This window comes from Fundulus heteroclitus, chromosome 22 (assembly GCF_011125445.2).
Source record: "Fundulus heteroclitus isolate FHET01 chromosome 22, MU-UCD_Fhet_4.1, whole genome shotgun sequence".
NCBI lineage: Eukaryota > Metazoa > Chordata > Actinopteri > Cyprinodontiformes > Fundulidae > Fundulus > Fundulus heteroclitus.
This window is the reverse complement of record NC_046382.1, coordinates 13,095,471-13,167,559: the sequence shown is the minus strand read 5'-3', so window position 1 is coordinate 13,167,559 and position 72,089 is coordinate 13,095,471. Positions and strand designations below refer to the sequence as shown.

The 72,089-nt window shown below is 39.2% G+C and overlaps 1 long non-coding RNA gene across 1 annotated transcript; it reads left to right on the top strand.

Moving 5' to 3' along the window:
• Nucleotides 1–38,595: 38,595 nt before the first annotated feature.
• LOC118557214 lies at nt 38,596–51,967 on the top strand. The gene is made up of 3 exons (XR_004927712.1): nt 38,596–39,467; nt 39,723–39,849; nt 51,234–51,967. It is a non-coding gene; the product is annotated as an uncharacterized LOC118557214 (long non-coding RNA).
• The last annotated feature ends 20,122 nt before the right edge of the window (nt 51,968–72,089 follow it).

Sequence of the window (72,089 nt, the reverse complement as noted above, 5' to 3'; positions counted from 1 at the left end):
GCAGATCAACAGTTTCTGAAATACTCAGAGCAGCCTTTCTGGCACCCACAACTACTCCTCCTGATACTCTGTTTGAACTTCAGCAAGTCATCTTCACCGTGTCTAGGTGAACTGAAGTGCTACCATATGATTGGCAGATTTGAATTTGTGTTACTATTTTTTTGAAAACGCAGCACAAAGGAGCATGCGGAAAAGTGCCATGATTGGACATTGCCCTTTTAACTACTCCTATGAGGGAACTTTGATCAATGCATTGTTATTCCTTATTTACAATATTCAGTTGATTGAAGGTGTTTGGCATCTTGACAAATTCAAACCGAAGTATAGGTGTTCTCTTTTATTGGGTTCAACTCCAACCACGCTTTTTGCCAGTCCTAAAACGGAGTATATTTTTAGTATGATTTGTCAATTGAAGTTCGGCATTTTGCCTGATGTGCATCATGACTGGAGCATGAAGTTCAGCGCCCACCACCACACATGTCCTCATCTCCAACAGAGGACATGTCAGGGTGGGGCCAGAGTGACCCAGATGGGCCTATCTCAAATCAATGTTTGCTCCTCCTAAGCGTGCACATGAGGACAGACAGACAGACAGACAGTCACACACACACAAACATAGTCAGATGCGATGGCTATGCCTTGGTCGATGGGCCCCTGGGCTGGTCTGAAAAGGCGTCACATCTGAGAAGCATGTCGTTCCAGCCTGATGAGCAATCTGCCTCATCAAAAGACCTTTATCCCAATCAATAAGGCTTTCGGCAAGGGAGCTCTGCGCCGCCCGTCCGCAGTTCCCACCTCAGTGTCTCTGTCTGTGCAGCTCAGCGGGGGACATGCTGGTGTGTGTGTACACCGTGGATGTCAGATGGGAGTCTTTCTTTCGAGCCTATACACTAATAAGCCTGGATGCTATTTTTTTCCGGACTTGATGTTTGTGCATATGTATGTCACAGGTGTCACTTTGAGTTCAAGTCTGCATAAATCTGACAGTTGGAGTGTTTCTTTTGTGTGTGCCGTGAAAGTCCACATTGGATCAAAAGCTTGTCAGTGTTTGTGTTTTTCACTGACAGATGCAAGCATGGAAAACAAGTGAAAAAAATCATACACCAGAGGTGTGCCAACCATGGTAAGCTCATGCTTCCTCTAATTTTTCTTTAAACTCCACCTACTATTTTTCTATGTATATTTTGTCTTACTCCTTACTCTTTTTTAACATGTCTGTAATTAGCCATAGCAGAGCTTTCGAATCAGTCAATCAATACGACAACAATCTTACTGTGATATTGACATGTTGATGTTAAGAAGTTGTGTTTACCCTGTTTTAACTCTAACAGGGGTTAATGAAACATACTTATTATTATTATTATTAGTAGTAGTAGTATTATTATTATTACTACTTATTACCTATTATTAGTAGTATTATTGATGAGTCTTTGCACTGCACAATGGTATATTAATAATTGAGTTTAACATTCTATGGCCTAACCCTAATCTGCACCAGTATATACCTAATGACCAACCGTAACCTAACTAATTGACACCATAGTGCTAAAAAGCCCAGGAAAAAAGTGAAGAACTAAGAAAAAAAGTCCTCACTTTACATCAAAGTCCTCACTTTAATAGTAAAATGAGCTAAAAAGAATCTTGCTCAGCTGCAAGTACAAGAAAACACACATTCTCTCATAGTCTCATGACTGCTATATAGCGCTTTGACTAACTCTGCAGCTGCTTGACCCAACCTGATAAGATGGCTTGGAAAGTAAATTTGACATTTTCATACCCTGAATTCAGTCATTGAGAAGTTTTCAAAAAATAAATAAATATGAGGTTTATGCAACTGTAAGAAAACATGAAATTGTTGCTAAGTATTGTACTTACAAGCCTTTAGTCACTCAAAATGCAGCCCAGTGAACAACTGCTTCCACATTCTGACTTCTTGAAATTATTGCACTTCCTTGTCCCCCCACTGTCTACATAAAAATAGTTTGTTTTTGTGCTATTTGTGTTGAGTGTCCATAAATAATTTCCCTCCAAGAAACTGCCTTTCTCTCAGTGTATTTATCCTGATAGACATTACAGGAGAGCTCTGCTTTCATCTCTTATCTTGCTCATCCCACAGCTCCCACAGGGCGCTGGCTAATTAGCCTAATAAAAACACTAGCCATTTTCCTAAGGTAAATTGAATTGACTTGTCAATGGTGTACATCAATACACATAAGGAGCTTTACTTTGTGGGAAGAGTGTTAAAGGCAGTGAGTAGAAAGTGAGACATATCAGAAAAACTGAGGCTATAGGATTAGACAGCTTGATTGTTTCACAATTACAATGCCAAACAGTGTTTGTCTCCTTAAAGATGTCTTCTGTTGGTTTTTTTTTACGCATTTAGATCCTTCAGGTAATTAAACTATTTTTATTATCAGAAAAAAAAAAAACTAACGGAGCAAATACATATAGGTATTTTTAAAAGATGATTTAATTTTTGAAGAACAAAAGGGTTTCCAAACCAACCTAGCTAAATATGAAAATTAAAAGACCCCTTCTTGTTAGATCATAAATGAACTGTGACTGACTACATTGTTCTGGATAGTTTTCACAAGCCACACCCAACACAGATTACTTCCAGGCCTTTAATATCAATCACTTAAATAGAACCTGTGTGGCAGCATGAAGTAGGCTAAATGAATGTCAAAAATCAAACCATCAGACTCTTACCCGAAGAAATTCAAAAACAGGTGAACAACAAATTCATTAACATCTGTCAGTCTGGAGAGTGATGGAAAGGCTAAAGCTTTTGGGACTCCAGGGAACTGCAGTCAGAACAAATGTTGAAAAGATGGAACAGCGCTGAATCTTGGCTGCAGTAGCCGACCTGCCAATTAGACTCCAAGTGAGCAGTGACAATTCATCCAGAAGGTCACAAAACAATCCAGAACAGCATCTAAAGCACTTTGTGCCTTACACTGTTAAAGATGACATTTAAGGTTCCACAATAGGAAGAAACACCAGATGTGGAATTGCATCGAGGATGAAAACACTACTGACCAATAAGACCTCTAAGGCTTGACGATCCCAAAGACTTTTAGTAAAACATTCTATGAACAAATGTGGCAACCTTTGAACTTTGTAAAAACTTTTTTTCTTGTTATATCTGGCATAAAATTAAAACAACATTTCTGACAATAAACATCCGTCAGGCTGGTTGGTGGTATTTGTGATGGTCCGGAACTGCTTTGCTCTTTCAGGAGCCAGACAATTTGCCAACATTCATAGTCTATTTTTCTTTTTTTTTGCTTAATGCTAAATGTAGCAAATGCTATTTTCCTTTTTATGACTTTTAAACTGAAAATATTAGTCACAGAATGAAAGGGGGAACAAAAAACTAAACCACAATTTTTAATGAGGAAGTTCTGAGGGAGATCTAAATAGTGTACAGTAAAATCCCTTTAAAATAAAAAAAAAACATTTTTTTTTTTAAAAACTTACAATTTGAGCTAAAGAGTACCCTTTAGTCTATTAGTCAAACAAAGCGTTTTCATAACCTTACAAAAATTGAGCATAGAAAAGTTTTTGTCCGACCAATATCCCCTTAACTTCATGCAAAATAGGAGGCAGTAGAAAACTGCACCTTGTATTTACTCAGCTATTTGTTCAACCGAACAGAAAAAATCTGACCTGTAAGGAGGCAAATACCTTTTTTTCAGTGCGCTGTAATACAGCTGAATTGAGGCAAAATGTTGCCAGCTCCAGAGGAACACATAACCTTTTGTTGTGACAGGCAAGTAGAAAAACGCAGCTCGGCCGTTTGATGTCTGCATTTGGCTGAGTGATCTCTATGAAAGACTCTCCTCTCCTTTATTGCAGCCTCTCTGCCTCACCCTGTTAATGTTAATGGCACCGGCTGATGTTTTAATAAATTAAGCTTGATTATGAAGATTGTCGCCCCTTTGATTCTAATGGGGTCTTAAACAAGCTCTGCCGTGATGGAATAATCATAAAACGAAATCGTGGAACGTGCAGACGCGGGACGTAAGTGCACCACCGCCTCTGATTGTCTGTTAGGACGTGGACCGAAGAGAGCGCGGAAGGACACACTGCTACTGTTTCAGCAGTGGAAAGCGTACCAGTCTCGCCGTGTGTGTGTGTGTGTGTGTGTGTGTGTGTAGGTGTGGGTGGGTGGGAGGGTTCAGAGTGTTCTTCTCCCTCAGCCATTAAGCTCCTTCCTCTGGGCTATCCCCGTGGTGGTTGTAATGACTTGCAATCAGCTCTGAGTGTATCTTCATTGAATTGCCGTTTCTTTCCAGCCTCACTAAGAACAGCGGGTTATTACTGATCTAGGGAGTCTCTTGACACCAACCCTACTAAGTAGTTAGTTCGGTTATTAAGTGTACTTAATTTATTGTCCTCTATTATTTCTGTTAGTGTGGTGCTTTGGAGAACGAAACTGAGACATGACAGGGGAATGCAATCCTTCTCTTCATCGGAAATCATAATACATTAAACCTTTTTTTTTTTTTTTTTTTTAGTAGACGATAGATAATTCAAATGTAGCAATTTAGCCTTTACTCTTCCATCGTGCCTTTCGAAAAATTAGGAGACACTTAAGAAAACAGTGTTCCTGATATTTTATAGCCACAGATAATACATAAATTATACCTACACAGATTTACACAATTTAATTCTAACTAGTGTTACATAAAAAGGGAAATAAAGACATGATGTGGATGTATCTGAGCTCTGACTGCATTTCAGTCAGACTTTAACTTGGCCACTTGGATGGTTTACTCAGTGGTATTAGCTTTGACCAGAAAACCAAGCTAAAATCCACACAATATTCTAGCTGAGCTCATCAAAGCCTATCATGCTTTGAAGTCAGCAGCTGGTGGCGCGTTTCACTGGTAAAATTATTATTGTTTTTATTTCCTCTTAAAATTGAAGGGGTAATTAAATATATATATATATATATATATATATATATATATATATATTCTATGTACTTAAAACAGAAATTTAAATCATTGGTACAGAAATGTGGACAAGCAAAAATTAAATGAAAAAGGTTCTTTCTGAGCAGAAATAAACTTTTAAAAGAACATCTGAATATTTGAATTATAAAATTTAAATACACTGCAACAATATTCAAAACTACTACTACTACTGCTGCTACTTTATTTCTGAAGCACTTTAAAACAACAGCAGCTGCGACAAAGTGCTGTACAGACAATAACTAATAAACATTTAAAATAAAAAAATAAAGATTACAATAGAAATATAAAATGGAAAATAAAAATAAAGATAAAAAAGAACAAAAGTCTTAACATGTGTTAAAAGCCAAGAAATAAAAGTGTATCTCAAGGCGAGTTATAAAAGTTGACAATAAAGGGGGAAAATTTTTAAATATATCTTTGTGGAAATTCAGGTGATTTATTTTGCTAAATCACTCACTGAGTAAAAATGTATAAATTTAAGTATAGCAAATGTCATGCAGATAGGGTAACATGAATTTCAGGTATAACATGAATTAGTAAAGAAAACAACCTGTAAGTGTTCATTTCATTGAGGAATTTTTTTCCACCCATACCAAAACGTTACGTAAATCAGATCCTAAGACCAGCTGTAATGAACGTTCAGATGATTTTGTCAGCTGCCCTTAGCGCAAGCTGATTTGGGAGTCCTTTGGACTCTATCCGTTAACCTCCTGATCTCTTTTTCCACTGTGGTTTACGGCTGTACCAGAGGACTTTCAAGCAATTTGTCAACAATACATTAAATATTCATTCCAAGGGCAGCATGCACATGAGTTGCTCAGAGAAAAAGTAGAACTTGTTCGCTTCGCAGGGAGACGTTGTCCTTTTAAATATAATGTGGTGATCATTTATTTTACTCTTTGTGTGTTAAACATGTCTTTTTGTCTAAATGCAGGATATACCACTTTAGACTAATCAGAACATACTCAGGCATTTGCCAGAAATAATCTTAAATTAGAGATTCATTTACTTTAATTTTTTATTAATTTTTAAGGAATTCTAGTTCACAATGTTTTTTAACATGGTTAGCAAGAACTCTGATACAATCATAATTGTTACATTATTAGGTATTCCATCATTCCCTCCTTCTGAGGAGCTCAGAGAAACTGATGAAGTAGGCTTTAAACACAAAACTTCAATATTTAGGTCTTTTAAGTCTTCTGCCAATGAGTGGGCTGTAGATTTTGTACATAAACTGTTGTGTTTTGCATGTTAGACATAGACAGTGGAGATTGTTTTCAATATTACCTTAATTTCTGAGATACCTGTGAGGTTGGTGAACTGACAGTTCAGTGCCAATAGTAGGTAAATGCACATTGTTGGGCAGTACAGTGATTGATATTTGCTAATGAGAAATATTTAAAAAAGGAAAATAATAAGGTGTCTATATGGATGTGTTGCTTTGATGTAACAGTACGACAGTAAAAAAGTGGTTACCTTTTACAGCTTTTACAGCTGGAACTGTTTAAATCCTTTGAAACCTTTTATGTGTTCAGCAACTCTAACCATTAGTTTTCTTAGTAAAAAAGTTTTTAGTACAGCAGGAGAAAGAAGGGGAGAGACATGTGGTAAAGGACCACAGATCAGAGTTAAACCTGGGTCGGTTGCATCGAGTACTAAGGCCTCTGTACATGGGTCTTGCATGCTAACCACTGCGCCACCGAAGCACACCCAACATCAGTTTTCTAAAGCTTGAGGAATTAAGCTCAAGCTTTGTTAAGCTGAGTTCTGTATGCACACTGTACATACAAAATGACAATAAAGTTGTCTAAGTCTTAATTGATAGCTTTACATCTCCATTTACCCATCTAATGTTGCTTATCCGTGGATTGCAGAGACAAGAGGTCAAGGGGAGAAACTCAGACCACCCTCTCTCCATGGACATTCTCTAGCTCATTTTGAAGGATCCCAAGGTGTTCCCAGTACAGATTGGATATTTAGTCCCTTCAATGGATTTTCTTTTGCTTTTACCCAGGATCTCCTCCCATTGAGATGCACTGAAAAAAGGAGGCATATCAGGATTAGATGCCTAAACGACCTCAATTGATTCCTTTTATTTCTGGGGCATGGCAAGACTCGGCCAAAAAAATGATAAGGAATCTCTCTCTCCATGTGTGCCTACCACCTGTGGGGAGAAACATTTGGCTTGGGTGCCATATCAGCCAGGTGGGAGGTGACAGTGGAGACCTGCACATGATGCTTAGGTAGTCTTTTGTGTAGCTGTTTCCCTGTTAGTGGACCAGGGTGCTTTGTCACAATCCAAAATGTATTGTTGTCTTTGTATATGTTTAGACCAAATGTACTTTTTCTAATATGGCTACACGTTCTAATGAGGGAAATGTAAATGGTTATATCTTGAACAATCAAAGCAAGAGCTTTGGGATAAAGTAAATTTTTTCCCAGTAGATTCTGGTGTGTCTGTCCGTTGTCACGGTCCTGTGACTGTCTTAAGGGATTGCCATGGAGAGAATGTTTTTTGAAATGCAGGCCCTCATCCCTGTTTTCTGTTTTCTGCAGATGCTGTGGGTCAGTTAGCCTCATCCTGTTAGGGTGTTCTGAAGGGAAAATAGATGCTTGTGTTGACCTTTGTGCTGCAACTCTTTAAAAAAATTGCATGAATACAAAAGTTTGCACACCAGAAAGTCCAAACGAAGTTCACGTTGGTGGACATGGGACACATTTTACTGCCCTTATAACTTTGCCAATACAGGGATAGTCTCTCCCAACATTCCAGCATGTAGTATTTTGTCTCAACTGTACACCAACCTTTTGTTTATATACAAATTGCTCTCCACTGCACTTGAGTTCTGGTACTTGCTGTACATTCAGTTGGATTTAATGCTGTCTCTCTATAATGCATAAAGCAAGAGAAACCCTGAAATCCAAACATAGCAGGCAGAATGTTCATAGATAGAAAGAAATCTGATCTGTACAAAAATCATACAACCAAACATGCCAATATACTTCAGTTATCATTAATAAATATCTGTATCCGTTTGGTACTCTACAGTTAATTGGTCAACAAATTGCTTCCCAACTGTGGTCGTCAAGCATGAACTGTGATGAAATAAGATTTCTAGCATGGCTTAGAAAAGCAGTTTTTTTGTCCTAAACTCTCAGGATCATAATATATTATTTTATATAGGACTGAACCTGACAGAAATAAATGGCTCAGGTTAAAAAAGTAAGAAATGAAATGAATTATGCTACTCATTGGCAATGTTTCTTGCTTATTTGTCACTAACGCAATAGAAAAAAAATTGTTTAGTCAAAAACAGAAAAAAGGGGAGATAAATATTTGACAAATAAAATTAATGAGGGGAGAAATAAAAAAAAAACCCGAATTATTAAAATTAGCTAAAATAAATATGCAAATAGGTATTATGACACTGAAGTCAGTGGTTGCAATTAGAAATTAAATTATGTCAATTTATGTCCCATTTTATCCAGCTAAAATGATTTAAGACAGTTATTTTTAGCACTTCCGTTCAATTTGTTGTCATAATAATTAGTTTATTGAACCAGATGTGTGTTTTGGTATGCATTCTTGATTAGATTACTAGATATTAAAATGTCAGAAGAAGAAGAGTCAAATTTTCAGTGGCTGCCTCTGTGTAATTTAATGTAGCTTTACATGAAAAACATGGTGTAGAGGCAGTTTCATCTGCATCCTGTCTGCATTTTCAGGCTGTGTTTCCCCCTCTCTCCATCAGTCAGTGCATGTGTCTCGATGAGACTCTTTATAGAAGTGTTTGGAAGCGTCTGGGTATGTATTTCTACCACCGCCGCCTCCCTCCCTCTCTCCTACTCCCTCTCTTTCCTACTCCCTTTCCATCTCTCTCTGATATACATAGCAATGACCCCTGTCTCAGTCATGCTGGCACCATGCTGTGAATACCATCTAAGCACAAAAACAAGTGGAGATTGTTATGCAAATGCATATGTGGTGGGCCATGTGCAGGAGAAAAAATGGCTATGTTTGTGTCCTTATATGTGTGCTGGGGAGGCGGCGGGGAGAGAGGAATGAAGATACAGAAACAGAAAAAAAAGGAGGAGAGAGGAGAAAAAGAAAAAAAAACATCAAAAGACAAGACAAAAAGGCAGAAGGCAGGACTTATTAGAGATGCGGTAAACAGACAGGATGGCACGATAAGATGATCTTTTGAGCATATTTAAAGAAATAAAATCTGCCATGGTGAGGTGCTTCGTACCTGCAGGATGTGTTTACAGTGAGAGCTGTAGTCACTGATCGGCCAAAAGAAACGATGTATGCATCATGCTAATAAGTCCCCCTTTGTGGATATGCGGGATATATTTGCATCATATAACTGGTGTATAATGCTCTGTGCTCTCGGAAGTACTGACTTACCTTCCCGCTTACTGTCAACATATAATTTACACCCATACATCTATATATACACACTTGGCTACATGCACAGCATGAAGAGATTGGAGGTAATGCATGAAAATGGCAGGTCAGTTGCTGTTTAATTGTCACTGCACCTCACTTCGGCATATCTTCCTTGAGCCAAATATACATGCATACGCACACATATATATATATATATATATATATATATATATATATATATATATATATATATATATATATATATATATATATATATATACACTCACCGGCCACTTTATTAGGTACCTCATGCTAGTAACGGGTTGGACCTCCTTTTTCCTTCAGAACTGCCTCAATTCTTCGTGGCATAGATTCAACAAGGTGCTGGAAGCATTCCTCAGGGAGTTTGGTCCATATTGACATGATGGCATCACGCAGTTGCCGCAGATTTGTCGGCTGCACATCCATGATGCGAATCTCCCGTTCCACCACATCCCAAAGATGCTCTATTGGATTGAGATCTGGTGACTGTGGAGGCCATTTGAGTACAGCGAACTCATTGTCATGTTCAAGAAACCAGTCTGAGATGATTCCAGCTTTATGACATGGCGCCTTATCCTGCTGAAAGTAGCCATCAGAAGTTGGGTACATTGTGGTCATAAAGGGATGGACATGGTCAGCAACAATACTCAGGTAGGCTGTGGCGTTGCAACGATGCTCAATTGGTACCAAGGGGCCCAAAGAGTGCCAAGAAAATATTCCCCACACCATGACACCACCACCACCAGCCTGAACCGTTGATACAAGGCAGGATGGCTCCATGCTTTCATGTTGTAGACGCCAAATTCTGACCCTACCATCCGAATGTCGCAGCAGAAATCGAGACTCATCAGACCAGGCAACGTTTTTCCAATCTTCTATTGTCCAATTTCGATGAGCTTGTGCAAATTGTAGCCTCAGTTTCCTGTTCTTAGCTGAAAGGAGTGGCCCCCGATGTGGTCTTCTGCTGCTGTAGCCCATCTGCCTCAAAGTTCGACGTACTGTGCGTTCAGAGATGCTCTTCTGCCCACCTTGGTTGTAACGGGTGGTTATTTGAGTCACTGTTGCCCTTCTATCAGCTCGAACCAGTCTGGCCATTCTCCTCTGACCTCTGGCATCAACAAGGCATTTCCGCCCACAGAACTGCCGCTCACTGGATGTTTTTTCTTTTTCGGACCATTCTCTGTAAACCCTAGAGATGGTTGTGTGTGAAAATCCCAGTAGATTAGCAGTTTCTGAAATACTCAGACCAGCCCTTCTGGCACCAACAATCATGCCACGTTCAAAGTCACTCAAATCACCTTTCTTCCCCATACTGATGCTCGGTTTGAACTGCAGGAGATTCTCTTGACCATGTCTACATGCCTAAATGCACTGAGTTGCCGCCATGTGATTGGCTGCTTAGAAATTAAGTGTTAACGAGCAGTTGGACAGGTGTACCTAATAAAGTGGCCGGTGAGTGTATATATATATATATATATATATATATATATATATATATATATATATATATATATATATATATATATATATACTCCCCTTTAACAGTTGCCTATTAAAGGGGAGCTTTCCTCTCCACTGTCACTTCTTGCATGCTCAGTACGAGGGATTGCTGCAAAGCCAGAAATGCAGACGACTGTCCACTGTGGCTCTACGCTCTTTTAGGAGGAGTGAATGCTGCTTGTCATGACTTGATGCAACCTGCTGGGTTTCTTTAGATAAGAATCTTTTTGACCAATCTGTATGGAAGATTGGATTGAATTTGACTTTGTAAAGTGTCTTGAGATGACGTGTTGTGAATTGGCGCTATATAAATAAAATGTAATTATAGTGTTTTGTGCAGCATACAGGAGGTTTGTGACCTTTTTCTTAGTTCTTTGGTTTACTCTGCTCTCTGTAGACAAAGTCCAATTTGGTTTATCCTGGTTGTATTTCTCCTTGGCCGTTCAATGTGTTACTTTTTTAAACTTCAGATCCCCGAGATAAGTACCAATGTATTTAACTTTACCTTAAATATCTTACTGGAATGCCACTGCAGATTATTGGCAGTCTGTAGCATCTCTCTACCTAAAAACCTTATGAGACAAATGTCCCTTTCATGTTCACAGTTTTTATCTCACACAAATAAACACTTCTCATAGTTTCTCTCTTCCTCCATCTCCTTTGACTCAGTAGCAGACGTGCTTGATCATCATCCAGCAACACAATCAATTATTAGGTCTGGTTTATGAAACCCCAGTGCAATTTGCCACCAAACACTCCAAAAGTATCGCTGTTCATATTGGACACTTATCCAGCTCTGTTTTTTTTTTTCCTTTCTGTTTTGGGGGGTTGCTTTGTCTTGAATGCAGCTTGCATCATTTTACATCAGCGGCAGACACAGCAGCAGACTGGACCTCCCCAAGCCCTGAACATACCTCACCTCCGCAGCTGTGAAAGCACGTTCAATGTACACATCGTCAGCCATCATGACTGCCTCTACTGTAACAATTCATGAAACTAGATTTGAGAACTTGTTTGAAAGTCATTGTTGCACAACCTAGATCTTCGGGCTTCTCTTTACAAAAGTTAGACTGAGATCAGTCATCAGTGGCACAAATATCAGTGCCAGCTAGTAATTTGAATGCACATTTCTACTGATAGCAAAACACTCCAGACACACACACATATATGCATTTGTGTGTTTATAAATGAATGTATAAAAAAATTGGCATCTATATAAATCCACCCCTTATCCTGCAAAGTCCCTGAAATGATGATTTCACTTCACCAACAATCATCGGGGCTCCTCTTCCCTCCATTAAGGACATTTCATGTCAGCGCTGCGTGTCCTGAGTCCGTAACATCATCAGTGACCCCTCACACCCCCACCATGGACTGTTCTCCCTGCTGCCCTCTGGGAAGGGGCTTCGCAGCATCCGCTGCAGGTCCACCAGGTTCTGTAACAGGTTTTTCCAAGTTGCCATCAGACTGTTGAACTGTTGAACTCTGAACTGGAACACAGAACTGAACTTTATTGCCATTTCGCATCATTATTTTGCACTGCCAACGTTTCTGAACTTTTATAATCAATTTAAATTTAAAAGTACACAACTGAACATTTACTGCATTTTTTTCACCATTATCATTGTGCACTGCCAACGTTGAACTTTTCAAATTAATGCCTTTTTGCACCATTATCTTTGCACTACAAACATGGTTGAACATTATTCTGCACGCTTTTCTTTTAAAAAAAAAAAAAAAATTCTCCTGCACTGTTACATTCTAATCACTGCTGCACTTTATATTGTACTGTTATTTTATTTCAATTGCAATCTCATTACAGTGTCGTAAGCTGTATGCAACAAAATTTACAATAAAGTTTGTCTAAGTCTAAAACATATAAATGTAAAATGTAAAAATATAAGTAAAAAGCAAAGGGGGGGAATATCTACTGACATTACTGTAAACAGCTAAAGTAATGTCAATAAAACAACCATTGTCAGAATCCTAACATTCCATGTTGCATTTATAATAAAAATAGGTGCCATCATTAACATAAAAAAAACAATAAATGGTGACATTTTGATTTCAAATTTTGGAAACAGTCAAGCTGGATGGATATCTCTGTCAAGCACTGAAATTAACATGTGACTTTTGCGGATCTGAGGGAAAAAGCACTAGTTCAGTTTCAAACTTTTTCAACCTACCTTATAATTATGTCACTATTCGTTCCAAATACAAACAGTCCTGACAGAAAGTAATAAAAGTAGAGACCATTAAAAACCAAGTCATTCCCTCGTTCCCACTCCATCCATTGAAACACATCCCATGCACATATGCACAGCAGTCACCCCACGTCACCCACCCCCATCTTGTCCCCACCCTCCACTCAATAAAACTTTTGGCATGCCTGAGGTGTTGTAATTGGCAGCCGACTTGCCATACCGATAGACTCCTCTCAGTCCTGTGGGGTCAAGAGTAATTTACTGAGCTGCTAAACGCCACCGTTTTTTTCTCTCTCTTTCTCCCTTTCTACCCAATCCAATCCCCCCCACCCTTGCTTCCCCCAGCATCCATATTGGAATTCCCAACCAAGCTGTATTACAAGCCGAGATGATGGCTTAATCCCTTGTTAATTAGGGACAACATCTCCAGCAGCTGAGGCTAAAGCGAAGTGCGGCTAAGGCTCCAGAGATGCGAGGGCTCTGGCCGTGCTAGTGGCCTAGTCAGAGAGCCTGGCTCATGCTCAAAGGGCTGGCTGAGGATGGAGGGGGGGCAGCAAGGAGAGCATGGGGGCTTGGATCTCTCAGTGGATGGGGATTAAAAGGGCCTGCTGCCTAATCCCCCACTGATGGCCCTTCCCGGCTAATGGAACTTGGACAACTGGGCAGCCGGATGCTGCTCTTGGCTCAGCTCTCATCTAAACCACTTCCTCTTCAGCTGGGTCAGGGTATCCATGTGGCTATTTGAATTTACTTATTTATTGTTGGCCTCAATTGTTCATTCGGATCGCACAAACCGCAAGAAATGTCTTTTTTTTCCTGGTTTTGTGTTGACCGCAATAATACAGGGAGGTTTTTCAGGTCACAATCCGTAAATGGATTTATGTGAGATTATCCTCTTTTCTTGACATCTATGGTGCGTACAAGTACATCTCTATAAATTAGGATATCATTTAAAAAACACATTTTCCTCACTAATTCATTTCCAAAAGTGAAACTTGTGTATATGATGGAATTTTAACACAATGAGTAATAGATTTTGATTATTACACCTAAAGAAAAGCCAAAATTCAACCTCTGAATATTAAAAAAAGACAAATTAACATTTATTTCAATACAGAAATGTTGGCCTAACTGAAAGTATGTTCATGTACTGTTAAATGTATCCACTGAATAATTTGGGATCAATTTCAATGAATTACTGTATCAATGCAGCGTGGCATGAAGGCGATCAGTCTGGGGCCTTCGGGTCTGGTGTCTCTCAGACAAAGCTCTTGACAATACTTCATACATTCTCAAAAGGGTTTAGGGCAGAGGAGTTTGCTGTCCAGTCAATCAAAAATTATGCTATGTGTCATTAAATCAGGTATTGGTACCTTTGGCAGTGGTGGCAGGTGCCATGTCCTGCTGGGAAATGAAAGCATCTACATAAAGTTTGTCAACAGCGTGAAGGCTCTAAAATTTCCAGGTAGATTTCTACATTGACTTTAAACTTGATAAAACACAGAGGACCAAATGATGACCTGCCTCCCCAAATTATTGTTGACTGTGGTAACTTCACAAGGACAGTAAAATATTGTGCAGTTTGGATTCTGTGACTCTTGACTCTTCCTCCAGGCTCTTGGAACTTAAAAGGCAAAAAAAAAAAAAAAAAAAAAAATCGAATTATAAAACTTAATTCTACAGAAGGACCAATGAGCACCAGTTCAATCTTTTCTCCTTAGCCCAGTTAAGACACTTCTGACATGATCTCTGGTCTCTTTTGTATCATAGTTCCATAGTGAACACAGAACTACAAACCCCCACTGGGAATCACTTTGTCCATTCACATCATACAAGGCGACCTGCCAGGATCTAAGGTTGTGTCAACTTGTGGATCAAATTGGTAGAATTGCTGATTTAAGGGGCGTTGCTTACAACTCGCTGACTTTAATAGCTGGGGAGTTTCCTTTGGGCAGTGGCTTACACTATTGGTCCACTGGTTCTACTGTCCTTTCATGGTGTTACTGGCCCATCAAATTGATTCAAATGTTCTGTCTTATTTATTAGTTTTATGGAACATTATAACATTTTTGAGAAAACCAAATGTGCGGTTTGGCTGTAAGACATAATCATCAAAATTAACAGAAGCAGAGATTTTACTGTGATCTTACTTTTGCTCCAATACTGAAATTGCAAATCTACATTTTTGGCTCTGGATATTGGCTCAGTTTTTGAGATTTAAGGATTTTAGATGTGCCCTATAGTCCGGAAAATATGGCAAATAAAGATGTCGCAGAAGAGGTTAAAATACAATAAAAGAAGGGGTGAAAAGTGAGTGTTTCTTTGGAGGGAACTAAAGCTAATTTATTTGAGACCCACATTTCCACTGGTTAGGTTTACTGTTAGCAGAACACACAATAAATACAGCTAATATTCTTTAAGTCCGTCCTCCTTGAAAGCACTGGCTCCAAACACTCGGTAATTATCCAGCACTGCACCACCTGCTGTTCCTCTACCTGTGTGTCCAGTTGCACTAGAGGGGAGTGTGATGAAAAAGAAATTAAAACAAAGATGTGAGATAATACTGTGGACAGTAAAATATTGTGAAAATTATCAGCTTCATGCTTAAGCTACAGTACGTAAAAAAGAAGCCCTCTTATTGGCAACAGTTGCTCTTTCTTTCCTCTAATTTTGTTTGTAAATCTGTTAAGAATGCCTTGTGCGACATCCCACCATGCATCATCATTGAAGATAAAGGCATGGAAAAGAGATTCAAAGAATTAAAAAAATTCCACTAAAAAGCAAACAAAATCTCTATGAGATTAAAGTATGGCTATTGCTTGCAAACATTATACGTTCATGCCGGGTTCATAGGGTAAGATAATTAGCCCAATTTTTGCCCCGATCTTGTACAAACCAGATACAAATTCTTTGTATGTGTACACATACCTGGCGATTAAAGCTGATTCTGATTAAGGATGCCCCAATCATTGTGATGGCTCTTAAGATAGTCTTAAGAAATATTCTTACCGTGGATTGTATTGAGTGTATGAATTGTTTCTAAAGCTCTTTTTCTTTAGCTAATTATACCTGCTGAACACTTCCGTATATCTGACTGCACAAAGAACCTCTCTCAGTGTGCCCTTCCTGCACAAGGCAACTCTGGTCCAGCCTCAACTGGCCATTATTATGCACCTCGTCAGCAGGCGAGCGTCAGCCTTGGTTGCACCAACCATTGTTACTCCACAATCAAATTAGCCCTGCTGATGAGGCCTGAGCTCTGTGACCTCCACGGTCCCAGTCGCTTCCTCGCCTCAGAATAGACAAAGACGATCTAAGAGCTTCACTCCTCAGGGATGACAGGAGTTCACATTCTGATTTCTGATTATGTTGACTTGTCCTTTTATTTATATATTTATCCTGGAAGTCACTGAGACAGGGCGTTGACTGCAATATGTGAAAGCGGTGCCCCCACCAGGCGCTTTGAACTCAGAGTTGATGTTTATCAGAAACAAAGTATTCACACAAAGTCTTTGTGTACTTCCATTTAATATAGGGTCACTTTTGCTTGGTCCCTGCAACTAGAGCATGTGTGTAACACACAGACATTGACAGTCAGCTCAGCGCGCCCAAATCCCTCAAGACCATGGCTTCCAACCACCTCCCTTCTTTTTCTCCTATTGTCGACGTCTTTCTGATTCAGTGTGATCAGTTTTGAGAGCCGGTGCCTGCTGCTGCTCCTGCTAATACGCTGTTGGCTCCACATAATACAAAAGCAAACTGCTTGTACTGCTGTGTCTATGTGTATACTGAATGAATGATGATAAACATATATACAATTTACTAAGTTTTACAGTCATATCACTAAAATTACTTTCCAACTAAGCTCGGTCAAGTTTGAGATTCTAACCTTGGGCAGAATTACTTCAATATTACAAGCAGGAGTGCTAAAACTAGAATAAAAATAAATCGATAAAGCTAATTTCTTTTCTCATTTAAAACTAAATTTTAAGCGCTTGGTGGACAGAATATCATACCTTTCTGATGTGCTGCCCTTTACAGAGTAACACAGATCCTGTCAACCCGAGATGATTAAATCTGTAATGTCCTAATTTTACAAGCATGTTTCATCTGACTAAAAGTAATGCTAGTATTATAAAGTTGTCCACCATGAGTCCCAATTTGAATCTCCTAGAGAATAAGATGAAGGTTAAAGACTAGGGTTATAGCAGGAGGCCTTCCAATCTCAGTTTAAGCCCATTTATTTTCCTATCAGAAACAAATTTCTTAGATGAATATTTGCTATTTGCTTTTCCTTATATATTTAAACAATTTTTTTTTTAGCTACATCAGAAACTATCTGCTGTTAATCTGTCTAACTATCAACATTATATGTGTGATGAGAACAAAGGCATGTTGTGAAATGTGTGAACGACACTCCATGACTTGGTCTTCTTTTCTATGCACATTAGGTGGATGAGAAGTAGGCACAGGGTCAAGGGGCTATAGTGAGATACTCAAAAAAAACTACAATAGTAAGTGATTTCAAATAATACCTTCTGCTTGAAATGCCCATTTCCGTTCTTCGTCAGGAAAACTATAATGTACATTGAGCAAATTTACGAAACAAGCCTTTCTATTGCAGGAGCGTTCCAGCTTCGCCCGGCTGACCTGCAGATTTGATACGGATCAGTGAGGGCTCACTGAGAGAGCGGAGCGTGCGGGAACACGGAGAAGAAATCACAATCAGATCACACAATTACACCACAGATGACTGCAGATCGGGTGGCAGCTGAATGGTCTCAGTGAAGGTTAAAATGAGAGAGAGAGAGAGGGCTTCAACAGGAAGTTCATGTCCTGTAATTTTCAAACATGTTAAAAGTGATATCTTGACAGTTTGAATGTTTTTTTTTTTACTCTTTCAGACCACACTACGGAGGAGGAATGGTTGACACTTACCCCTGTAAGCACTTAAAGAGAAAATCATCTTGTTAAAGTTGTTAGGATTCTGACCTTTGGCTCTGTAATCTAACAAGTGCTGAACAGAGAAATAGAAACGCAAAGGAATTTCAATGTCAAGAGACGTTATGCTGACAATCCTGCATACTTTTCTTTAAGATATTCTCGATAGTGTGTTTCTTTTGAGCAACTGATAAAGCAAATTAGAAGTTTCAGGTACCGCACTATCAGACGATGGTTCATTGAGCTTCTTGAAATATTGAATTTGCAACTGATTGAAAATACTAATTGTTGTAACTTTCAGTATTGTAACTCTTGGAAGCACTACTGCTAATAAAAGGTTTGTGGCAAGTCTGCTAGCTTAAGTGAAGAATTTCATTCTTTGCTAACAATTAGCAGGGGTTTAGTTAATAAAGTAGGGTGACCAAACGTCCTCTAAAGTCCAGACATGTCCATTTCTCACGTTCTGTTCGGGATATCCGATAGAGATTCCCAGATTAATGAAAACTTCTGGTTTTCATCTTTTTCTTTTTTCATCAGAGCAATAGAGCTGTTGCCTCGTGGCCGTTTCTTCTCTGCTCACAGACAGAGCCGTGGGGAAGGTGCTACAGGTGGTGCCGCTACTGGCTGCTGTTTACAAGAAAAGCGCAAGTGTACGAATAAACCACAAAAGAAATTTCCCTCATAACTTTCTGATCGGGACACGTGTGGCAGAGTATGCCATGGGCAAAACTGGCATTTGTGTTTCTGTGTATGACAAAGGGGCCATAGATCTTGCAGGTAACATGGACACAGGAAAATATATAAAACAAATCTATACAAATTGACTGAGACTGTTGCAACATCTAGGAAAAGGGTTAGAATGCACCACAATTTGACCATCTACTGTTACTCAATATCACTGAAGATTGCACAATTTCTCTTCGTACTCCCGACAGACAATACAGATGTTGAGAGTGTTTTCTCACTAATGCAGAGCCAGGGGACCGATGACAGGAACCAGCTTTCTGTTGAGTCGCTGATGAGGATTCTGCTTGGGCAGAGAAGAAGACACTTCTTGCAAAGAAAACCCGATAAGAGCAGCTCTGGAGCAAAATATGGATGGTGAAACGAGGAGGATATAGAAAAAAAGTAGGATGGAAAACACTTGGGACTGGAATATACAGATTGTTGTGTGTTATATAAGTGTCTTTGTGAGACTTCTACTTCTTCTTACTACTGCATCTTTCGGACTATAAGGTGCACCGGATTATAAGGTGCACCGTAAATTGTCGGTGTGTCTTTGTCCACATATAGGATGCACTGGATTATAAGGTGCATTACATATTCTTCCCAAGTGTGTAATATCACTCCGCCCCTGCCATAGGGTGACCAGATGTCCCCGATTTACGGGGACAGATCCTGTTTTGGATGACATGTCCCCGGCAAAAGCTGTTCCCGGCAATGTACCCGATTTCAGTGTGTCATGATGGAGTAAAAAAGTTTAGCGCAGCAAGAGGTATTTAGCCGGTCTTGCCGCTGTCCCTACGTGGTCAAGGTTTGCCAAATGCACCTTCCCCGCCCCGTCAGCGTTGCAGTTCAGACAAAACAAACCAACCCCCAGGCAGAGATTCTGTGCTTAACAAAATCAGAGACGTGCCCGGTTCTCATTAGATAAATCAAATCTGGTCACCTCAAGGAGGAAATACACTGCCTGCGTAACGTAAGCAGCGCCACATGTTTTTAAAAGCGGAAATTTACACCAGACGCTGCCATGTACGCACCTGCGTGATTCTGCAGAGAGGAGAACCTTCGTCATGGGTAAGTAATTAAAGAAAGACACATTACCAGTAATATAGGGGTAAGGTATTACATTATCAGTAATATATTCTATGTTTTGATCACCTAAAAGTCCATTTCTTGACCATATCTGATTAGAAATCACATATTTTAGTTTGTTAGCTTGTTAGCCTGTCACAACTACATCATCCATGGTGCTTTATTTTTGATGACTCTTATTTTGGGATACTTCCAGAAGTGAACCTCGACACAAGATGTGAGTTTATACGCTTCTGAAACTAGAACTTCAATCTAATTTAGGCGTTGCGTAACATTATGCTTCTGGTGTACATTTATTGACTAATTAAAATGAAAAGCTAAGTGTAGGATGTGCATATACTGCTTTTCTTTACTTTGCAAAACAGCCGGTGTGTTTACTCCTTAACAATTCTCTCTCCTGAGGGGGAGAGCTATCCGTCTCTCCCAATGGGACAGAATAGTTGGACAACACTGTCCTGTTTCTAACATAAGAGCAAAATAAAATGTTTTATACTGAATTAACTTACTTGGTTTATTGTTGCTAGCAGGTACTCTGGGCGCGGGCTGCCTTAAATTAATGCACTTCTAGTTTTGATATTACAGTCAGGCGGTCTTGTAGACAGATCAGGGGTCCCCACAGCAGCAGTGCTACTAACACACCATTGTTACTGGAGACGTCAACAAAAGTTTTGAACCAAAAACAATACTGATTTGAAATTCAATGCAAGACACCCAATGAACCTTATGAGGCTGCCACACTGACAATGTTAGACACAAAAGCAGGATTTCAACAAATATGCAGTAAATTGTCAAAGTAATCACCAGACTATGTAGACTGCACTATGGGATGACCGTGTTAACAGTCTATTAGCAAAAAAAAAAGTTTATTTGATTTGTGATGAGTTACCCTTTAAAGTGTTTCACAGCTAGGCCAAGTGTCCACTTCTTCAAAATAAGATCATCCTATAATAAACTTAAAAAGGAAAAACCGACATGTACAAGCTTAACATAAAGACTAACAGACATATTCACACACTGCGCTGTGAGGGAAGGAATAGATGGTTTTTCATAGTAGCTGCTGATTTATAATTTAAAAAACACAAAGTGTTACTATTCCAACAGTAGTAGGTCAAACTTGTTATACAGCCAACACTGCTATTGCATTGAGTTTGAACTCTCTGCAAACTGATATGGAAGCTGTTTGAAGAGAGCAGTACCATTACATCAAACTAGAAATCCCACGGCTGTTTTGGGTGAGTTGTTGTACACTAGACATGAAATGTATAGTCTTAAAATGTATATACCTCAATAAAATGTTTGGGTAATGTTTGGATATTCGTGTTTTCATATTAGAACACTGCTGCTCTGTTATTAGCAGAGAAACAGAAGGTAATGGCCAATCCCGAACAAATAAAGGTTATTAGGACGTTCAGGAATGTACATATCAACAAGGCCTGATTCAGCATACTCTTCTTTCAGTCTCAAAATGTACCTAGATTTACTTTTTCGTTCTGCCGTGTCGCGATTTGTCATCAGTTCAGTAGATCTTATCACGTCCCTGTTCCGTGCTTCTTCCACTCTTCTCCTTCTTTGTTTTCTTCTTTTCGCTTTGTCTTTGTTTTTTCTCTCCAGCACCAGCCTTAAATACTGATAGAGCTCACTCTGGGTTTGATTAAGTCCCTGCTCTGCAGAATCAGACAGCAGACATAAATATCTGGGGGCATCTTAGAGATAGACGAGTCAGTTAAAGAGGACTGAGTGTAGATCAGGTTTCTGCCCCTGATGAAAATCAATGCGACTTGACCGGTTGCAAAGTGACTCAACATGTCAGCTCTAAAGAGAGCAGCCATTATATCATTAGAACTAATTTCATCTTGCTCTACTTGTGCCTTCATTGTTATTCAGTCATTTAGTGAGGATGCGCATGTAGATGATTCACCACTGTCCAATCTCATCATTTTCGCCGGGCTTGAAACACCAGTGTTGGAGCCATTGAATTGCTGTAGTGAGCTTTTTTTTCTCCCTTTTAGCAGTTGGTAGTTCCAATTTCCACTTAAGTAAAATAAGTCAGACTCCAAAGGCTGACAGTTTGTTCGTATTCAGGATAGCAGCTTATTTCCATTAACCATATACGCCACCTCCTCCCAGTTCCTAAGATCCTCCTCCTATCCACCTCTCTTATCCCTCTATTTGCCTCAGCACCATGGAGAGCAGAGCTTTCTCCGCTCCACTCCCAAATGCTGGAGCTCTCCTACCAGACATCCGTAGCATTGGCACTCTTTTTCTGTTCAAATCCTTAACTTAAAACCCCACCTGTTCAAGACAGTTAGAGCACTTTGCTCTCACACTGCACAAAGATTCTCCGAGTCCTCTCAGAGAGCTCCTATCTTAGCCTAAACATTCTTACCTAGGAGTCTTATTTTAAGAGTGAGTCAGATAGCTGCTGAGAGTGACTTTGAGTTATTTGAAAGAAAAAAAAATTATTGCTCCATGGCTAAAAACAGTCACTTTCTGTCATACATTTCCCATAAAGAAAAGGGAGCAGAAAGAAGATAAAATCTGATTTGAGTAAGGAAATTACAAAATTGTTTATCTTTGTGGTGAGGTGGTGTGGTTGACCCCGTTTCTAGGTGTGATATTGTCTTTTAAGATATGCGATTGGTTGATAGTACAAGAAAAAAACAACAACACAAATGCACTCCTGTCAAAGGAGAGAAATCAACTGATTAGACTGGATTAAGATGAGATTTTGCTAAATTAATTGTCACAAAACATCACAATGTTTGAACGCACACTTATTAACATCCTTATCATTATTTTGATTGTAATGTTTACTCAGCAGTCATTTTGCGACTTCATCTGTTATTACTGATCACTCTCCTGTCAGCATTTCACTGGGATTGCCTGCTTGTATAAAGCGGTCGTACTGGCAAAATTACATACATGAATTGGTGAAAAAAAGATGGGAAAAAGAAAACAACAGCAATGAGTCTTTTCCACAGCTCTGGGAGGAGACTAGAGAATTATCAAAAAGTAAATTGGGCCCTTGATAAATATATATATATATATATATATATATATATATATATATATATATATATATTTTAATATATATAGTCATGATTATCAAACATTGCACCTATTATTTGTTTGTCCTCAATAAAATGACTTTAGGTAGAGCCACCTTTAACCCCTTCTGCCACTAAAACTTAAAAACTTAATTTCCCCCTATGGGGATGATGAAGTTTATCTTATATACATATTAAAAATGTTATGATTGTTTTAGAAGTTTATGTCCACATTCCTCCACTGTTTATGGGGTGGATCAGCTAGACAGCTCCGTCTGTCTCCACCATTTTCTTGCTTCAGACACTCGCTAAAGGTCCTCCTCACTACTTACATTTTGTCACATTAGGAGCTCTCTTAAGACTTAAGATGCTTTGTGGATAAGTTTCTCTCTTGCCAAGGTTAAATTCTAAGAAAAATCTTAGAATTCGGGAAATTCACTAAGAGGTACTTTTAGTCTTAGGAATCTTTGTGAATACGAGCACAGGTCTACTGGTGGTTGCCAGAGTCCCTAAAAGTAGAATGGGGGGCAGATCCTTTAGTTAGTAGGCTTCTCTCCCACGAAATCAACTCCCAAAAAAGTCTAAATTGACCTCCTTATAGCCTCGGAAGCAAAAACGTGTGGGCACTGTTGCCATGCAGCAAGAAGGTCCTGTGCGTGGAGGCATGGAGTTTGCATGTTCTCCCTGTGCATGTGTGGGTTCTCTCCGGTTTCTCCGGCTTCCTCCCACAGTCCAAAAACATGACTGTTAGGCTAATTGGCCTCTATAAATTCTCCTTAGGTGTGAGTGTGTGTGTGAATGGTTGTTTGCCAGTCTATCGCAGGGCAACACAGAGACAAACAGGGCAACCTGTCCAGGATGTACCCCGACACTCGCCCCTTAACAGCTGGAGGTAGGCACCAGCACCCCTCGTGACCCCAATAGGGAAAGACGTGTTAGAAAATGGATGGATGGATGGATATATATAAACAATGAGACCTTTGTTATTATCAACCTTGACTGTTTAGTTGACTATTTGAAGAGTACATGTTTCGTAAAAATTTTCAGTCTACTATACTTTTTTTAGTGGGAAATATGCAACAGATTAATGTGTCGTTTTTATAGAGTTGTCACTTACCTTGTATTTTCTGTTGCCACATTAAAGAAATGACACTACAGCTGTATCAGTGGGTCATACCACTGTCTGATTTTAAGGTGAAGCCAAATTTAGATTTTTTTTTACAGGGTATTAATCAGTTCTATCTTAGCCAGTGATTTTTTTTTTGTCTGTCAGTTAAGTCTTAGTTGTTAGTTGGTATTTACCAACAGGGTCTTATTAGCCTCTATTTAAGTTCACCTCATGTCTTGTTTTTGAGGTGAGTTTGAGCTTGAGGTCCTTGTGTTACTAGCTTAGGTAAAGTCTTTGACATTGTTGACTTCTGTTTTGGGCCTTACTTATGTTTGAAACATTGTTTGACTGTTTCGTAAAGACATTAAGAAATTTTTTTTTGAAAACTTCCTGTGTTTCTTCAGCTGGGTTGTGGAGGCCATGACATTCCTTGTTAGGGCAACAAGCACAATGTGCCAAGTGACACACCAGTTCTGGTTTTACATACAACATTTACATGCATGCATGAATGCAAGTGGAGTTCCTGAATTCCGATCATTGAACTATTAATTTATTAATAAATCATTAGTTTATTTATACAGTTTTTACAATATTACCTTGTATTAATAAATAAGCATTTAAACATGCACAATTCCAGATTGGTTTATCATAATATAACCATCATGTGTCGTTCATCGTCTTCACATGGGGAATACATTTTAATTTATGCATTAAATGAATGCTCAAGGATTTGACATAAACATTTCTAATCTTTAAAAACACATCACACACTACTGTAATCTAAAGTTACAAAAGACACCTGTTCATCACTCAAACACCTAATTTAGAAGAACATTTGTTTCAAGTTGTCAGTTACGGAATGTAAATCAATCATGCAACTATGAATGTGTATAGTCATTTTCAATTAATTAGAATAAGCATTTCTAAGAGGCTTGCTTGTCAAATTAAAAGTACCTTTTGACAAAACTAGCCACCTTTAAGCTTGTATTAAACATACCAGCTTATTAAGACCCATCGCTGCATTTTTATCGGTCTGATGCAATATTCTAATCTTACATGCTGTGTTTTTATTAGCCTGAGGTGGAAATAATAATAAACTCAAATAAAGGCTTTAAAACATTCTTAGTCTGTCCTAATCTATATAATGTGTTTCCCTAAATGAATTGAGTTACTAAAACAAATGAATGTGTCAGTAATATTCTAAGCCCCTTGTTCAGGCACCCATGAATGTCAGCTTTTAGCTCGTTTTCCCGATTATGCAATTTCTTTGTTTACTGCTTTTATTAGCTGTGGACCCAAGGAGGGATGGTGTTTCAGGAGGAGCCTGTGATGTTTTACAAACTTCAGTTATAGCCAAACACAGGTACTGGTAGAATTTAAACTGCTACAACTTGTTATAGATGGGGTTTCCTCCTGATATTAATTCAAGCAACGTTGTATAGTTACACTGTTGAATGTGGTGTTTGCTGAGACTCCTGTTAATCAAACCATCATCACCAGTTAAAACGTTTTATTTTCAATTGTCACAATTTACAAGGTGTCTTTTATTTTGAAAATGTGCAGTACCAGTAGCTGGCAGAGCAGGGCAAGAGGCCTGCACCAGTCAAGGTAAGACGGTGGGTGTCTGTGAGCGCACGAGGAAGTGCTTCATCAAACTGGGGGTTTGCGGAGAGAGCTGAGAGGAGGGTTGTAAATTCAGTTAGTGATACCACACACAGCGCTTAAACTAAAGCGGGAGAGTCAGTTGTCAATTCCCGACGGGTTGAAAACCGGAGAATGATCACTTCCACCTGAATGGGCTGGACAAAAGAGTTTCATGTTCAAAAAGGACCTGACACAACTCAAGATGTTCCCTAAAAGATAATTTACACTATTAGAAATTAGATAAAACTAGAGCTTATTTGACGTTTGGTTTGTGCAACAAATTCCTCTTTTTTTTATTAGTTATGGATTCAGTAAACCCATGGCCCATGAAAAAACAATCCTATTCTACATCAACTTGTTTTCCTAAAAAAGAAAAGAAAAAAAAAAACACGTTGAATAATCAGGCAGCAGGGGAGATAATTTCACTGCTTTATGTTGTTGAGTAATTTTAGGATCTCATCTCTCTGGCACTGTGACTTACAATACCTTTCTATCTTCAAGCAATGCTCAAATATCTCCACTAGAGGCTCCCTGTTGAGTGTACCACACACACATTCACCCATCCTACAGCCACACACACACACACAAACACACACACATACACAAACACACATACTCATACATTCCCTCATGCTGTTCCCCTCAAATAGACCTGCAGAACCGAGAGCAGGCTGGATTGCTATTTGGCGTTGCAGGGCATTAGCCGCTGATGTCTTAACACTTGTAAATGAACCTTCCTCCCCTCCTAATCTGTCACTTTAATGCACTATAGATTTTATTTCAGCCTCTGTAGTATCACATTCTCAATAATAATCATCAAGCCAACGCCGTTGTCCCCCTCCTGCAGAAATTAAATCTCGCCGCCGAGTGCACAACTAATAAAAGATGTTGCTTGAGGAAATAAAAAAATAAATATGATGAATCATAAGCAGCGGGGATTTGTATTCAGATGCAAAAGACAATTACATAAAGAGTTTGAATTTATCAGCCTCTTCTCCTCTCAAAGACTCAATAATGGACCACCACCGCCAGGCGCTTGGTGTTGCACGCTAAGAAACGCACGGAAACAAGCGTTTATGGACATGTACACACACACACACACACACACACACATACACACACAGAACAAACACATCAGAGCAATATGAAAACCACAGCATCACACTCCCATAACTGCATTTGCAACTTGGAATGCCTCTATTAGACTAACAGGAAGTCGACACAAGTTGTGCTGTTCTTGGCGTATATAACATCGAACGCATCATTAAAGAAGGGACTTATATTTTCACATTTCATCTAATAAGGGGATAAGAACAAATACTAAATAGTCAAATACAGAAGAAAAAAAAAAACTCAATCACAACTGCATAAGTTGTTGACCCTAAGAGAATAATTCAGATGCTTGCCTGTCCAGCACAACACATTTGTCTCACCCAAGACCACCTTAAAGCTTTGGCTATTTAATTAGCTTAATTTGCATTCTACATAGTTTAAAATATGACCATATTTTTCACTCAGGGAAAAGGACAATAATGTGATATTTTAGACGTTAAGTCAGGGATGTTCAAACTTTGTCATGTGGACCAACATTGTCAAGTTAAAAGTACTCAAAGGCAAATAAATAAATAAATAAAAATAATAGTAAAATAATAATAATAATAATAATTGTGTGTTTTTACTAGTTCCACAAAATATGATGATCATCTTTAATTAAAAAGAAGTGTCACATTTTCTGCAGAGAAGGGATGTGTAAATTATTGTATATCCAAAACCTAAGAAGGGTTAAGCACATTCGTCTTATTAAAATATTGGTCATCCATTTGGGAAATTTTGTTGAGCTTGATTGAAAAAAATTTAAATTTTGGGTCAGTCGTTCTTTGAAAAGCCAATTTAACACATGAATTAAAAGCAGATTTCGGTGCACCAAAGACTGCACTTGAGTATTTGGATAGACGCGGTCCTACATACTGTGCAATTAAAGCAAACGCAAAACGTGTGGTAATTAAAAGACAGATACGTTGTGTTGTACCTAACATTTTCCGTCATAAGAGGACTAACTTGTCTGCATTAATTTTTCCCTAATTAAAAAGGAGAACTCTCCATCTGCATTAACTACAACCGTCAGGAGGATGAGACGCATCAAGCCTGGGTGACAGAACCATGCCCGGCTAAAGCACGGAGCTCCAGCCTTGGCTGGGCCACAAACGTCAGGAGGATGAGACATCTCTGCCTGTAGAAAGATGTCATATTAGTGTCATCATGTTGAAAATGTTAGTTAAATCCTCTGGGTGGGGAGTTGATCGGATGGAAGGCATCTGTTTTAGCAGTTTAAACCAAGTCAAATCAAAAAGGTTCATATCGACGGGATAATATGCAATGTTAATGTTGCGTTTTGCGCTGTTTTGTCCAGCTGCACAAAAATCAACGTTTTTGTGTAGAAACGCTTTTTGAGCCTCTTGTTATAAATGTGTGATAAACAGTTTAAGAGCCACTAAAAGAGGATTGAGCAAACTGTAAAATTAGGGTAGAAAGTAACCTCTTCTGTCCTGGCTCGAAGCACAATGTTAAATACTGCACTCTTCATCCAATACACATGCTGATCCACATGGATTATGTTTTGGTGTGGATTGCTTGAGATGGTTTTTCCTTCTGCTATTTTGTATCGCAGCTCTTAACAAAAAGCAATTTAAACAAAGATCTACACCCTCATCTGAATGAGAGGACTGAATACCTTTAACTACCAGACTTTTTGTCTGATTGCATGTGTAACTTTGAAATGTGTGATGGTAGGGTAAGATCAAAGCTAGATGGTTTGAACAAACTGCCCCTGCAATAAGCATAGTAAATTGCAATGCAAAAGTATTAAAATAGGCCTAATTTCTTTAGTTTTTTTCCCCCCAGAGTTGCTTGCCATCTTGTAAAGCATTCTTGAATCCTTTCTTTCTGCAGTTCTGGAAGGTTTTTAAAGCTTCCAGATCATTTTACCATAGATACTGATGTAAATTGGAAGCATTTAGTAAAAAAAAACTACAACATCGAATAATCACTTTAATGCTTGCAAAGTCCTGTAAAGCAAATCTGGAAGTCCTAAGGTATATTTTGATGGGTGGTTGGAAAAAGGCCATTTTAATCTTGTGAAAAGCCTGTTGCACAAAGAGTGAAAACAAACTGCCATTGATTGAGAGTTTAGTAAAATGCTGTGGGGTGCAGAAGAAAAAAGCTTGATTTCCAGGAAAACCGACCTTTTTTTTTTAAATCAAGCTGTCAAGGAAATTCATTGTGGTTTTGACCAAAGGTTTAAGCTTTGGAGGGCAAACTTCTAGTTTAGCAATTTTCCTCTTGCAAACCAAACTTTTCAATTGACGTAACCTTGATACAAATTCTGATATCAAACTCTTGTTATTGGCAAATGAGCATTTATTTGCAACCTTTAAGCTTTTGTGTTTAACTGCGGAATAAAGGAGCAAAATACCTCCACAAGCTGCTTGCAGTCCCGATGTCTGTAAGAACCCACTCTCACTTAGCAGAGTAAAGCGGCCGGACAACCTTCTCCCAGGATAGCTCCCATCTAACCTTTTGTCATCCATCTCTTCCTACCCCCCCTGTTCCTTCTCCCCTCTCCTCCTGGCCTCTGTCACCCCTCTTTTCCTATGCGCTGGCTGGCTAGTTGACAGTTAGAGCCGGTCAAGGACGCCCCTTCCCCTCCCCAAACACACCCACACACACCTCCCAGGGGTTTAAAGGGTACAGCATGGAGCTGAAAGCCCCACGCCCCAGCGGCTCAGTGATTTGCCCCCCGTAAAAAAGCCAGTGAAGTGTGCGTTCCTCTTCTGGGAGAGCAGGCTGCCGGCCTGAAGGTTTGGCCCTGAACCGGCGCTCCCCCTGCGGTGAGACCAGGCCAGAAGCAGCCTGCCAGTGGGTTGACTTGACCTCTTCAAACTGATGTGGCACAGGCTGGCAGAGCGGTCACTGATGCTGCACAGTTTGGGGGGAAATAAATGATCTCAGCCCTTTCCTCAATGAGCCCATCTTAGTTCTCGTGACATGTTTTTGTTTCTTTTTTTTCTCCTTTTTCCAACATTTACTTTACTGAGTTTCTAAAAAAAAAAAGGACTGAATGAAAATCTGAAGCGCTTTTCATTTGATCCCTCACGTGGCTGGCGAACAACAAGCATCATTACTGAGTTGTATATGTTGTAAAGACAATAAGAGTGAAACAGACTAAACCTTTCACTTTGAAATTTGGCAAAACTAAAGATGAGAAGGTACAAGGATTCTACTGTACTAATTGCATATTTCAAATTAGCAATAAATATCCACCTTGCGCAGCAAGTTCTTGCAGGAAAAAAAAATTAACGACAGTATAATCCTTTCAACCTGGGAAGCTAATGTTCAAATAAACTATTAAAAGGTCCAAAAATCAGAACTTCCATCCGAAGCTTTAATGAATTGTTGGCTGCTATAATAGTGAATATCCACTGCAAGTGGAGTTTAATGGTGAAAAGATACCTCGGTTTATTGTAATGGAAAACATTTATTTGTGACTCCAGGAGAAGAACACCATTTTTTTGTGCTACATTAGTGTTACATGTATCAAACTAGGCACAAATTAAGATCTCAGTCCTTTGAATAAAGTGGGATTCCTTAAAATGTGAATAGATGGCGACTTAACATCCTCTTGACCGTGTGCCTCTAAAAAGGCAATTAAAACATTCCTCCAGCTACAACATGTGTCTAAACCTGTAAAATTAAAAACACATTTTGATGCCTGTTCCTAAACTCAATCTGGCATTACAAACTTTACACAACATTCAGGTGTTTAAACTGTTTTGGTCCTCTCTACAAGATGTTTTTTTAGCCAAAGGATGCTTATGAGAAAATTTGGATTTGTTGCAGTAAAAGGGGGAAAAGTTTGCAAATGATTTACCGTGGTCAGATTTTTGACATGACAAAAACCTGCCACCTTACTGAAAGCGTGGATGCCGTTTACATCCACAGTAAGACCCTGATACTTTATTAGCACAGAGTCGTCATGATGAGTTTTGTCAGCACAATGTCTCAGATTTGGGGTTTCTGATATTACATTTCCTCCAGCCCAGCCTAAAGCCATCTTCCAAGTATTCCAGAGGTTAAAACACTGTGCGACCCTGTCCGGGCTCATTTCCTATTACCCCAAAGAGAGAGTGGCGTCCTACTGTTAGCTGCTGATGGCTCCTCATTTTTTTTTTTTTTTCTTTAGGATGGTCTGTCAGAGACATCATCAAAGGTCCAGGGCTCTAGTTAGAATGGGCTGCATCCTGGGAACACATTAGCGAGAGCTTCTGTTTGTGATCTTTCTTTCTTTCATCACTTTGAAATTTTTCTCCTTTCACTCTGGCGACCCCTCTGCCTCCCACTCCTTCCATTCACTGACCCATTTCAGGACGCGGAGGGGTGTGGCAGAGCTGACACCAAGTGTTGCGTTTGTTTCCTCACAGCCATTCTTACGCGATTAAATTAGGTAATAAACATCTCACTGATTCTTCTTGCTGAGATGCCAAAACATATTAGGGAACCTTTTTTTTTTCCTAGTTTATATCTAAGGACTGCCAAATAACTACAAACAAATGTAGACTTCAAAACAGCTCACATGGAAAAAAAGGACGGCCTTCAGGTCGGAGGAGTAACGTGGAATTGTAAAGACTTTAAATTATCTTTAGCCATAAATCTAATTTGCTTTGATTACAGTTGATGTATCTAAGAAAAAAAAAAAAAAACACATTTCAAGAGATTTTCCGGAAGCTCTTATTAATTCGGCAATCATTCAAATGATATCCTATGCAGGTAAGTCAAGGTAATTGAAGCTTTGCTTTCTTGAAAGTGTCTCTCAAATCCTACCAAACTCCTTTTTATCTAATACAACCTTGTGACATAAATCATCCACAGCTTTGTTAGACGTGAAATCAAACTGACACGTTTTCAGACTGATTAAAAGTGAACACAGCTAAAGAATGAAAAAAAAAAAAACGAAACAACAAAGCAAAATATGGTCTGTAATTACATCTCCCCTCTCCGTCTCTTTCGTATTCTGCTGCCTTTTTTTTCTGTCCATCTGGAGGTGTCTGTGACAGCTAACTTTCTGAGTGGCTTTAGGAGCCTAAATTGGCCTGGTTCAGGCAGGAAACTCTTGTGTGTTTGGTGTCAGATAATGTGTGCTGAGGAGTCAGAGGAAAGTGTGATTAAAGCCAAGCCACTGATAATTATGTCAGACTTCACAGTTGTCCTAAACCTCCTTGGCTAGTTGAAAGATTTCTCTCTGATGAGAAAAACATGAGGAGGAAGAAAGAGACAGGGAGAGAAAAAAAAACCCGTGAAGGGTCTTCCCATTAGTGTTGTGGCCTCTTCTGCCCCTGCCAATTTGAAGAAAGTAACTGCGGACTTCCAACTGTACTGGATACATTGTGAGGGGGTGGTGTGAGGTTAAAATGCTCAGCTAAGTTTTTTTTTTTCTACTGGTGAGGGTTGGTTATAATGATGCTCAATGCTTTATGTATTATAAACTTGTCATTTGTTAACCATTTGGCCACTTAAGCATTAAATAAATCTATCTATCTTATATCTATCTATCTATCTGATATCTATCAGATAGATAGATTTTTTAATTTGCAATCTCAGCTCCAAAATGATATCCGCTTGCCATTTTCAAGTCTCTTTTAAGATCACACTTGTTTCTAGTGACTTCTGACACCGTGTGAGTATGTTTATTGTACTTTACTACAGTTTTTGAAGTATGTTTTGTTCTGGTTTGTTTTTGATTACATTTTAATTTTATTTGTGTCTTGGATTGATTCGTTTTAGTTCTGTAGAACATTTGTTCTTGCTCCGTCAGCAAATTATATCATTTTGTTCTGGTAGCCCCGCTCTAGGAGTTCTCGCTGGTTTGTTCTCGACACGTCTGAGCAGAACCTTTTTTTCGCAGGGTGATTGGTCAGCACTTGGATAGGCGTGTTTAAAGTTGGTAAACTGGAACCGTCTCAGGCATTTTTCGAACTAAACACTGTCGCCCCGTTCAACTCTTGTGGCTTTAAGCGGTCGAATATGCCAATCCTGCTCACTTGCAGCGTTTCCTCTATCTAAGAGAAACGGGAAATTAAGGGAAGGGTAATGGGATGAGGTGGGATCAGAAATGACCAACAGTAAAATTAAATACTGAGGAAAGTGAGGTGAATGACACTGGAAGCTGGTGGGATAATCAGAAGATAATGGCGAGCAGTTGAGGCAAAAAGTAAGCAGGGAGCTGAGGGAAGAAGACTAATTAATACAGAGGAGTTCAAATAAAACACAAAGAAACATCTCACTGAAGGAAACAGAAACACTGAACTAAGAAACAAATCCAATAACACAAAAGAGTTGAACGAAACAATTTAACCTTGGAGCTAAACATAGAAGCCTGAGCTATTATGGGAAGATCGTAAATGGCAAATATGAACACAGAAATGCATTAAACACAACAAGAGCCTTAGTATACACTAAGCAGATGTTGAAAACATATACACAAAACGAAAACCAAAACCCAAACACCCGCAGAACATGACATTTTTATAGGTTTCTTCTTGGCACTCCTCCACGAGGGTCTGATTTCAGGAGTGCATGATAATAATTGTCCTGTCGACAGTTTTGCCCGTCTGAGCTGCGGATCTCAACAGCTCCCTGCCCAGTCTGATTATGCACATCCTTCCTAGCCTGTCAGCGGAGGTGGTTAGCCATGCCTTGGAAGGTTTGCAGATGTAACAAACTCTTTCCATTTTCAGACAATGGATTGAAAAGTGCCCCAAGACATGTTTAAAGCTCAGACACTAATTTATAACTGACCTCTGCTTTAAACTTCTGCACAACTTTCTCCTAGTTTCCGCATTTGTGTCTGTGTTGTGCAATTACATTCTTTTAAGTTATTTAATTGTTTATCAAATAACTCTTGGTCTGTTAGGTATTGTCCGGTGAACAACAGCCCAACTGGCTTTGATGTTTGGACGATATTCCTCTGACAGCAGACTTAAATAAACATGGAATAAGTGACAGAATCTTTATTGTCATTGTCACAAGAACAACGAAATTTAAAAAGTGCCATCAATCAGTGCATATGTTTAAAAAAAAAATAATCACTGTCCCACAATGTACACACAATATAAGAAATAAATAAATAAAAAACAACTGATAAATAAGAATAGCGCATTCTCACACACATCATCCATGATGATTAATGGTTATTTTTGGTTGCATTTAGTATTGTTATTACTTCTCTTCAAATACAAGAATTTATCAACAGAGATAAATGCTCAACCAGGGAACACGGAAACCAAGTGAAACGCAACTCAAACTACAAAGCAAATCAAGCTCAAAGAAACTAAGGAACGATGTACACACAAAAGAACAAATTAGCCAATAAAAATCACCATAATAGTGATTCAATGAATTTAGAGTTCACTGAAGATCCCTACATTACGTAACCCAGTGTGCTTCTTTTGTCCAACACGGCTTCCCATCAGCAGCAGCACCAGCGAGCATGGCTGCCTTCAGATCGCAGCGTAGACTGTTGTTAAACACTGATTACGGTTGTTGAAGCCCTCCTCTCGTACCCCCTCCAACCCCCTGGTTTTATTGCCTTCATTGCGTGTGTCAAGATCTGTTGTGAGAGTGCCACTTAATGAAGTCGTACCTGAATTTATTTGCGGGAGCCGCCGCATAGAGCAGGAGAGGAGGCACCAATTAATAGAACGTAAGAGGAGCCGGTGATTTATAATTAACAAGCATGCGGGTTATAGTAAACATAACACTCAGTGTAATAGCCCTGGAGAGGGGATAGGAAGAGGAGAAAGAAGCAAGGAAGAGAAAAAAAAAAAAAAAACGAGCATTGATATGTCCCTTGGTGGATGAGCGGAGTCCTTGTGGCTGACGGGAGCTGTCCAAAGTCACTAAATGAATAATCATCTGTGAATAAGGCTGGAGACAAATGCTTAACGAGGATGATGTGTACCTCGCTGACATGGCAACTGAGAGAAGCGGCAAGAAAGACAACAGCGACCAAACATGCTTTCCTGCAAGTTGAATGGCATGCAACATTATAATAGCAATGAAGCCGCTTTAGTCAACCGGCCGTGGCGAGCCTCCTCTGTAAGGTTGACTGGTTGTTTGTCAGAATCTCTAAAAGGGCAATGAATCCCCACTCATTTCCAATGGCTTGTTGCTGGTGCATGACGAAAACAAGAAGGAAATTGTAGAAAACAAATGTAACGCTGACAGTGCTGACAGTTGAAGGGGGAGCATCTTCTTGTGAGAATTTATAAAACGTCTTCGCGGCAAACTTTTCACTGTTCGCGGGGCGTTCAGCTGACTCGATCATCTAAACTTTAACGACAAAAACCTGTCTCCCGGCCCTCATCGCACGTCACTTTACAGTGTATATTTAAACAGTAAGCCATGAGAGGCTTCACTACAGTGGGTTTTGGAACAGTGGAGAGGCAGACGAAAAGCTTCGCAGTATCACTGCAAAGCTGAGTGTCAAGTGGCTGATTGCTTTTATGAAACATTGAGACAAAAAAGGCAAAGGTTCAACAAGTCCTGCATTTTCTGACGGTAACATTTACAAAAAAAAATAAAAATAAAATAAAACCAGTACTTTCAGCCAAACGACATAACTCTAACCAACAGCTCCAACAAAGCTCCCTTTTTAATTGGAATTTCCTACGCATACTTTTCAGTCATTACAACAGACGGTAGGTGTTTAATCTTTAAGAGGTGCGCACACATTCACATAGTTGTGCATTGCAATCAATCTGCGTTGCATCCTCTAGTTATTATAATGTTTATGGTGCAGGTGGATCTAAATAAATTGAAATATAATCAAAAAGTTATATTTATTCAGCAACTATGTTCTAAAAACAAAAGCACATTTTTGACCAAACATTTTCCTTTTACTCAACCTTCCGTTATTGTGCTTGAATACAGCAGAAGTGGTCGTATATAAAGATCCCAGTCTGGTGAGGTCTGTGAGGTTTTCGGCTGTTTATCTTTGGCAGCTGCACCTGTACAGGTAATAATGTGGCCAGTTAAAGTATGCATTTTTTTCCTTGAAAAGGGAAAAAAATAAACTTGGCCATATTCATACTGGTTGTGTTCGGCTTTTGTTTCAAAAAGATCCTGTTAGCTGAAAGATTGCCATGATTCATGGCATTGTTGTTTGCAGGACCCGACTGCAGACTGGAGGTCAGAGACATAATGAGTGAGATCTTAAAAAAAAACAAATAAACAAAAAGAAATGAATCTACAAATCGCCAAAAAAGGAAGGGAGCACTGCAGAAAGGGAATCAAAAGTAATTAGTCCTATTTACCTGCTTAAATCAAGGAAAAATACACTATTTGCCAATGAAACAAGATTATTTGCACTTAAAATATGAACAATTAATCCCCATTATCTTATTTCAGGTGCAAGGTATCTAATTATCTTATTTTAAGAGTAAATATACTAATTGTATTGTTGAATAGTCAAATCATAATAAAATATACTAATTTCAAGAAAATGTCACTTACTTTTAGTTCTTTTTTGCAGTGAGGACAGGGAGCCCAAACACGAAGCAGGAAAAACAAACTGGAGGTAGCGCAACAGAGGAACCAGCAAATGAGAGAAGAAAACCCGTCAGCTTATATACAGGAAGAGTGAGGAGAGAATGTACTGAGAGCAGATGCAAACAATCAGGTACGCGTGAGCAACAGCTGAGACCGATGTCTGCTGAAAGAATTTAGGGAGAGGGATTATAGCAGAGGCAGATAGATATACCCCGTTTACACTACCCCTTTTTAAACGTGCCGAGACCAGTCCGAGCTTAGTAACTGAGATAACTGTCGAGTGTAAATGGAACGCAAACTGAACTGCACCGTGCCAGACACAACTGGACCGCGCTAAATCTAGACCAGTTCAATAGGTGGGTTCGGCCTGGTTTTTCAGTGGCCCGGTTCTCTAATAACAAAGAGTACATGAGCAGACCGCGTCATCTCCTTACAGCCAGCTGACATTTTAGACATTCATAAAAATACTAGCTTCCCTACCGTGACACATGGTTTCCAGTGATGATTCTGCTTAGCAGTGTGATGAACCTCAGCGTCTGTCATTGTTTCTTGCATCTGTAAATCCTTATTAGACATTCGTTTGTCTTATCCACTTCCCCAAAGCAGACTGTCAAGTAAATTCACCGAAAGTTTCCTTCATCGCCTGACTCTCCGCAAACAACGAAATATCACAACAATAATCAAGCATAACTTCCTGAATGTTATGGGCACCGCCGTTTTGATTTGTTTGATTTCCTCCTTCAATCCTAGAGAGCAGCAGTACCGCAGATCGTCACCAGAAGGCAAGGAACCAAGGAACCGAGATAGCGTGATGTGTAAACGGTCGTCAGAACCAAGCTCGGTCCGGATCGGTTTAACAAGGGTTGTGTAAATGGGGCTATAAGAACACAGCAATGATTACAGAAAGAACGAGGAACAGAATCCAATAACTAATCTACAAAAGTAAAAAATACAAACAAACACAGACAATAAACTAAAGAAATCACAATTCAGGAAACTTAAAGAACCAGTCAGTCATTAATACATACATGAAAGAAAATTAAAACTCACACACCTGGAGATCGGGTCAAAGATATTTTACATTTCATGGAACTAATTTCAGATCTCTTTTACGTGTGCCATTATTACCACCACACACCAGTCACTTTTTCATACTCTTTTAAATTTTTTCACCATAATGCTTAATGCCTTTAACAGAGAACCTTATTAACATCTTCTTTAATTAATTTTTAACTGTATGAAACCATTGTTTCACTGGCATCGTGTGTAATACCATGACATATGCAATGTTGTATTTGTAGGAGTTGAGAATGTAGACACACATGGTGTGGAAAGGGTGTGATAAAGAGTGTAATTTTGCATACTTCTCAAGATGGCCACTCATGCATTGCATTTAGGTACACTCTGTGCCAAAGGAATACTGAGATTCATCTGTCAGTATAATAAGCAGTGAAGTGATAATGGTCTCCTCTGCTATGCCAAAAGAAGTGATTAAGGTGTGCGTGTTATTGTGACTTTTTTTCTCTTTTCAGTCCGCAACACACAAGTAAGGAGAAGGAAAGGTATTTTCTTTGGAGGATTTTATAGATGTAATGTAGTCCACACACCCATCCAAACTGAGCATTGCTGCAGCTATTCAGGCCATTGCCAGAGTAGGGAATTTGACCCCCACCCCCAAACACCTGCACCTTTACATGCTTGCCTCACTTCCTTCTTGCTTCTCCTGCGGGGGCTCGTTTATTTACATTAGTGGAAAGCAGAAAGGCAGCAGAGGAAGTCTTAAAGTTGAGCCACAATGACCGATTTAAGCAGCCACCCAAAAAGCCTTTTTTTCCCTTTTGGCTAAGAGGATTTGTGTCTGGTCCATGTGTACCAGACCACTCTCTCTCACTCGTACTTTCTCCGGAACAAAGTCACCCCTGACTCATTCGGAGGGAAAGTTTTTTATATATATATATATATATATATATATATATATATATATATATATATATATATATATATATAGTAATTCTGTTAATATGTTTTAATTTTGTTTTTTTGCGTGTACAATCAAGGGGAAGTTGGAACTCAGGTTTGATTAGTAAGAGCCATACACACCTGCATGTGTTGAGCTGCAGCTGAGAATAACTAGGCTAGGACATTTGTTTTCGCTTTTGTAGGAAAACGCAGGACTAGACCTAATTTGATCCTGCCCTCAAATATCTATTGTTGTTCTGCGTTTTAGAGCCGAAGAATAGAAAGGGCAATATTAGTCAGAAAACAAAATCGTTGTGGCAATATTCAGCAATAGCATTTGAGTAACATGTTTCCACTCATTTAGAGTTTTTTGGTAGCATACAGTGACATTTCCTGCTGTAACTTTCATGTCTCACAAGCTCTGTTTACCAGAAACTCCAGTTTTATCTGATGGGACATAGCACAGCAATACAATATGAGCAAAGCTAACCAAGCGAAAAGCACAAGTAGACAATTCTAGAAATAAAAGGTGATTTTAACGCGCTATACTAGGATTTTCATATAGAAAAAAGTCAAGATTAGTATTTTTTTTCCTATGGTTGATTAAGACCTGTCAGAATCGCTAAAATAATTTGTTAAAAGTTTGAAAATTGTACATTGTTAAATTGTAATTGTAGTTCCTTTATTTTTAATGACCCTGACTTATAGGTTAGAGGTTCTAAAACGCTCCTAAAAATAGGCCTAAATTACCACTGGTGTCTTCTTTTGTACAGTAGCTCTCATTTCTTATCTGAGGACAACACAACAACATTCCCTGGATCTTGCTGCAATGTTTTTTTGAGAGAGTGTAGTGAAGAATTTGAGGTCAAATGTTCACTGATGTCCTGCGCTTGTCTCTCCGACAAGCGCTTGCACATGAGCTGAAACACACACACACACACACGAAAGCAGACAGGTCAAGCATACAACGCTGGAGTTGGTTACATAAACCAGATGGCTGTGGCTGGCATGAAGAAGCTGACATCTAAGAGTTGTGTGAGTGTGTGTGTGTTTGTGTGTGTGATTGTGTGTGGATGTACCTACAGTATCCTTCAGTATAACACATGAGGGACTCTGTTTGTTTTCTTTGCACCACAGGGGAAATGCTGTCAGCTTTACAAGTGTATTGATTCCCACCACACACACACCGAAACAAAAGGGCCAGAGAAACAAGGGCTGTCCAAGTCTGTGATGGTCTGTGGAGTTCCCTTTTTTGCTTTTTGAAATAATTTTCTCAGAGACTTAAATGACGGGAGTTTTTTAAAAGCTTAGCATGCAATTCATGGCCTGACTGAGCAGGTCATATGTCATATAGAGTTTCTAAGAAAACATCATGTTATTTCTAGTTGCTTGTTGCTTTTAATGAGTGATTCTGAGGGTGCAATGAAAGGTCTAGATGTTTGTCTCTTCTGTAAGAATAAAATGGATGTTTTTTTTCCACATCCTAAGATCTGGGTGCAGGCTGGTGTGTATGTGGGTCTCTCCTGCTTCTTCCTTGCAGGGTGTGACTCGCAGGTGTCCGCAGCTGCAGCACATCAGGACTAAAGGAGGAAACGCACCAGATGTGTTCCAGCGTGTAACCGCAGCAATGCAGCATACCATTAGGTTAGCTTTTCATTTTAATCACCAATAACTTTACACTAGAAGCATAATACGCACGTCCAATGCATGCATGCACGCTACGCAACACATAAATTAGATTGAAGTTCTAATTTCAGACACATGTAGGCTCCTGTTTGGCAGGGAATGAATGGGAATACAACATCCTGTGTCAAAGTTCACTTCCGAAAATATCTCAAAAATAATAGTCCAGTCTCAGTCAGGCCACAAGTCGGTAGAAGTCACCTTGTTGTTGACGCTGCAAATTGATGGGATGCACCCATTTTTGCTGAGCACTCTGCCTTTCCTCTCGCAACACTTTGTCAACTAGGTAGAAGTAGAAGACCAAGGTGTGACTTGTACTTGCCGCTCTTTTTTTTTTTTCTGAGCAAAGACACGCAGCTGTGGAGCGTACTGTTCAGCGTCTGGTGTAAATGCACACTTTTAAAGACATGCCAGTAAGCCGCACCATTTATGTTACGCGCCCAGTGTATTTCCTACTTTATCAGGAGGAGCTTAAAGAGGAGCAGATCCCCTGAGGCAGGTGCCAGATTGTAGCGATGCAATACTCTTGTGCTTAGTGTTCTTTGATTAATCCGAGTTTGTCGTCCCTTTTTGAGAAGCTGTCCACATTCCTGCTTGAGTCCCTGCATTTCTGTGCTCTACTTCCTTGCACCTTTGGTTTCTGATAATGGTAATCATTTCTTGTGACCAGGATTTGATTCCTGTAGTCATGATCTATAATTCATGATCTTAGGTAAGTGTTGAAACATATGGACATTATAGTAAATCAATAGGTTTGGCATTTTTTCTTCTTCTTTTTTTCAATCTGTCCATGAAGCCATTCCTTAATTTCATACAGAAAGTGATTACTGGCGGTATAATAATAATAATAATAATAATAATAATAATAATAATAATAATAATAATAATAATAATAATAATAATAATAATCATCATCTTTTTCCAGTTGAGAACCATGGCCTCATACTTAGATGAGCTTGCTCTTATTCTTCAAACCGCTTAACATCAGCTTTCAACCACTCCAGTGCAGCCCAAACAATTTGGCTTTAAGAAGCCAACAGAGCTAAATCATATGCAAAGAGCAAAGATGAGACCTTCAGATTTCCAGACCAGAAACCCCACTCTCCACTTCTACACTCCACGGACACCACAAACAGGATCAGTGAGAAAGGAAAGCCCTGGCAGAGTCCAAGGAGCACGGGGAAAATGTGGACACAGGCCTTTCTTTAGTTATTTTTTTAGTAATTGTCTTTCTGAGTCATTCACACAGTACACCATCTGTGGCATCTTATATTTGAACTGTAAATCTAGAGCAGCTTTAGTTGGGAAATAAAATCAGGACATAAAACTAATGTAATGAAAACAGCACCCACAATATAAAATTCTTTTGGAATATGCAGAACTGATTGCTGCATTTGAACACGATTAAACCGTTACCCCACCGCCTCCCAGGTTGATGACGGCAACTCGGTGTATATGTGTGTCCACATGTAGGTCTGAACTAAAGACCTGATGGTTGACAGAATTATTCGCCATTGCAGCATAGCTTCCAGGCATGAGTGCGTGAGCACGTGCAGCCATGAATGTCAAAGATCTTTTATCCGGACTCACTGCTCCCACTGTCACCCACAATCCGTGCACACATATATATCCTGACTGATAAACACCAGCAAAAAACGAATGTCAGGATGTCACAGTGAGTGACAGCAGCGAGCATGACAATCCCTTCTGACAGGCTTAGCTGGTATCACCGCAGAGCAAGTGGCGTATGAGCACATGTCCACACACAAACAGACCAATGCATAAATAAAGCATTAGACTAAAATATGGGATATTAATCTTTGCAGCTTATACCTTACACTGATTTTTGAACATTTTAGTGTTAATAAATCTAGAAATCATGGATGAAGCAATACTTCAGTGTAGTTTTTAAAGTTAATTTAGAACAATTTTTTTTTTTAAGTAACCTGCTTTTAAATAGTTGTTGGAATAATCCCACCAACGAAGCCATTAAGGTCTCTAATGGTGTAATATGGACATATGCCGTCTATTCAGGTCAACGTTTGGGTCAATGTTGCTTGACAATTCAAACATGTCCCTAATAATGCCATGTGAATTTTTTTTTTTTTTTTTTCGTCACACATTCTGAAGTGTGAATTGCTGTAAACCCACCCGGGGAGTTGAGTCAGGACTGCAGAGTAGGCTTTTCGAAAGAGGAAATCTGAGGCCCCCTGCTCTGTTTACGTGTTGTTTTTTCATGTTTAATATAGATGGCTTCAGAAGATCATTGATCCAGTGAATTTGCTCTTCTGTATTTGGCCATCCCAGTGCTATTGGTCGGCGCTTCCTAATTAAATATTTAATCTGGAACTGTGATATTTATAAATGTATGAATGACATGGTGAAAATATGCCTTTGACAAATTAACTCCCATTTTTGTCTCTTGGGACAGACTAAATAACCCAAAAATATTGCAGTTAATTTTTAACTGATGGCATTTTTACAAACGACACCCCATAGATGCATGGTACAAAAAATGAAACAACCCTTTTTTAATATTTGAGAGGCGAGGTCAATATAAACATTTAAATGCAGTGTCAATTCTCACAACATTTTTTGAAAGAATTCTCACAGCTGACATGATGCAGATTTTTTGTCTGTTGTTACAAATTATTGTAGTTCAACTTAATCAGTTTGACCATCAAGCAAGTAACTTTCCCATACATCCGTTCATCCATCAATCCTTCTCCAAAGCAGCTCTCAACATATTTTTTGTGTATCTCAAGGCCTGCCCTGGCTATAAAGGGATAATTATTCAAGGTGTTCTGGGTCTCCTTCATGTAGGATATGCTTGAATGACCTCCAAAAGTCAGCACCCATGATCTTGATCATGTGCCAGAAAAACAGTATGTCAGACCTGAATGAAATTGTTTTGGTTATTACCTCATGATACTTCTGCACTTAAAAAAAAAGACTGACCCCAATCTGGTAAGATTAATCCAACTATTTCCAGCTGAGAACCTTGGCCATAAAGTTTGAAGAGCTCACTTATATCCTCCCCACTTAAAATTGGCTGAAAACATATCTCTAAGACAGCCTAAAGATTCACCACTTTGATTTTGATTGGGGAGTTCTCCCAGTCACATCGTTCCAAGTGACTTAATTGTTTCCCACGTGGTCACTGAAGTTCCCCATGAACACTAGAGAATGCCTTGATGACATTCCTATAAGGACGCTCTCCAGGGACGCCAAGGAGGTTGAATAATCTGAAATGTTGTAATGTAAAAGGCACAGAGAGCATTTGGTACTTCCCGCCTGCAACTCAAAGTCGCAAAGAGGAAACCCTCTGACTCACAGGGGGAAAACACCAAGGTACTCAGCGCGGCGCTTGTGAGTATACCCACATCCTCAAAAGATTCCTCTACCTGAGGCAAATTTAGAAGTAGAAAAATATTCATCCCCTCTTCCAGGCAAGTTCCAGTGGCAATTTTTTAGAGTTAACTATTCCTACACGGTAACATTCAAGCTGACACAAAAGCTCATGCTCCTTTCCTACCAGTGAAGTGACATTACACTTTCCAAAAAACAATATTATTGTGCTGGGAATTGGCTCACCCAAGCCCCCTGGCCCCCAGGTGGTGGATGCTTATAGGGATGGCCTCATGTTGCCTATTCAGGCTGAGCCCCATGAGCCAAGGCTTGACCATGTAGTTGTCAAACAGTGTGCAAACTGTTGTCTTTATCAAAATCCACAACAAAAATATCAAAACTTTAGTTACCAAGAAAAATAAACACAGAAGAAAACATACTTGTGAGAATGATGCTCATTTTTGATGTTGAAATTTTTGTGTTGTCCTTTTCATAAGTGCTATAATATATATATATATATATATATATATATATATATATATATATATATATATATATATATATATATATATATATATATATATATATTTTTTTTTTTTTTAACTTATTTTCAATCTGTAATAAATGTGTTTCAAATGTGATTAATTAGTCATCACCTTGCAAGGCCGGGGCTTTCAGGCACTGGAGTTCTGGATGTTTTCTCAAGTCCTTGATCTTATGAAGCAAGAAATTAAAAAATTCCTATCTATCCAATCCACCAAAAAATGTTCACAATCACTTGATATTTTCATCACAGTCGAGGACTTCTATGTTCAGGAAGCAGGAAACATTGAGATTCAATGCATTGAATAATTTGAGATAAATTGTAATCAGTGAGCCTTTTGAGACAAATTTGGCTTTAAAAGCCTGTTCATGTACCAGGACTAAAAACAAGTGCACAGCGCCACTGGACCATTTCATCTGCTGTGGAAATTGTTATATCTCATGTGCTAATCAAAGGCAATGCCACAAATGGTTAATTTTAATGACTATATCTTAAAAAAAGATCAGTACTGAACACACGTAATACACCTGTATAATATTTCAAATTAACTCTAATATAGTTATAGCAACTATCCACACATAACTCAACATTTGATTCAATGCTGTGTTTGTATCTCTGTGTGAAAGTACTTTTTTTCTCAGGAGCTTCGTCATGTTCACCTTTAAAAATCCAACAAAAGGGTTCTGAGTTTGTACATTTGCACTAGTTGGACAACTTCTGTGCTATGAAACTTCATGCACCCTTCAACAGTCTATCCTGCATGCCAAAATACATTGAGGACCCTAGGTGTCTTGAGTATATGAAACCAATAGTTTACAGCTCACTTTTTAAGCCGGAAGCCTTGGATGCCATCAGTAATATTGTAAAAAGAAATGGATTTATTGCACTTAATACTTTGGTGCATATTTGGTGTATAATGTAAATAGCATGCATTGATGGACCTTGCATGTTGATCTTGTTTTATTGTTGCAGATGGTTGAAGTGATGCTAACTTCAACAGATTTACCTTTAATAAGTGGGTGTATTAAAGGGATCCACGATTAGTTGTAACAATGGACTTCATTTGAGAAATATCTATTTTAGATGTAAAAGCAACACAGTAATAATAGTGTAATCTGTTTAGTTTTTATGAATTTAAATAAAATATTGTTACACAGACATGGTCATGTTGTTTACGCTGCAATGCATTCTGGGTAAATGATGTATACTGGGTCCTAGCGCTCACTCAGTCCAGCCAAAACAGCAATGAGTAACTTTTAACCTTTTTCAGTTTGAACCAGAGCACGCTGAAATTGATGACAATATCATAGTAATAATATCAATACTACTACTAATAATAATTATTATAATATGGGATTTAAATCCCATATTAAACAGGTTTCCTGGGTTTCCTTTTTTCACCTCTGGAATATTGCCAAAATTAGAAACATTCTGTCCAGGGGTGATACTGAAAAACTAGTCCATGCATTTGTTACTTCAAGGCTGGACTATTGTAATTCTTTACTATCAGGAAGTCTACAGAATGTGGTATGAAGTCTTTAGCTGATCCAAAATCAACAAGAGGGATCCAATTTTAGCTTCCCTTCATTGGCTTCCTGTTAAATCAAGAATATAATTTAAAATTTTTCTTCTAACGTATAAAGCCCTTAATAATGAAGCTCCTTCATGTATCAGAGCTCTGATTACCCCGTATGTTCCTAACAGAGCACTTCGCTCTCAGACTGCAGGTCTGCTGGTGGTTCCTAGAGTCTCTAAAAGTAGAATGGGAGGCAGATCCTTTAGCTATCAGGCTCCTCTCCTGTGGAACCAACTCCCAGTTTTGGTCCGTGAGGCAGACACCCTGTCTACTTTTAAGACTAATCTTAAAACCTTCCTTTTTGACAAAGCTTATAGTTAGAGTGGCTTAGGTTACCCTGAGCTACATCTATAGTTATGCTGCTATAGGCTTAGGCTGCTGGAGGACATCTGGGTCTATTTTTCTCATTCTGGCTGAGTTATCCTACTGTTTTCCAATTTGCATAGTTTGTTGTTATTTCAACTTTTAGCTTTATGGTCTCTGGCTTTTTTCTCTTCATAGTAGGTACACCTGGTCTGGTGTTCTGTGCAGATCAGTGGGTTCTGTTGGCTCTTAGATGATTTTCAGTGTGAACTTGAGTGGTTAGCAGCTAAGTACGATGCAAGTGTGGGAATAAGCTCCCTTACGTCTAGTATGAAAAGGGTTACTGTCATGATGCAGTTTTGGCCTGCCTTTTTCCCTATGGACTTTTCAGCACCTTCCACCTCTCATGCAGCTCAGTTCTCACTCCACTTCCTCATTAGTTCCACCAGCCATTCCTAATCAAACCTAAGTAAACCAGCCAACACCTCTACTTAAACCTCTCTCAGTCTGCTCTTCCCCGCCGAATTGTCTTCATCCAAACCTTGTTCTCCCTCGTCAACCTTTCCACGTCTGTCTGCCTGAGTTTCCCACGTCTGTCTGCCTGAGTTTCCCACGTCTACCGCCCCTGCACCTTCAAGAACCCTCTCTGCTACTCTACTGGATCTACTGCAGCCCCTGCATCCAAAGAACTCTCTCTGCTGCTACTGCAGCCCCTGCAGCGCTCCAAGTAATCACTCTGCAGTACTGCCAGCCTACCTGCAACTTCAAGCCCTCCTGCACTCCAAGTAATCACACTGCTGTGCTGCCGGCTTACCTTCAACTCCAAGTACTCCAAGGACTCACTCTGGCTGCTGAGCAACTGGCTCCTCCTGGACCTCAGCGCTCTCACACCTGTCCTGCGTGCTTCTGGCTCCCGGCGTCTATGCTGCTCAGCACCCGCAGTCCTCCAGCTCTCGCCCTCCAGTCCTCCAGCACCTACAGTCCTCCAGCTTCAGTCATCTTCATGCTCCTGCTCAGTCAAGACTCTGGTTCATTCTCTGTCCACAACTCATTCTGGCTTCAATAAAACTCTTAAACTAAAGCTCTGTGTGTGGCTCAATTTGGGTTCAAACTCCACATTTCCTGACAGTTACAAAGCCATTTATGAGGCTTTGGGAGTCTAGCAACCACAGTAAAAGCTATTATCCTTAAATGTAGAAACCATCAGAACATTGGGAAGACTACCAATATTTCTCCACAAATTAATTATTGACTCATCTAGGAAGTGCTCTGAAATATTTAAATTGACCATAAAGCAACAACAGAAAAACTCTGATAAGGGCACAAGCTTTTACCAGGACTTCCTCACTTGTATTGTTATGCATCACCTCAGCTACTGTCCTGTTTTCCTCAGCCTATTTAACATTATGCTGCAGTGTGTGTTCTGTACAAACATCTGTACAAAACCAAACTGATGCATAACCATTTCTCCTGGCTACACAATGGAGCCTTTCATGATTAGAACAAGCACTGCGATTATTTTTCCTCCCCAAATTGCCTTGCTTCTCTGCAAATTCACCTCGACGACTCTCCATCCCTATCATTTAGGGAGCACTAATGTGTTAAATGCGAAGAAAAAGACAGGATGTCTTGCCATTTTCTGCTTCCCGACTGTTTCCCACGTTGCCGTAGTGGCTAAATTAGATGAAGCCAAACACAGGGATTGTCTGTCTGAGGCCAGATGTGATATTTGTTTTGCACACTGCGGCGTCAGGTAGAAGGGAAGAGAGAAAAAAAAATAAATGGAAAATCCAAACGGCTCCCTCATTGGGTTGGGGACTGATTTTGATTTGCTGATGGAGGCCAGTTAATCATTTGATCCTGTTAGAACAAGTGAAGTGTTTGTGTGTTTGTGTGCGATTCTGCCGGGAGAGTTAACAACCGCTGTAAACAGGCCAGGGCTCTGTGTCTTGATTTGTGCGCAGGCCATGCTGTGTGTGTATTTGTCCTCTCTCAGGCTTCTTTTTTTTTTTTTTCCTCCTATAAAAGCAATTTGCCCCATGCTCAGGCTAGGCAATGAGCAGATGCTACCATTGTAAATGATGATGCGAGGGGCCATAATAAAGAGTTGATAAACACAGAATTACTGCTGGGCTTTGGGCCATGCAGAGGGGAGGAGGGGAGGTAAGAAGACATAGAAAGTATGAAGAAAGAAGTGGCACACACACACACACACACACACACACACAAACACATCTGTCAGGCTTCCTTTTAGCTTATGCATGTAGATTCATTCTTAGATTATAATAACATAAGAAATGTCCTATTTATTTGACGCCGTGTGTATTTTTTTGTGAGGGAGGCTCTGATGTGATCAAAAATAACCAGACTTTATGCTCTAAAATGCTTAAAGTCGGCTCAAAGTAAATCTGTAAAATCCTCCTGCCGTTAAATGTTTTATTTAGCTTATTCAGCCTGTTTATAAACTGAGGTTGTGTGAACTACTTATGAATACGGAGCGTTCATCCTGCGGCAGACAGCGCACTCGATGTTTGAGAAATTGCAAAGGTGAACTAAAATTTTTTATTTGAATTTTTACAAATAGTTTAACAAAATGGTTGCAGAATAGCGTGGCATTAAACAAGCATCGGTATCTAAATGAGAACTGTTACTAAAAAGGGGCTGAAAAAACGTTCCAATGATCATCGTCTCATATAGATTTCAGAAATAATAAAGCACAAAGCCTGCTGTGAAAATCCAGGACACTTTCCCCAATCAAATCATTTTGTAGCCTTGAATTGGTGTTCTTTCAGGAGTCTCATTTATTTATTTTTTGGCTTCATCCACCGTCCAATCAACGCTGACCAGCGTCCCAAAACATAGAAAAAGTCTTGCCTCTGCATGTTACTGCCACTACCGTGCTTCACAGATAGGATGGGACTTTCAATTAGATGTGCAGCACATATACTTGTTTTGACGTGGGTCCACATTTTTTTTTACTGTTTGTCTTTTACATTCAAAGCACATTCTTATCTGTTTGCTGTTTTCCTTGCATGGCATGCAGAAAACTTTAAAAAGGACTTTTTAAAGCTTTCTTTTAATATTGGCTATCTCCTTGCCTCTCTTCCGTAAAGTGCAAATTTGTGGAGTGCTGGATACTGAAGCAGGATATTGAATGAAGTACCTTTTTACATTATAAAAATAGTGGACTTCAATCAATCAATATCAAAAAGTCATAAAGCAATTGTTTCAACTAAAATAAAAACAATACCGTTTTTTATCCTGTTTCAGTTTCTTTGAACATGTTGACCACTTATTGGAGGAAGCAATTCAATGGAGTCATTAGTCACATGAAGGGTTTTGTTCTGTGTAATACAAATATTCATCTTTATCTTTTTTTAGTTTTCTCACTTGCAGGCAACTGCTTTTTGTTTTGTGAGGTCAGATTACCTTACATTTAAGGGAATCAAAGTGCTTTCCAAACTTTATGAAGAAATTTTATTGACTGTTAATGATGTCTAACCAGGGATGCAATGAAATCTAGTGGCACAAAATCTCAAGTCATTAAAGCGATCTTTCTTATGAAAGTATTAGCTATCATTTAGGCTCCAGATATGAAGGTGAGTTATTTAAGCTTTCTAAAAAAAATTAAAATAAAGAAATTGTAAAAAAAGACTTGGTTATTACTTGGTTTATATTCAGTGTTTTTTTCTTTTTGATGGACTTCCATTTTTTCACCAGGGTTTTTAACTTTTCTCTGTGTATTACATGTGAATTCTCACAGGAATCTATATTGTGGTTATATAAAAACCCTTGATTCTTAAGCTTGACACTGTGTCTAGAATTGAAACTCTTATTTTGAAGTAAGATAGGAAGTAGTTCTTCAGTTGTTCGATGCATGAACATTGATTGGCTTAAGGCAGTTGCACAGACTGGCCTACAGCACTTTGAGACACTAGTGTTGAGGAGCGACAGAGAAGATATATTTATATTTAAATGTGTCTTATTTTCTGCTGAAGTGAGAACCAATCACCAGACCTCCTTAAGTGCCAAACGTCAATACTGTGCTGTAACTGACCACAGAGGATAGCATTCATGCACCGAGGGTGTATTTTACCTATTTATAAGGTACTTACGAAGTATTTAACATATGCTACACATCAACAAACACACACATCATGAAGTACAGACACACATCTATGCCCAAACTTGAGAAAGCTGGTACAGGAAGCATGCATTTGACGCTCTGTTCATTGGACACCTAGTAAAGAAACCATGCACATGCACTCTTAGTCATGCAACGATTTTGTGTGACAGTGTGTTAGAATGCTGCGGATTTCTAAAAATAAGCTTTAAATGGAGACTATCGGTTAGCGGGTCCCAAGAAGAGGTCCTACAGCGAGCCTTTTAATGAAGGATCAGAGCAGACCATTCTGAGTGGGCAAACAAACATGCAGGCATGGATGCATGTGCCATAAACTACCCCCTTCCAATAATCCCTCTCACTTCTAACGGTGGCCATTTGCCATTCATTAGGATCAAAACGCTGTTTTCTTTCAGGACAAATTGCAAAGCTATTCCATTCACAGCTTGAGGAAAGCCCGAGACTCCGCTGGGTTCATTTGGCTTGTTTAAGTGCCCAAACAGGGCTGGCTGATGTGGCTAACAAGCCCTGAGTTGTGTGGCGTAGTAAAATGGCGGGGAGAAGAAAAACAGTAGGGAAGCAAGCAGGAGATTTGTTTTTTACAACGTTTCCTGTGCAAATATTTCAGTAAGGGAATTCAAAATGGTTTTATAGCTGTTTGGGAGTATATATGCTTTTATTCTTCATTTTAAGATCCATAATAAGTGTCCGTCCAGTAATAAAATCACTAATCACAAAATAAAATGTGCAAAGAAACAAATCTACATAAAAGCATTCAGAATCTCTGACCAAGGGACGCCATTGATGTTTGTTGATTTCTTGTTTACATTATTGTCCCATTAAGTTTTTTTATCCTTGTAGTCCTATTTATAATCTTGCCAATCTTTATTAATGAGGTCTAGATGAACTCTAGCTGCAAAGAGACAGACCAATATGGGAGAAACGTTTTGCCTCAAAAGAGAATTTGAAAAACTGTTAGCAATTTTTCAGTCTGATCTCATCACTGGTTCCCATTCATCTATGATGGGTTTGAATGCTGCATTTATTTTGAGCTTTTAATGACTTTTCTGAACGATAAACAGCAAACAACAAACAAGAGTGGTAGCAAAAAAGTGGTTGCACATTTTTTTTTTAATATTTTGGATTTTTCGTAATCCACACAGAACAAATTATACGCTTACGCTTCAAGTAAAGTTGAAGAATGTGGAGGAGGTGTCACAATACTGCAGTGGTTGCTGTTTTCCTCATTTTGTCTCCCTCTCGTTTTGTGAAGCAGTTCTCCGCAGTGGGTGCGATCGAACCCAGCAATCGAGTCCCCTCCACCAATGGCAAGACTGTCCATAATGGTTGCATGAATCAAACTCCCCTGTTGTTATCCTCTCACTGACATACTAACACGTGTTTCTCTGTGTACCTTACAAGATCCTGGAGCTCTTCTCAACTTGTCCTCTGGGCAACTTCTAGTCATTTCCTGAATTCCCACCAAGCAACTGAACTCACCTGAATGAATAATATCGATACAACACCTGAAAGACTCACCTGCATCTGCTGCCCAACTCCTCAATTAATCTAAAGGAGTGGTCTGTTTGCAAAAGAGAAAATACAGAAACCAATAAATACTTACCAGTCCGACCAAAGTGATTACACCGTAGGAACTTGCAATTCTTTATTTCTTCTTGTCTTGTATAATTTCAATTCTTTTAGTAGTATAATGTGAGACATCACCATGGAAAAGGACAAATTTAATAGTTAATGCCCATTATAGGTGTGTTTAACATCAGGCTAGGATTGCATGTTTTAGGTTTTCCATAACATTTACAGTCATATTAAATAAAATAGAATATGGGTTCCAATGAGGCTGGTTTGTCAGATTGTTGTCAGAAGTACCTTTTGAAAATAACCTTTAAGCAAGTCTAAACATATTTTTCATGAAGCCCATTTTTCTGTTTTAAAATGTTTTATTTTTATCAATCTGGTGTAAAATTCTGATCCTAAATGTCATGTTTTCATTAGCTGTAAGTGGAAAGTTGTCACCAACATAAATAAAGGCTTGAAATCATAAATCTGTGTGAAATTGATCTATTTAATGTGTTTCACTTAGTGAGTTACTCAAATAAATTAAAGGCAGCAAGGTTTTTGTTCCACTAATGTAGGTAAAAAACACCCAAGTCCCTTTTATTCTGTTATAGTATCTAGCAGAAAGTCCCTTTTTAAATAACCACACATGTTTAAGGCCATCCTACCTGCTCTTCCGCTCCTCAGGGGTGTCATGTGAGAGAATCTTCCAAAAACAATCTGGTCTTATTTTCTTCATCATCTTCTCATAAACTTGTAAAACAGTTTGCATCTTGTGACTCTCGGCCATTTTCAAGGTATACGGTGAGAGCAGAGGAAACTAGCAGAGAACCAGCGCTCATATTGGCGTTATGTTAGCACGTCACAACGATTGGCATGTTGGGTAACCAATAAATAATGTGATCCCCCTGGAACACAAAGCTAAATATTATTGAAAACTTAAAACTTTTCAATAATATTCCAATTTATGGAACATAATTGTAAAAGTGCAGTCTTTCATTACTGGGAAGATGAGTTTGTTTTTGGATTTTCCAGTCCACATGGGAAAACTCATTCTAGACATAGGCCCAAATATACAAACATGTATACAACGGGACATTGCTGTAAAGCAATTTGTGTGGTCAACAAAACATGAAAACTGGTCTATAAAATAACTACAATATAGCGTTACTTTGCATTATTTCTGGTATTTAACAAACAACAGGGACAAATAGAAGCCATAGGCAAATTAACTGCTTCCCAGTAGTGGTTACATTCAAGGAAACAAGTGTAGTTTGTCTTTGTTGCTGAGATAATACAGCATTACCTTGTCTGTATATAAAGCATTTCTGTGGTTTGTATGTCATGCAGGTGGAGTAGGAGGAGGTAATTAACACTGACATCTCCTGAGCCAGGTCTAATCAGTGCTCTTCTCCTCATATGCTAAATTTATCTCCACTCTTTATCCCTTCTATCATAGTGATTATCACTTCATAACTGTCTTTATTTGCCTCCTCTTGCTTTCCCACTTATTCTCTGAAATGATGTGTTTAGAAAAAGATAATAGGGAAACGGAGGCTGTTGATGTTTCAACTCAAAATGTCTTGCTTTGAAGTATAGTTATTCTCTGCACTTACTCCTTTGAGAGTAGATGAAGCACCAGACTGATCAATCAGTTTTCAGAAAAGCTCCTATATATGGAGGATTTACTGGGCAGGTAAATGGGAAGTAATTAACTGCAGGAAGTTGTAATAGTACACTACACACTGTACGAGCATTCTTGATATATAAATAAAATGTTATAGTTATAAGTGGGGTCTCTCCAGGTTTTTTTTAAATCAGCCGAATATTTTAAAATCTTGCCGTGTGAACCAGGCACAAGGCGTGGAAGTGGAAACTTGCATAACTTTAACGGCACATTTGCCTGATTAAGATTTTGAAATATTGTTCACGTGTTCACAGTGTTCCCATCACAGTCTGGCACTTTATGCAAAATTGTAAACACAGATGATAACTTTTGAAGTTCTGGGATTGGTTTTAAGTGGAAGGTGTCCACGCTGCTCTGACTGAGATATATATATATATATATATATATATATATAAATAAATAAGAGTTCCTGGACTCGGCCTTTACAAACCATGGATATTTTACTGTTGTCTTTTGGTCCTACAGATACGTTGAAATATGCAATATTGTTTTAATAGAAGACGGAATAATGAAACATAGTCTGCTATAAATAATAACATCTTTAACTGTGTAACCATTGCAATATTGAAAAACATCAACGTTAACTATTGTCACCATTGTAACTAATCTTACAATGTAGGATTAGTTAGAACAAATTAAAGTTTCCATACGTTGCTTCCTCTTTGCCACGGTAACATGACCAGCCAATAAATAATGTCCTTGTTTTTAAACCACCTTAGTTTATAAAGGTTAGCAACATTTAAACTAAACATAAACCATCATTCGAAGTAGTGTTTCCATCTTTAAGTATTCAAGTGAGACTTGACCAGCAGAAGGCAGGGTTGTAGCATCTTTTGTCTCTTACTCCCCCGTTGCACCCTCATATCCTGTGTACACACACTCACACACACAGACAGATAAGAATCCAAACCACAAGGCCGCTAAATGTATATATGCAAGATAATGACGGGGAATGATGAAAGTGAAAGGAAACCAAGTGTGAATGTTTGTGGGTGCATTTCGGGTGGCGATTGGGGAACATAACTTTTCTTTATTCTGGTCTAAAGGTTTGAGTAAAGATCGAAGCTTCCTCACAGGCAGAATTCTGCTTTTTAACAGACCCCCCGAAACACACACATGGACACGTAATAAGGCCCCAGACACTGACAACAGCAAGCATCCAGGTTCAAATGTGTGTATTGGCATAGGGCCCACATTTGTTTGTTCTTTGATGGAAAGCCAAGTGGAGATAGGTATAGAGGTTACAGAGGGAAACAAAGAGAACAAAGGTTTTAAGGCAGAACGGTGCAAGAAGATTATGTTTGATGCATTAGTTTACACATTTTTTGGGGGGAAAAATCACAAGAATCAAAGAAATATTCAGATGGGACGAAACTAAAAAAGGTAGAGGAAAGGATTCAAAAGAGTCAAAATGTATTTCTAGTGGTGTAGGAAACAAGATGGTCAGGGGAGAACAAATAAAAACAGAGAATACATTTAGCAATGAGGGAGAGTATTAAATTTCAACCTTTTCCAAACTCCCACATGCTATGGTCAGACACTCCTCTAGACAGCACCATGTGTGTCTCCTAGCTAAGTTGGCCATCTAGCAAAGTCCCTCAGTCAATGTTACTGTTGTGTACAAGTCCATGATCTATATTTATCTCTAATAAGAACATTCAACCAAACAAGAGCTACTTTTTGGCATTTTTATAAGTGCATGTCACATTTTGCAATAAGTATTCCTGTTCATATTTAACCATGCATCTGCTTGACTGTGAAAACTTATAAAATGGGGATGAACACAACTGGTTGAAATGGAGAATGCCCACCTCCTGACAGTGGGCGTTTTGAGAGATGATGTTTTTGAGAACAGAAATGTGACTGGCAACAGAAAAACCAGGAACAAGTCTCAGAAAAAGTGAACACTGAGCCTTCCAACAAAGTCAAACTTGTGGAAATTAAATGAAAATGAAAAAAAAAATAAAAAAAATAATATATATATATATATATATATATATATATATATATATATATATATATATATATATATATATATATATATATATATATATATATATATATATATCAAAGTTTCCGTAGAATCAACCCTAGGCAGGGGGTTGTTAACAAAAGCTGTCAATTTGAATTACTCTGCATACCTTTCAGTAACACATCCCACCCAGCCCTGCCTGTCAATAGAGGGTCTCTGTCAGCTCATGGCACCGTGATGTGAATCAGTAGTACTCTTTTTATATGTATAGATCTTTTACAGCTGTATTACAATATCTGTATTTTGCTCATTTAACAGATAAACATCTTTTAAATTACACATTATTTGACAGTAACACAAACAAATAAAAACTTAGTTAAGACATATGACATTTACAACATTTGTAAATGTTAACTGTTGTATCTCTGCAAGTTGCAACTTGGATGCAAGTTTCTAGTAAATGTGTTGGTACAGATTTTATTGTTTATTTTCGGGGAGGGCGATCGATGTTTGTTTCTACTCAGGTATGAATAGGTGTGTATATATAACATGCAAACTCCATGCAGAAAGACCTAGGCCAAGGGTAGGACTTGAACCCAGGACCTTCTTGCTGCACGGCTTGCTGCATTTAAAGGCTTTCAGTCACTAAATAAATTAAGGATTTCCACAAATGAGACCTCTGAGCCAGCCTTCATAAACAGACAATTGTTTCCCAATTAGCACAAGGCAGGCCTCAAGCCAAACTCTTGATTAAAACTGAACCAGGCAATAACAACAAGTTTTCATCAAACTCTTAACAAGCCAAGGTCAACATCTTCGCAAGACACCCTAACAAGAGAGGCGAGCTGTCCAGGTTAAATCGCAGCCACTAACATGTGAGCTGGGTTTAAATAGGCGAGCCTCTTCTGTGATTGGAGGGCCAGGTGATGGGCAGCCTGATCAGAAAGCCAAGAATGGCCACTGGGAGGAGTCAGGGGAGGCCAGCCACTTCCAGACGTGCAACTTCACAGCTAGGCCAGCGAATCAGAAGCTGTACAACCAACCAAAACGGCCTCTGGCAGTAGAAAGAGGTGTAGTGGTTTGAGGCAGTCTCATTTTGTGCCAAAGATCCTGAGCTTGATTATTTGCTGATTAATGAGTCAGTTGAAATACTTAACATTAAGTTCAAAGGGATGCTTTTTCGTCAAGACAGAAGGAGCAACACTGGCCTGCCTGTGCTGGTATTTTGCTGCTGCAGGCGGCTGTGTTACAGATTGGTTCCAGGTCTGATGGGCCTTCTGCCTCCACCTGCAATGAAAGGTTTTCTACTCTATTTTATCAGATTTGTGGCAGGTTAGGGGATACAACAATATTATATCTCTTAAAAAGCTGATTGAAATTCAGTCCAATTTACCATTCCTGTTTCTTGCTCTAAACTGTCTGACTGAAGGGGTCCCATTGAGACGAAGCAAGCTTTACGCAGCGAGCTGAACTGACTGAACAACTACAAGGTGAAGAAGGGACTCCAGGAAGTGATCAGATAAGTTTGAGTTAAAAACATGGGAGAGCAAACAGCATGACTTTGCTCCCTCCCTTTATAGTGGGGTAGAGATTGCTCCACTTGCTCCATTGCTGAGGTGACTGTTTTTTTTATCTAGATTGTTTCCAAAGTGAATACTCAGAATGCAAAGATAAAAAAAAAAATCACATTTAGTTGCTTGCATTCACAATGCAAATGCATTTGTGCAACTTTATAAACTGCCTTAATGGTGATATTGTATTTAGTTCTGATATGATGTCATATTTTTGCAGCAAACTCATCCATCTTGACCAAGCAAGATTAAATTCGAACAACTCAAAGCCACCCTGAATTTATTTTCCATCTCTTTGGATCCTTTAACTTCCCTCTGTTTGAAAGCCTTAGTCATTTGATCATGACACGAGACAGAGACCATCCTACCTTAATTTTGAGGAACTCTTACGAGTGATTGAGTATTCAAAGCATAAAACAAAGTCATAAGACTAGATATAATATTTATTTGATATGGAAATGTTTCTAGCTATGCATTGCAAGCTATAAATTATTCATGTTGCTATTTGATTTTTTTTTTGTCTACAATATGTATTATGTATTCTCTTCTTCCGACAGACACATCTTTTGAAATGCTAAGAAAAGAAGAGGTTAAAAAAAGACGGGTCAGTTGTCGTCGTTTCACGTCAACAACAAAGGAATGACAGAAGAAGAAAAAAACTTCATTATGAGGACGAGTGACAGGAAGTGTGAAACACGACGACAAACACACACCTTTGCTTTTTTCATTTTACTCTTGCGGAAAAACAAGGAAGCAGTCTGCGTAGACAACACACACACACACACAGCACAAATGAAAGAAAAAAAAAACGTGCCATTAACCATCAGTTGTCAGTTTTATTCACTTTAACTCTCGCTCCTTAATCACCTTGACAGAAAGTGCACCACTACCATGTTGCTACAGAGCTGCAAGCGCAGAAGTGTATCAATATTCATTGTCATGTCAAGCTCAAATATTTGATAGATTTATTACAGACAGTGATATTGTTCAAGCATTTATTTCTGTTAAATTTGATAGTTACGGCGTTCAAGGAAGGAAAACCGAAACTCAAACATCATATCATGGCCCACACGATTATTAGAAAAGCTGTGAAATCAACACAGCTTTTCAAACAATGGGTAAGCTATGAAAAGTAATTGAAAAAGAAGTTGATTTTGCGTGGTATTCCAAATTAAGATATGACTGGAAAGTTGAGTGGAAGGAAAAACTGAAAGCAAAAGGTGTATTAAAAGCATTGATGGCCTCAACCTTGATTATTTGCATATAAGATTATATAAGAAATACTTTTATGGTCACATATTATTACACATTACCTGCTGTGGTCAGTTGGTTAGTTACGTACAAACCAATAAAAAAAGTCATAAATGATTTAAATAAACAAGGATTCCCCTAACCAGTCTAAATCTAAAGTGTTTTTTGACTGATATAGACTAGGATAACTGGATAACCTACTTTCCTGATTTCTGTTGTTTGATGTTAGCAGCCACACCAGCATGGACTAGTAAACACATGGCCAATTAGCGTTTTTACTCAAATGCACAACATTTGAGTAAAATGTTGTGCATTTTACTGCAAATGCTAGATTAAACGTGAGTTCAGAGTAAATAAACATGGACGACCAGGAAGAACAATGGTGATAGCTTGTGGACTGATTTAGACGGAGAAAGAGTGGAGACAGCACAAACAGGGGGCTTTATGTTTGCTGCACTATGATATGGAGGTGAGCTGTTTTTTTTCTCCCTCTCTGGGTTTCCCTCACCTTGCTTTCTGGTTGGCTATACATCACATTCAACAAGCTTCGTGCTCGTTTGTCCTTGGGGAACACCACACACCCTTATGATATTGGGGCAAGAAAATCCAACACATTTAATATCACTGATTTGAGGTCGGAGCACTCCTGACGTTCTGCCAAGCGGACCAGATCGCCTTGTGACACACCGCACACAGTAGGAAAATCTCTTAAGACTATCTTACGAGGCACGCTGATAGTCGGGTTCTGTCAAAAGGGGAAGATCGGGGTAAAAATCGGGCTAATTATCCTGCAATGTGAACCAGCATTTATGGTGCAACATGTGGTCACAGGAAAAAAGCAAAACACCTTGTGAGGATGCTGCTAAGGATGCTATCATCCTCCACCGTGAAACAAGCCCTGTACAAACATGGGCTGAAAGGTCACCAAGACGGGTAGAAGCCATTACTCAAAAATCACCTGAGCAAAGCCAGATTGCAGTTGAGAAATGCCCCCAAGAACAAATATCTCAAATATGAAGGCTTTCCTATGGTCTGATGGAAATAAACAATTTTTTAGCCATTATGACCATAATTATAGTTGGAGGAAAAGGGACGCATTTGAAAGACTGAAAGAACCCATTTCAACTGTGACTTACATGGGTGACAACATCATGTTGCTTTGCTGCAGTGGAGCTGCTGCCTAGGTGGAAATGCATAAGCAACAAACATCTCAAGACAAAAGCCAGAAAGGAAGAAATTTGGGTTTGCGGTGTGAATTAGTTAGGAGGAAGGCAAGGTTTTGAGTTATGGAGTAACCATCAGAAGCTCCTAATTGTGATCCACAGACAATTTGTGTGTGAGACCAAGGCAGGCGACAAAAAAAAAACCCAGACTCAATTGCACCAACTGATGTAGGAATGGGCAAAAATGGCAGCAAAATGTTTCACTTAAATCAAACAATTTAAAGAGCGATTATACCAAATACTAAGAAAACACAAGTGAACTTTTATTTTTTTGTTATAGAAGTATGGTTCATATAAAATCAAACACCAAATATAATTGCAGTGCGGCCAGGTCACAAATTATTGCATTCATTTGGTGAAACCACAGAATATTGTTTCCAGAACCCGGTTGCATAAATTGGGCTTTATTTTCCAGCGCTTTTCCTCAGTATCACTCCAAGTCTCTTTATCTTGCATCTGTCAGGTTGTATTAGTCGGTTTGCCTACATGTCGGTGTTCTCCCTGCTTCTGCCGCATTGTAAATTGTCAGAAAAAGCTGCCGTTTTCTGCATAAATACATCATGTTGTATCGTGCTGTGGTTTACTAGCCGAGGTTAGAGTGGGGCAACATGTGGGTGGGGTTGTTTTGACTGGCCAACGTCTTTTGTTCTTTTCTTTTTTTTTTTTCCAAAATGTATTCACAGTATTTATTTATTGTTTGTGCTACACTTCAGATGCTCGGCTGCTGCGCTGGTGTTATCATGTCCCACTGGGAAATGTTTTCGCGATCAGTCACCGTGCGTGGAAAATTTCCCTGCGTGCGTGCCTGTGTCTAGGTACTTGTTTGTGTGCTTTTCTTGTGTGCGCCAGAATGTGTTTATGTGTACCAACAGCACAGTAATCTGTAGGCGGGTCATCATTCTTAATGCAGCCTGTGTCATCAGTTCCCGTGACAACAAGGGGAATGATGTGGCCGATACATATGAAACAGGGTTTCATGCATAAACATGCAGGCTGCAGGATGAGGAGGGCGAGGGCAGCAGGAGAGCCAGGTTATATAGAAGATGTGCCTGTGTGTGTATGTGTGTGTGTGTGTGTCCACATGCTTCCTTACCTGGACCTCTCTCTTCCTGTTTATTATTCATGAGCCCTCCCTCAGAGCACTGTCACCAGCCCCTCCCTCTTACGCATTAGTTTCTATGTGCATGTGTGCGATGGATGGTGACAGCGACTTCGGATGGTAGATCAAGATTAAGATCAAACACGGCTCAACGTCACACTCCGTCAAGTTTGGATTTATTTATCTTTTTTTTTTTTTTTTTTTGCATTTATTTTATATGCGCTTGGCTACACAGACACGTTTTTTTTTTCTTACATTTCAAAATATCACACCAATATTTTTCCACGTCACGATGCAAATAAATTGCCACACCCATTGCAAATAAATAAAAAATGTTTTTATCGGCACAAACCCCTCTATGAAAAAGCACCCCACTTCTGTTTTCTGTGTCTGTTCATGTGGGTTTGAAAGCACAGAGAATGTTTTTGGGACTGAAAAATGTAATCAGAATATTCCAAACTTGTAAGCCACATCATTAGAGGTGGCGTGGGTCTGTTTGGGAATGTAGTAAAGTTATATTTTGTACAAGAGGCTTTTGAAAAATGTGTATGTTGTTTTACCTAAGCAACCTGTCCAAGGTAGGCTCCCACATCTCACCCAGTGATCGGCTCCCACGTACTCGGGCATCCTGTGAGCTTGGCGGAGTCCGCGCTGACTCTCCGCGGACGTTTTACCCTTCATAGTCGAGCGTACTGTTGCCTACATTTGTTTTGGCGAATTCCTACAATCCCCACACTTTCTGCCAGTGGGACGAAGCGGCAGATCGGATGGTAAAATGTGCGAGCCGTTTTTTTTCCAGCAGGCTCCCACCGCACACCGACTTCTTGCCTCCGAGAAGTTTATACTGTGACACGTACCTGCGCAGAGTACGCCTCGACTGAGCTCGGACCTCCGCGGAGTGAACTACGCCCGAGTATGTGGGGGGCCTTTACATGAATGCACTTCTAGTTTCGACATTACAGTCAGGCAGTCTTGAAGACTGCTTAGGGGTCCCATCAGGTAGTGACACAGTGTACCGTAATGCTCTGATATACATTGAGCTTGGTTGCTTACCAAAGTCATACTTACACATTTTAACAGATTTTTTAACATATTGTACGACTTAAAATCGGTCAGTAAGCACAACTTTAATCATATATAAAGGTGCACCAGATTAAAAGGCGCATCTTCAATTTATAAGAAAATTTAAGGATTTTAAGTCCTTATAGTTCGAGAAATACGGTACATTCTGCAATTATGCACTTCTTTGTTCAGGTTTATCACACGAAATGGCGTTAAAACTAGTTAGCAAACGAAGTAAATAAAACAAATTAAAAATATTTTGCAAGGCAGAAGAAACCACCACCATTTAGGAAATAGAACTGAAAGCTGGAACTGGGCCTAAATCTCTAAGAAATGTACAGGTAGAATAACAAAAATTATTTGTTCACAGAGAACTCACACACACACACAGAGGAGAGAGCAGAGGTCGCGAGTTCAGCTATGGCCTCCTCTCTTCCCTCGCAGCACTCCAAAGGGAGATGTTTTCAATTCACTCATTATAGAAGGGTCGCTCCAGGTCAAGTTCAATGCCAGGGAAAAAAAGAGCGGCTACGCTCAGGGAAGTGCCACCCACTCGTAGGCTGAAACACACACGCACACCCTTGACTGTGCAGCGAGCATTGCATGAACAGAATTGCAGTCGACATGGCTTGGGATTTTGGGTAAATACAGCCAAATTAGCTACGCGGCAGATAAGAAGGCTAGATGGAGAGAATTAGACGACCAAAGTCGGTGATGTCATTAATATATTTCACCATCTCTCCGTTTTCACTATGCATGGGGATATTTTTCTGTTTATCTTCATCCATGAGCGACTCTCTTTAACCGTTTTCCGCCTGTCACTTCTTCCACATTGTAAGAGCTAGAGAGTGTATGGTTAAAAAAAGAAAAACTGGGATTTTTGAATGCTTTAGAAAAACAGCAGTGATTACAACTTGAAGAAATTATAGAATTGTTGTCATTCACAAAATATTTAATATCTTAAGAATGGCAGTGCAGGGGAAACTGACATTGGAGTAATTTAGCTGGTAACAATCTTTCAGCCTCTACCAATGAAAGGTTTGAGGGTTGGGTTCAAATTTTATAAAACGTTTTATTTTGCAAATATGAAGGACAATAATTGTTAAAATGACAAAAAATCATTTAGTACTAATACACTTTGCAGTCCCCGACTGTACAGTGGGTGTAAATAATCCACACACTCATAAAAAGACAAGTATTTGTGATATGAAAAGGGAGATCATGAAAAATTATTATTATTTTACCTGTAAATATAATCGGTGCTATTCAACTGTAAAAACCATCAAAATTTCAGCTTTCAGCTATCTTTGGTAGGAGTCTAACATCATCCAACATTTTGATATCACCACATCTGGCCACTTTTGTGAAGGCTCTCCAAATACCTCAGATTGTGAGGCCATCTGTGGTACACAGGTCTAACCAAGTGACTCTGATTCTGAATTCAAAGAAAGCTGTTTTTTTAAATTCTCTTATATTATTGATAATCCTAACTGACTTAAAACGGGTAAAGTTTTGCCTGATTTAATGTCAGACAGTGGGTTTTAAAAAAACAGTGTTTTTGTGTAAATGTAAATATCTGACCTCAACTATATATTGATTTTGATTTTATTTATACTTTTATCCTGACTGATACTTTTGTTCGACGAGTTAAATTTTATTCTTTTTAACCCCTCAGGTTCCTATGACTTCAGCTAACAGACTCAAATGAGCAAATGTCAAAAAAAGCTTATTAGGTTGGATGAGGTCTGTTAATGGGTCAATCATATTCTCTTTTAATGATAGTATTTGTAAACTAAATAAGAGTGAATGCTGGTATCTATTGCACACACACACTTATGAAATTGAATAGGGATAGTTTTTAGTTTATAAACCCAGTACCTTGCACTGTCTTTTCTCATGAGCTGATTAGTTACACTGAAAGCAGCAGACAAATTCTACCAAGCAATAACCTTCCTAGACAGCAATACAACCTCTCCTCGCAGGCGGCACAACTGACAGGTTTTCTTTAGTCTAATCAAGTGTTTGACCTCGTCCAAGACTGCATTTTCTCCCAAAAAAAAAAATAAAGTCTGCTCTGAAGCAACAGCACAATTCACCAATACACCAGGCTGACCCATTCTCAACCTTTCTCTGAGAACGCCTTTGAGTGCAACTCCCTGATTTTTAACTGAAGAGGCATGTTTTAGAGTTTCTATGAAGATTGCATCAAGAAAAGCAGCATCTTGATTTTCCAACAGAGTCCTACATACAAGCGCTTTTTCTTAGCTTTACCACAAAGACTTGAAGTTGAAATGTGGTTATGTTACAGCAGCTGGTATACTGTCCGGTCCAATAGCAGGTTCTCTTCAGAGTCCAGTCAGAAGCAAGAATCGGCTCACAAATGGTCAAGTTGAGTTGAGCTGTCTTTAGTCAAGTCTCCAGGTTTACCTCCCCTATAACAAAGCAATGCCTTTTTTTGAGTTTTCATCATGGCAACAACTCGGATCCCATATTTGTGGGAAGATTTTGGATGTCTACCAGCATAAACGGAGAAAGCCTGTCAGCCGAAGATCCTGTGATATACTGGTAACAGCTGACAACTGAGAATCTCTGTTATGGAAATTGAAAATAGACACTAGTTTGTGAGTAATCGGGTGGATACAGTATGTGTAATAGAAAATTAAATGATTTCAGCATTAGAAAGTGACAGCAGTAAATATGCAGACGTTTAGAGGGTGCAGGGCTGATCAGTGTGTCAAACTTTACTCCTAATCTTTTTCCTCGCATAATTAATGCTTCATTTTTCTGCAAACGGGTGTACTATCTTAATCAGAGACTGTAAGAGGAAGAAAATACAGGAGTAATTAAAATGTCTTTACTTTTAGCTTAATTACGAGCCTACCAATGGATCTCTATGTCAGAATGACAGACTTCTTTCTCCCTGTTCACTCCGTCTGCATAAAACAAGTAAAACCTTTGATTTTTACTTTTTTTCCCCCAGATTAGATCTTGCTTTCTTTTTGTCTTGTCGCAGTTGAAAAGTTAAATCTAATCAAAGATGAACAACATGCCTCTGCACCCCTCCTCCATCTTACTTCCAGGCATCCTCTACTTTCAGAGATTCCCTAACACTGTAGCCATGGAAATGGGACTTTGGGGATGAAAGGAAATCATAATTTTGTGGCGGGATTAATTTCGAGACATGAGCGATGCCAATTGAAATCCCTGTCAAAACCTATGCTGATTCCTTTCATCGCTTGCAGATCCCTGAGAAATCTGTTCCCTGTTGCGTTTATGATTTGACAGTCCAGTCGTTTTGGACTTACTTCCCCCCTGATACCTCTGACATGTTGACATTAAGTGGTTGCCGAGACAGGCAGCACCTATATTTCAATCACCATTAGGCGGAGGATATTTGGTGTTGGTTTGAATGGAAAGAGGGGCCGATGACAAACACATTCACAGATACAACACCGGGAGAATAGCTGTAATTACATTAAAGGGCGAGCAGCACCCATTTTCTGGGAGTGCACAGAGGTAAATATAGTCCCCAACTGACCCTTTGATTGTCAAAAACGTGGGGCCGGATTGTTTGCTTGTGTCCTTGTCAAATGTCCTCTGTCCAGATTAGTCCTTTCAATCAGAAAAAAAAAAACTTTATTTCCTCATCCTTTTCACTTTGACATAGTTGGAAAAGCCCGCTGCAAGAAACCCTTCACCATTGGCCCTTGTTTATCAAACAGTCGTATAGTAGAAAAATGGGGATATGGTCTATTTGAGGGGAATTTGGGGATGTTGCAATTGCAGTGGCAAGCCATCATGCTTTGGGTGATAAATGGCAGGTGCACATCTTGATCACCTATCACTGCACAGAAGACCAAGCCAAAAGTCTTGAACTTTCAGAACGACATGAAGAACAAATTAATACCAACATTAATGAAATAAGGTGAATGTATATTAGAACGAAATCGGCACAGAGTTCAATGAGACAGGCTAGAACTCTGAATCAAGTGGATTTGCCAATAACAACAGAAAACAATCAGATTTACCTTTCACACATGATCAGCAGAAATCAAATACATCTGTCCATTTGGATGAGTCTATCAGCAATTTATCCGTGCGCTATGATAAGTGTCATTGTGATTGTTTGGCTTTGTTTGCAGTTTTAATTCAGCTAACAGCTATGAGTCTTAAAGCTTTTCCATTCTATTCAGCTGTGAAAAAAAATTGCATAATACTCCAGCTCCAGAATGCTAAGTTGGCCCATGGACTGCTTAAGATAACGGCCACTGTCTGCAAATCACAATATTATTGTCTGGTCAAAGTATCTTTCAAAACTTTAAGGTTGGCGGTTTTCAAATGAGAAAACTAAAAGCATTGTGACAAACTCTGCTTGTCAATCACATCACATGAACTGCCCTTAAAAAATATTGCTCGTCTCTGCAACACTTCCCCTCTTGGCTGCTGAAATTCTCATCCATACCTTCATTTCTTCCAGACTTGCTTACTGTAACAGTATTCTTTATGCTTCATCATCCAAAATCCTCAAACTCCAGCACATACAAAACTCTGCTACGCGCCTAACTTTTAATGTATGATTAACGTCCTTTTTTATCTCCATTTCTACTGTTTCTTAAGTACATAAGTACATCTCTTCTTTTTACATATTGTTTGATGTACTTAACTGTTTTTTGTCACTTTACCTGATGCGTGTAAAGTGTTTTTAGAAAAGCACTATACAAACAAAATGTATTATTATTATTATTATTATTATTATTATTATTATTATTATTATTATTATTATTATTATTAATAATAATAATAATAATTATTATTACTACATTTTATTTTGCCAGTTATCTCCCTAATATGAATAGACTATTGGGGAGTGCTTGGGCAGGAATCTCTGTGTCACTCTTGTTTTATGCCTTTGTATTAAAGAGGAAAGTCCCTGATTATTTTAACTGATGTTATAAAATGTTGTTTAACAAAATTAACAGTTGTTGGTTGCATGTAGGGCCTCTTCTGAATACCAATGGTTTGATGACTAAGCCCTCGGTCATTTTTATGAGAACAGGATACACTTTTTCCAGCTAAATTTTACAGTGTGGACTTCAGTTATTACTTTATATCAGTCCCAGAATTAGGTTTAACAGTGTAAGATTGTGGGTCATAAATGTATTGTTGGTCTATTATGCCTGCCATTTAAATGTCATAATATTTCTCTAAAATCCTTAGATACACTGTTAAAAAAATTACATTTTAACCTTAAATGTATGTTTGCATTGCATTAAAAATGCATTTATTTTCCCCCCCAAGAAAATCAATTACAATGCTGCATCATTATTTGCCATAGCTCCAATAAAATAGTGAAATTTTCCCATAATGCTGTAAAACTGTTGAAGTCGAGTCTGGTTTCTTACTTCAGATTTAAGACACACACATAAATGCCATTACACACATACCAATACACAAAAAAAAAGAGCCAAAAATCAGACCTGCATCAGCTGGGACTTTATGAATCTCATATCTTCTGGATATAGCTGCACATTGCACAGCTTACTGCCTATCCACCTGAAATCCAACCAAACAAATAAATATATTCCCACAGCAGAAGTCTCTCTTAGTCGAGGCTTTGCAGCCACCAGCTGAGCTCAGTTTAAGCAAGCAACCAGTGTAGGTGCCTGCATTCAGTTTGAGGCAAGGGATCAAACAACTAGTTGAGGAAGTCGTCTCAGTTAGGACATTATGTGGTGTATTAGTGAAGCAACTGAATGCTGAATCCTTCCTCTCCCTTTTTCATTTCTGATTATTCCCCCTAATCTCTCTGCTGGGTGTCTGTATATGGTCCAGATGTGCTCTGCAGCCCAAATACACTTTTTTTAGTAAGGATTTTTGAGGAGGAGGAGGAAAATGTATATATCTGTGGGGAGTTAGAGAGGTTCAACTATGGGAGAAAGTAAGAATGAGGAATGGCAATTTAAGGAAGATCTTGGTTTAATGGTCACAGAAGCCCTGTTAGACGTGGATGCTATACAAGGTGCAAGCCTAATTTCTTTTCTCAGATTATCCTGCTGACATGAAGCCTTTACTTGTGCACCCTCTCCTAAAAGGGAAGACTAAAGTTTTATCCATCAGAACAATACAGCCGCCACAGTTCATGTTAGCAATTTCATTTTAAAATACAATTCAGAGCCTTTTAACCGTTTCCTTGAAAAATTACTCATACCCGTGGCATTTCATATTTAGTCATGGAACCACCAGGAGCTGTGACAGACCAATATTAGTACATCATTGTGAAGTCGAAGGACACTGATAAAGGTTTTGAGTTACAGCTGTACGTCTTTCGGTGTATGTTTCTATCAGCTGTGTACATCTAGGGAGTGAAATTTTTGTATATTCTTCTTCACAAAGCAGCTCAAGACCAATCATCCTGGATACTTAACGTCTGTGAACACCAGCTTTTCTATAGTTCCAATAAAAGCTGTTCTTATTTGAATTCACAGGTCTGTTCTTAGCCCAGGACATTCAAAATCAAACAAATGCTATGACTGCATGTTCAGGGTTGTGCTGGCTTAGAAGGACCTCCAGGCTAGTCTTTTGTACCCAGGAGACCATTCACATGATGACACTCTTCCAACTGTATGAATGCGTTTGCACAACCCCACACGCTTTTCTTACAGGATTGCTGCATTTAGGTCCATCTATCGTCCCATTGGCACTGTAGAGTTTACCGGTCCCTAATGAAGAAACTAACCCTAACCCTCAAAGCATGACGCTGTGACTGTAAAATTACACCCTGGGTATGGTGTATTCAGATATTTTTACGTCTCAGACCCAAAGTCCAAAAGGTTCAACTTTGGTCTGAACTGACCAAGGCACCTTATTCCATGTGCTAACTGTATCTCAATTCCTTTGTTTTTTTCAACAACAGATTTATTTTTCACCAGTCTGCCATAAAAGTCCAGATTTGTAGAGAGCATGACTAGCAGTTGCTGTAAACATATTCTCTGGCCTGAGTAGTAAAGCTCTGCTGCTCCTACAAAGTTTCCACAGAGATTTTGACCACTTCTTTGATAATTGTTCGCGTTGCCTGAGCTGTCTGTTTATTTGTACGGCCATGCCTTGCTAGGTTTGTCATACTCTTACCATTTTCAGAGGATGCTTCGTGAGAAGCACCAACCTTGGAATATTATTTTATAAACTAACCCAGCTTCAAACCTTTCAAAAAGTCCTGACCTGCATGCTGTGTACTTTGTCCTTACGATGCTGTTATTCCCCACTACTGTTCTCTAAGAAACCTCTGTGAGGTGCCAAAGACCTGCAAAGGAGCCAAAGAGGGACCAACACAGGGATAGCTTCCTCCCTCATCCCAGGGAAGAGTGCCCTGGAGTGGATCCAGCCATGGGCCCAGAGACCCAAGGCCCATGGGCAGCCACCAGGAGTGACTCCACACACTCCAGAGTGTTATCCATACTGAGATTAAATTACACAACAGATTGAATTTACTAACAAGGTGACTTTTGAGATTATTTGGTTGCACTGGAATTTATTTAGAGGTATCAGAGTAATGCTGGGTTATATACAAATGAGCACCATTCCTTATCACCAAAACTTTCAATAAAATGTATTGAAATTCGGGGTTGTAATATGATGAATTTAAAAAAGTTCAGGCGGTATAAAGATCTTGCAAGTCTACCTCGTCTGATGCACTTAAACTTTGAGGTCAAGACAACAGTACCAGCTGGAATGTCACCGCCCTCCAGTTCCTGTCCCTCACGCTGACACCTACACTGCATACAGATGACAAATACTCCATGTTTTCTGCAATACCCAAGTTTCCAGCCGGACTTTTTTGTTCTGTGCGTACAACCTGTCCATTGGTATACAGTTGGTAGGGTGAAAAGGGGCTGTACCTTTGAAATGATAAGCAGTCTTCCTCCACGCAGTGACTGTCATTGAAGTCTTTGTTTGCCCGTCAGTGGCTCTGAGGTGTCTGAACTTGAGGGTCGGCGCAGAATAGAAATGACCATGTAACCTCTTTCTAGGTCACCTAATGAAGGAAGATGTATTCATATATTTTCCTGGTTGGATTAGCTCGGCATCATGCTTGCCTTTGAAGCCCAAGGTTGCAGGATCATATTTGAAGTAAGTTTTCAATCATCTCCTGGCACTGAAGTTCCTTTTGTGCTTAAAACGTGGGCTTGGCAGGGTTAAGAGTTTTGTTCGTTTTCCGGATATCTGCATGTAGTCCACAGCCTCTTGGACTTTGCAGTCTGTTATCTCAAAAGAAAACATTCAGAGGGATTTGAATATTGATGAACGGTTAAGACGAGGCAAAAATAATCTACGAATTCCAAAAAGTGAAATCTGAGACAGAACACCTTACGGTAAATCCTGCTTTGCTGTGCATCCCTTGGGTTATTGAGGTTCACCCAAACCTGTTGTGGCAAAGTTACCTTACGCAACCCCCCCTCCGTTCTCTCCGTCATCACCTGTATTAAACACCGCCATACAGCACATCCTCACCGACTTACCACCCCATGCTACCTCACTACATTCTGGACCCATTTCCCTACATTTCTAAGACTCATCTCAGCTGGACCTCCTGGTCAGATTCACAGCAGGGACCCCTCGAGCCCATCAAAGAAGTAATTCACACTCTGCCTCATTTGAGTTATTTACTCTATTACCACCCTGGCCGGCCCATTCCCCACAGCTACCCACTGAGACCTGGAACTCAGGCTGGATACCTGGGCTTCCAGCAGGACACTCAATGCCCTCCATCGGCCCCCCTCTACCACATTATGACGGGCGCTGCCACCTCAATCTGCAGCTGGCGCAGTATGTGGCCGGTTAGGAACAAGATGAGTGTGGAGATTGCTCAGCTAGCTTGAAGTAGAGAGGTGTGGAAAAGTACACTCGTCCGTGTTCATGTGTATGTACGTGCGTGTGTATTTTTCAGGCACATCCTCTCCCCGTTGGTAGTCTTCTGTAAGTCATTATCACACCCAAAGCCTGTGCTTCTCTCAGATGACTTGATAGATTTACATGACTCCGTCTGGGGACCTGTGAAAGAGACTGGGTCCGGCAGAAAGATGAGAGAGAGGACCGCACCATCATCCCAGCCAAAATAAGAAGAGGGACAGCGCAGTCACACCTTAATAAAAGATGTCCTTTTTTTCAGAGGGGTGGGTAGCACACTTCATACTTCACACAATGCGGGCAAGTCTCCATCTTTCCATTGTAGAATTGAAATAGCCTTTCCCATCAAAGTTCCCCTTGAGCTCATTTACCAGGGACTGAAAATGAATAATTTTGCCCATCTTCCTCATTTCATTTTAATCTCAAACCATGTCACTTTCCTTACACTTATTGCTATCCGGTATTATCCTGGTTATCATGAATTTACCTGCCTGTAATGCATTGTCCTCAGTGACTAACCGAAACCTGGAGAGCCACATACCCCGTTGCAGAGGTCATTTGTAATGCTAATATAGTCCTGTTGCAAATAGCCAGGGAGCTCAGAGCAGCCATCTTTTCACAGCACTGGGACAGTAAATAATTTGCAGCCTGTGATTTCAAATAACATACCATATGTTAATTTACCAGAACACAGGACAAAATTCTTCTTAGTTTCTTTCAACACAGGAAAAATATATTTTCCCCAGTGCAAATTTCCTGTCTTTATTATTTATTTTTTATTGGTGTACTGTATAAGATTATTAATGAATTATATTAGGCAAATATATCCCATGGTAACACAAACTGCAGCTTACAAATCAACTTTCTTTAGGGGGGAAAAGCCATCCAAACCCATCTGAATCTGTGTGAAAACGTAAATGCCCCCTTGTTTAATTAATAATTTGGAATTAATAGTGAAAGAACGGTTTTCTTGGTTCAATGACACACTAGCCACACTCAAGCCTGATTAGTGCTAGGCCTGTAGAATCAAGAAATTCCTCAATTAGAGCCTGGTAGACAACTTAAAGTAGGCCAAAAAATCTTAAAAAGAAACACCTCTAAATAAATTCAAGAAAAGATGAGAAACAAAAGGCATTTAATTTCAAATAATGTCCTTCACCCTGACTGCATACAGATAGGAGAAACTCAGTGTTTTCGGATGCAGTACCCAAGATTCCACCTGATATTCTGCTATTCTACTAAACCCTGTCCATTGGTGTACAGTTGTTAGGGTGATTAAAGCCGTTTGGTTTTCTGAAGCGTTTAAGTCTGACAAAAAGCAAAAACATAATAAATCTTCGATGGGGCAAATACATTTATGCAGAACTTTATGTACACAGCTCAAAAGAAACTTTTGCAGAGGAGTTGAAAAATATATTTTTTTGTCAATAAGTAATAGTAGGGTCCAAAGCTCTTTACTGTTTCTCGATGTTCCAGGCATAGTTTGTAGTCATGATGTTTAGATAATGACCAAAGGAATAAAATCTCAGATATAAGAAGCTAAAGTATGTTACTGTAGTAAGAGCACAGCCACAGCTCTCCACATCAATAGGAGTCCTCCTGGATGTGTCTGCTTGGTGATTTCCCTGCCACCTCCAAATTGGAGTTGACCCAAGAGCAGTCCCAGAACGTATGTCTGCGTATTATTTGTGTACATCCTGAGCCGATCTCTGTCAAAAGAAAAACTTTGCCACGGTAACACATGACAAATAATTTCTCTTCTGGCTACGGAACACCCCAAGAACCCCCAGGATGAGCTGGATAATAGCTCTTAGGAGTGAGTGTCTGGGCTTTACGTCTGTATATGTTTCAATGGATAAATGGACAGAGCTAGAACTTTTTGAGTTGAGATGGTGCACTGAGTTACTCTTTTGAAGGCAATTTTGAGAGCGGTC